Source organism: Leucoraja erinacea, chromosome 9, assembly GCF_028641065.1.
Source record: "Leucoraja erinacea ecotype New England chromosome 9, Leri_hhj_1, whole genome shotgun sequence".
NCBI lineage: Eukaryota > Metazoa > Chordata > Chondrichthyes > Rajiformes > Rajidae > Leucoraja > Leucoraja erinaceus.
The window spans coordinates 40,667,582-40,739,670 of record NC_073385.1 but is presented as its reverse complement, the minus strand read 5'-3'; the positions used below and the strand labels follow the sequence as shown (position 1 = coordinate 40,739,670).

Below are 72,089 nucleotides of genomic sequence, written 5' to 3'. Positions count from 1 at the left end.
TGGGCTTTTTAGGTTTATTGCCTTCTGTAAATTGTCTTTAGTGTGTAGGATCTGAAAGTGGGATAATATAGAACCGGTGATCGCTGGTCAGTGTGGACTCAGTGGGCCAAAGGGCCTGTTTCCATGTGGACGATAGATGTTGGTTTATACCAAAGATTCAGGAATAGGAGATGTTTTGGGTCAGAAAATTTCCGACCCGAAACGTCACCTACTCCTTTTCTCCAGAGATGCTGACTGACCCGCTGAGTTAGTCCAGCACTTTGTTGATGATGATGATGATGATGATGATACTTTATTGTCACATGTACCGAGATACAGTGAGATGCTGCGTTTTGTATACATCCCGGTAAAATCATGTAGCTGACCTCGCCTAGGCAGTACACAATTGATGCCACGTCTGGCGCTGACAAAGTTAGAAAGGTTCACCGAACAGTCTACCTACTGCCTGCCGCCAGACGTGGCAGCAGCCCCATCTCTGCTGGGTCCCCCTTCGTTCTTGCTCCACACCCTCCATGCTGTATCTCTCAACTAATCTAAAGCTGATTGTTGCATTTCACTCAGTTAGGCAGGTACTCTGAACATAGTTTGATGAGTAAATAAACAACTGCTTTATATTCATAGCAGGTGTTTGCAGACCAACGCGGCGTGAGGCACTCGGAGATTGACCTGGCGGGTTTGTCTGGCAATGGAAGGCAGCGAAGTGCGGGAGTCACTTCTGACAGATTCAATGAAGCACGAGCAATCAATCTCAGTCTAACAACTCTTGGAAATGTTATTAGGTGAGCTTAACCCAACCTGACCTTTCTTCAAAAAGTAAATGAAACCAATATTGCATCTGGAGTCCAGCTTGCAGTTTTAATATTTATGTCTAATCCCCGTACTGGCAATTCTTTATACTGTGCACAGTAAACAAAATCGGTGTGACCGAGCCTTGATGCCTTTATGTAGCTGCTGTTAAAATGAGAAACTGCAAACTATTCCTTGCACATTGTACAATTCTCTATCGGCCATGGCTCTGGGCAAGAGAGTGCAGTACATTTCCTGTCGGAACTCACTCCTTACCAGATTACTCAGCTCAATCCACGGAGTGAGCAGCAAGGCATTTATGGTGAGTTTTCTCCGGTATTTAGAAGTATCTATTAACTTTTCACAATTGAGAGAGCCAGAAATGAGATAACGAGGAACTGCAGTTGCTAAATTACTAATTATTAAAGTACTATTAATCAGAACTGCACTGTGGCGTAGTGGTACAGTTGCTTCCTCACAGTGCCGGAGACCCAGGTTTAATTCTGACTACAGGTGCTGTCTGTACGGAGTTTGTACATTCTCACTGTGAAGGAATGAGTGTTCTATGGGTGCTGGTGTTTCCTCCCGCATTCCAAAGACGTGCAGGTTTGTAGGTTAATTGGTAAATTGTAAATTACCGCAGTGTGTAGGATAGTGCTAGAGTATGGGGTGATCGCTGGTCAACGCGGACTTGCTTGGGCTGTAGAGCCTGTATCTCTAAAGTCTAAAAATCTATTAACTTTTCGCAACTGAGGGAGCCAGAAATAAGATAACAAGGAACGTCTAACAAGGAGTTCCTAAATTACTAATTAATAAAGAACTATGCATGAAGAAGGCTCTAGACTCAAAACATCACCTATCCATTCTCTCCAGCGAGACTGCTTGACCTGCTGAGTTACTCCAGCAACTTTGTGTCTTCTTTAGTAAACCATCACTTCCTTGTTTCTACTCTTCTTCTTCGAGCGTATCTCACTTACTGCCTCGTCTTATGCTCCATGCCCAAATCTTTAGTTCATTCAGATCTATCTGAGGAGCAGTGAGCTAGCAATTGAAGAAGACCTCATGGCAAATATTAACTACTTAAGAATCACATCTCACAGTCAAATGTGTTAGCAGAAGAATTGTGGACGCAGCCCAGTCCATTAAGCAAACCAATCTCCCTTCCATTGACTGCTTTTACACTTCATGCTGCCTTGGCAAGGCCACCAGCATAATCAAGGACCAGTCTCACACCTATAACTGTTTCTTCTCCCCTCTCCCATCAGGCAAGAGGTACAGAAGTATGAAAACGCAGACCTCTAGATTCAGGGTCTGAAGAAGGGTTTTGGCCCGAAATGTTACCTATTTCCTTCGCTCCATAGATGCTGCTGCACCTGCTGAGTTTCTCCAGCATTTTTGTGTACCTCCAGATTCAGGGATAGTTTCTTCCCAGCTGTTATCAGGCAACTGAACCATCCTCTCACCAACTAGAGAGTGGTCCTGACCTCCCACCCACTGTTTGGAGATCTTTAATCGGATGTTATTCAAAGGTTCAAAGGTATTTTATTGTCACGTGTACCAATAAATGTCCAGTGAAACTCGATTTATCATACAGTCATACAAAAAATGCAGCAAGACACACAACTACATAAAAGTTAACATAAACATGCACCACAGCAGATTCCCCACATTCCTCACTGTGATGGAAGGCAATAAAGTCTAATCTACTTCACTCTTTATTCTCCTGTGGTCGGGGCCGTCGAACCATCCACAGTCGGGGTGATCGAAGCTCCCGCAGCCAGCAATCGAAGCCCGCATGTCGGGGCGGTTGTAGCTCCCGCAAGCAGTGCGGTCAAAGCTCCTGCGGCCTGGAGCTCCCGAAATGGGTCACTAACCAAGGGACTGCAAGCTCCACAATGTTGTCCACAGGCTCCCGCAGTTGGAGCTCTGAGGTCGATCCCCAGCAAGAGGCCGCCAGCTCATCGATGTTAGGCCGCAGTGTGGATGGTGATACGATACGGAAAAAAATCGCATCTCCATCGAAGTAATAGATTTTAAAATGTTTCCCCCCACCCTCCACGTAAAACAAAGCTAAAGAACACCAAAACATACATTTGACACATACTAAAAACAACAAAGGAAGAAAAGAGAGAGTCAAGAGTATATTTAATTGTCATTTGGACCCCTGGAGGTCCAAATGAAATGCCGTTTCTGCAGCCATACATTACACACAAATAGACCCCAGACACAACATAATTACATTTTACATAAACATCCATCACATAGCTGTGATGGAAGGCCAAATAAACTTATCTCTCCACTGCACTCTCTCCCCCCCGAAGTCAGAGTCAAAGTCATAGCCCCCGGCTGGCGATGGCGATTGTCCCGCGGCCATTAAAGCCACGCCGGGTGGTGCGAGGTCGCACACCGGGTCTTGATGTTGGAACCCCCGGCGTGCGCTCGCAAAGTCCCGCGGCCATTCCAGCCGCGCGGGGCAGTGATGTCGGGCCCCGCTCCAGGAGCTCTTCGACCCCGCAACTCGGGCGGGAGAAGTCGCCGTTGTAGGAGCCCCGAAAAGCGGTCTCCCTCCAGGGATCCGCGGGCTCCCTTGTTGCCTCCGTCCACAGACCTGCAGCAGCAGCCTCCGACTCAGCAGCAGCAGCGGCAGCAGCAGCAGCAGCGCTCCTCCACCGCTCCACCCGCTCCGGTCTCGGCCAGCTCCGCGACGGTGAGGTGAGTCGGCACCTGAGTCCCCGGCTTCTTCCTGTTGGAGGCCGCTCCTCGTTGCGGCCCCAACGACAGCTGAGACCCGACGAGAAAAGGTCGGGTCTCCGGTGCAGGGAGAGATTCAAAAGTTTCCCCCCCCCTCCCCACCCACACACCCCAACATAAAACAACAAAAACTACATATAAACACAGACAAAAAATAATAAAAACGCGGACAGGCTGCAGAGGCCGCTGCTGACCAGAGTCGCGCCGCCTACCGGAAAAAAGGGACCCTTCTTCAGATGTCTGAGTAATGCCTGCAAAGACAGACTGTTGACGAGGCAGCCGTTACTTCAATGCCACATCTTGCACTAAATGTTGTACTACCCTTTCTTTAAATAGATTTTACCGGACTTAAGTTGCATCAAACATTATTTTCTTTATGTGTGCACTGTGAATGGCTTGATTGTATTCATGCATAGTCTTTTTCTTGACTGGATAACAGGCAAACAAAAGCTTTACACTATAACTCAGTACATGTGACATTAATAAGTTGAACTAAACTAAACCTGATGCTGGCAGGTGTGGGGGTTGGGTATTAGCAAGAACACTCACCCTGACGTGCTTGCTGTTACTACCCAACAACCTTTGGACATCTCGGTCCTGAATTTCTGCAGGAATTCCCCAAACACCGCTGGGAGAAATCAGTTGAGAATGCGCAAAAAGACATAATTAACATTTATCTCACAGCCTTACAGAGATTGCCAGTTACCATAGGAGACCAGGAAAACTAATAACAAGGAACTGCAGATGCTGGTTTATACCAAATATAGACGCAAAGTGATGGAGTACCTCAGCGGGTCAGGCTGCATCGCTGCAGAACATGGATAGGTGACATTTTGAGTTGGGACACGAGAATACCTCTTTGCAGGCATTACTCAGACATCTGAAGAAGGGTCCCGACCAGAAACGTCACCTATCTATTTTCTCCAGAGATGCTGCTTGACCCGCTGAGTTACGGCAGCACTTTGTGGCTATCCAGGAGAACTCCAGCAGGGTTTATTCTCTGCTCTGACTGTGCAGATTTGTTTATTACAAACGCCACATGAGGTAGTGGTCGGAGGACCAGTGGTATCTGAAAACTGTACCACATTAATCACAGGAAAGGAGGAAAATATCTCAAAGTGCAAGACAGTCACAAACGGAACGCTTCCAGCATATTTCTGCAAATGTTTAAATAAGTGAAATGACTAGCAATTCATTATGGGATGGAAGGAGCATAGCCAATCTGCACTAAATGTCAATGGGCTGAAATTATAATTTCAAAAAGTTATGGCCCTGAGATTGTAACGTAGATTAATAGGTGTGAACATATAGTGCTTTCATTTCAAATTTATTTTATAATAGTTTCACCATGGGCTATAACCTTGTATAATAAATGGATTAACAATAGGAGTGAAAGACTTTCCCTATGCATTATATATGCTGTGTAATTTCAAGGACTATGATTTTAAATACCATTTCACAAAGCTGGTCTTATTCCTGTTTGTAATGTGCAATTGGTTTCTGTTTTAGTATCCTTTAAATATTTACTGTTTTCATGAAAAGTGGCTGGCATAAACTTTCTTCACTTCCTCAGCCTGCAGTCCTGAGGGCAGCCATTGGTCTTTGGGTCCTGAGTTGGAAGGAACTGCAGATGGTGGTTTAAACTAAAGATAGACACAAAGTGCTGGAGTAACTCAGCAGGTCAGGAAGTATCACTGGAGAAAAGGCATAGGTGACGTTCCGGGTCAGAACCCTTCTTCAGCCTGAAAGAACAAAGGGGGAACTTGAGGCAGCAGATGCCCAAGGAAGGGTGGAGCCCATAATAGACCATTGTTGGCTAGGGAAAAGGGGATAACAAAGGAATACAGGGATGCGAACAGTGGAACTAGTAGGATGACTAGGGTGAGGGAGAGGAGTGGAACAGAGTGAATATTGAGGGTTACTTGAAGTTAGAGAAATCAATGTTCATTGAAGTTAGATAAATCAATATTCCTGATGTTGGGGAAGTCTAGAACAAGGGGTCACAGTTTAAGGATAAGGTGGAAGTCTTTTAGGATCAAGATGAGAAAATCATTTTTCACACAGAGAGTGGTGAATCTGTGGAATTCTCTGCCACAGAAGGTAGTTGAGGCCAGTTCATTGGCTATATTTAAGAGGGAGTTAGATGTGGCCATTGTGGCTATAGGGATCAGGGGGTATGGAGAGAAGGCAGGTACAGGATACTGAGTTGGATGATCAGCCATGATCATATTGAATGGCGGTGCAGGCTCGAAGGGCCGAATGGCCTACTCCTGCACCTATTTTCTATGTTTATATACTGCTGGGTTGTAAGCTGCCCAAGCAAAATATGAGGCGTTTGGCTGTACCCAGTATATTGAGCCTGGCCTTGTGCAAACGTGACCAACATCTGGGACATATTGTGCCAATTTATGCCATGTCTGTCAGACAAGGGTGGTGTAATGGCGCAGCCGTAGAACCGCTGCTTCACAGCACCAGGGACCAGGGACCCAGGTTCGATCCTGACTATGGGTGCTGTCTGTACAGAGTATGTACATTCTCCCTGTGCCTGCGTGGGTCTTCTCTGAGAGCACCTTTTTCCTCCCACATCCCAAAAACGTGCAGGTTTGTAGGTTAATTGCACTCTGTAAATTGTGAATCTGTAAATCCTAGTGTGTAGGATAGAACTGGTGTACGGGCTGATTGCTGGTCAGCGTGGACACGGTGGGCCAGAGGGCCTGTTTCCATACTAACTATCCAAGTAAAGAATAAACTGGCTGGAATTGCTCAGCAGGCCAGGCAAGATATATGTAAGAGAATCTGAACATAACACAGAGAAAGAGACATGGTCAGTCCATAACTGCCCATTAATCCACTCATCTTTTCATAGGTATTCCTTTGTCCCATCCACTTGTCCCACTGCCTTCTTTGTGACTGAAAATTACCATTTTATCTCATTCGCAGCTTTGACAAATGGCTTTGGGCTTGAAATATTAATGGATACTCCTTTCTGCTGAGTGTTTCCAGCATTTTCTGTTTTTATTTCGCTTGTTCATTCGGTTGTTACTTGATCATTCTGTGGGACAGCCTTTTCAATCTGGATGCCTGTGCAGAAATGTATGTGAGGAGGATTTTGCTGAAGTAGCTGTCAGACCATCTATCTTACCCAGTACTGCATTTATTTGACTCATTAAGGCTATAATTTTTTACCAATGAAGTGCCATATGTATAGTAAAGATAGACACAAAGTGTAAGAGTAATGCCCCTGTCCCACTTAGGAAACCTGAACGGAAACCTCTGGAGCCTTTGCGCCCCACTGAAGGTTTCCGTGTGGTTCCCGGAGGTTTTTGTCAGTCTCCCTACCTGCTTCCACTACCTGCAACCTCCGGCAACCACCTGCCACCTCCGGGAACCGCACGGAAACCTTGGGTGGGGCGCAAAGTCTCCAGAGGTTTCCGTTCAGGTTTCCTAAGTGGGACAGGGGCATTACTCAGTGGGTCAGGCAGCATCTCTGGAGATATTGGATAGGTCACATTTCGGGTCGCGACCCTTCTTCAGACTGAAGAGTCCCAAACCTGAAACTTCACCTATCCATTTTCATCCGGGTTATGTCTGAACCGCTGAGTTACTTCAGTATTTTGTGTCTATATTTGGTATAAACCAGCAACTGCAGTTCATTTTTTCCCCATATTTATAGTAGTCTGGTTTGGAGATACAGCATGGAAACACGCACTCTGGCCCACTGTGTCCATGCCGACCAGTGGTCACCCCGTACACTAGTTCTATCCCACACACTAGCGGCAATTTACAGAAACCAATCAACCAGCAAACCTGCACGTCTTTGGAATGTGGGAGGAAACCGGAGCACCCAGAGGAAACCCACTCCGCAAACTCCACATGCGGACAGCACCCGAGGTCAGGATCAAACCCAGGTCTGGCGCTGTGAGACAGCAGCTCTACCACTGCACCACTGTGAAGTTAAATGTGAAAGGGGCAGCAGAGGGACACAATGAAAAGAGCTGCCGCCTCACAGGTCTAGTGACCCATGTTCAGTCCTGATCACTGGTACTATATGTGTGTAGATTTACAAGTTCTGCATTGGTTTCTTCTGGGTGTTCCACTTCTCGTGTCTCAAAAACATTCAATACAGTAAATTGTTCTTAGTGTGATCAAATCTTCAAGAATTGATGGCTTCCTCAATGTCAGCACGACATAGGAGATTGTGATTGATTTCAGGAAGTGAAACAGTACACATAGAAATTAGGTGCAGGAGTAGGCCATTCGGCCCTTCGAGCCTGCACTGCCATTCAATATGATCATGGCTGATCATCCAACTTAGTATCCCGTACCTGCCTTCTCTCCATACCCCCTGATCCCTTTAGCCACAAGAGCCACATCTAACTCCCTCTTAAATATAGTCAATGAACTGGCCTCAAATACCTTCTGTGGCAGAGAGTTCCAGAGATTCACCACTCTCTGTGTGAAAAATGTTTTTCTTATCTCGGTCCTATCGTCTCATCCTTTCCCCCTTATCCTTAAACTGTGACCCCTTGTCCTGGACTTCCCCAACATTGGGAACAATCTACCTGCATCTAGCCTGCCCAACCCCTTAAGAATTTTGTAAGTTAAATTGTAAGTTGTTTTGTGGCATATCCTGGTATACATTGATGGTGCTGAAGGAGAGATGATTGAAAGCTTCAAGTTCTTAGGAATAAATATCACCAACAATTTGTCCTGAACTAGTAACATCAAAGCCATGGCCGAGAAAGCACACAAATGCATCTACTTCCTCAGACGGCTTTATGAGGTTTTGCATGTCCCCAACAACCCTCACCAACCTGAACAGATGCGCTTAGAAAGGATTTTATCAGAATGCATCACAGCCTGGTTTGGGAACAGCTCTATCAAAGAATGCTAGAAATTGCAGAGAGTTATAGACGTAGCCCAGACCATCATGCAAACCAACCTCCCTTTCATTGACTCCATCTACATTTCATGTTGCATTCATGCTGCCTTGATTATGCTGTCAACAGCCTCGCCCCAGTCATCACAATCACTATCACAATAATACTTTATTAGCCAAAGTATTTTTTGCAACATACGTGGAATTTCATTTGCCAAGTCAGTCATACAAATAAAAAGCAACAGAACACAAAACACATTTTAACATAAACATCCACCACAGAGACTCCTCACTTTGATGGAAGTTCAATCTCCTCTCCTCTAGCTCTCCTGCGGTCGGGGGCCTCGAGCCCTCCATTGACGGGACGAACTTCACTCCCGTAACAGGCGGCGTTTTGGGCCCTCTGCATCGGGGCGATCCAGCTCCTGCATCGGGGGGATGTCAGCTCCCCCGCGCTGGGCGATCGAACTCCGCGTCGGGGCTGGTCGAGCCTCTATGTTCGTTGGAGCTCCCGACTAGCCTCTCCCGAGACTGCGAGCTCTTGATGGTAAGTCCACAGGCTACGGTTGGACCAATTCCAGGCAAGGGATCGGCTCCGATATTAAATCCGTGCCCTGCAGTGGGGCTCAAGGTCAGTCCGAGGAGGTCTCCAGCTCCATCGATGGTAGGCTGCAAGGTAAGAAACTGAAAAGAAAGTTTCCCCCTCCACGCCCCCCCATGTCCCTCCAAATCTTTTCTATCCATGTACCCGTCCAAATGTCTTTTAAAGGATCACTGTAGCTTCAAAGCAAAATAAACTTTGTCATTTTCATGGGAATGAATATCTACATAAACCACTGTTATGCTTTCTGTAGAAAGGCCTTTAAAATATTAATAGCTAAGAATAAAACTGTTTAAAATTTCTGAATACTCATTTTAAATCGATTTAGATTCCAATTTTTTTGGGGAGGCAATGAAGATGATTGATGAGGGTAGGGCTTAGTGGTGCAGTGGTAGAGTTGCTGGCTAACGGCGCCAGAGACCCGGGTTCAAACCTGACTATGGATGCTGTCTGTACGGAGTTTGTACATTCTCCCTGTGACTTTCTTCCGGGTTTCTGGTTTCCTCCCACACTCCAAAGACATGTAGGTTTGTAAGTTGAAGATAGACACAAAATGCTGGAGCAACTCAGCGGGACAGGCAGCATCTCTGTAGAGAAGGAATGGGTGACGTTTCGGGACGAGACCCTTCTTCAGGTATGTAAGTTAATTGTCCCTTGTGTGTAGGATAGATCTAGTCTTGTATAGGTGATCGATGGTTGACGTGGACTCGGTGGGCTGAAGGGCCATTTTCCACGCGGTATATCTAAATTAAACTAAACTGGACAACAATTACATTTTAATAAGGATTGATTCAGAACATAGAACTGTAAACAACTGTCTTTATTTTCAGGAAGAAATGATGATGGCAGTGTTTCCTTGTTTGTGAAACATTAATGAAGATCCCCAATTATCTGGATTAGATCAGCACATTATTCATCATGCTAGGTAAAGCTTTGAGAAAGACTTGATTATGTAAAACTAATGGCTCAAGAGTAACACTAATCAGTTTTCAAGCCTTTTAATCTTATGCATTTATATTGAATTGTTGCTGTGGCAGTAAATCAAGCTTGTTACAGTTTGAAAGGACCCAATCTGTTTCATTTGACTGCTGAAGTATTTAGGAATTTTCAAACCCTTGAAAGAGTTTAAGAATAAGGGGTAAGGCATTTAGAACGGAGATGAGGAAACACTTTTTCACACAGGGAGTTGTGAGTCTGTGGAATTCTCTGCCTCAGAGGGCGGTTCTCTGGATACTTTCAAGAGAGAGCTTAGATAGTGCTCTTAAAGATAGCGGAGTCAGGGTATATGGGGAGAAGGCAGGAACGGGGTACTGATTGGGGATGATCAGCCATGATCACATTGAATGACGGTGCTGGCTCAAAGGGCCGAATGGCCTACTCCTGCCCCTATTGTCTATTGTCTATTGTCTATTGAGTTGAAGCAGGGAGAACAAAATTGCATTCATTTAAACCTGAAACAGTATTTAGAATTCAGAAGGAATTCGGTATGTATTCCCTGGGGCTAACATCACTGAATAAACCCTGGCTCTTATGTGGAAAAGGATAAGATGACTTCTTGCTGTGTGTTAAACAGAAATCCAGAATGAGTCAATATTCTATAATTACAACCACAGAACATTGAAGCCGGGCATTTATTTTAACATTTCAGGCACCTCTGATGAGACTTGCACCAGGGTCTCCTCCATACCCCATAACACTGCTCTCTCTCCCCATCCCCCCACTCGCAACAAGGGCAGAGTCCCCCTGGTCCTAACCTTTCACCCCACTAGCCGACACATACAACAAATAGTCCTCCGTCAGTTTCGCCACTTCCAACGTGACCCCACCACTCGCCACATCTTCTCATCTCCCCCCCCTGTCTACCTTCTGCAAAGACTGCTCCCTCCGTAACTCCCTTGTCAATTCTTCCCTTCCCTCCCGCACCACGCCTTCCCCGGGCACTTTCCCTTGCAACTGCAAGAGATGCTACACTTGTCGCTTTACCTCCCCCGTTGACTCCATTCAAGGACCCAAGCAGTCGTTCCAGGTGCGACAGAGGTTCACCTGCATCTCCCCCAACCTCATCTATTGCATCCGCTGCTCTAGATGTCAGCTGATCTATATCGGTGAGACCAAGCGTAGGCTTGGCGATCGTTTCGCCGAACACCTCCGCTCGGTCCGCAATAACCAACCTGACCTCCCGGTGGCTCAGCACTTCAACTCCCCCTCCCATTCCGTATCCGACCTCTCTGTCCTGGGCCTCCTCCATGGCCAGAGCGAGCAACACTGGAAATTGGAGGAACAGCACCTCATATTCCGCTTGAGGAGTCTGCATCCTGGTGGCATGAACATTAAATTCTCACAATTTTGTTTGCCCTTGCTGTTTCCTCCCCTTCCTGCATCTCCCTCAGCCCTCGGGCTCCTCCTCCTCCTTTTTCCTTTCTTGTCCCCGCCTCCCCCCACCCCCCATCAGTCTGCAAGAAGGGTTTCGGCCCGAAACGTTGCCTATTTCCTTCGCTCCATAGATGCTGCTGCACCCGCTGAGTTTCTCCAGCATTTTTGTGTACCTCTGATTTACAAGAAGATTTACAAGGATGTTGCCAGGGTTAGAGGGTCTGAGCCATAGAGAGAGTTTGAGTTGGCAGGGACTCTATTCCTTGGAGTGCAGGAGGATGAGGGGTGATCTTATGGAACATTCCAACATTTAAGAAACATTTAGACAGGTACATGGATAGGACAGGTTTGGAGGGATATGGACCAAACGTGGGCAGGTGGGACTAGTGTAGCTGGGACATGTTGCCCAGTGAAGGCAAGTTGGGCTGAAGGGCCTGTTTCGACACTGGATCACTCTATGACTCTGCTATTGGACAGATTGTTGGTTTGGCGCAGTGGTTCCCAAAGTGGGTGGTGCTGCTATTGAGGGTGATATGGGATTACTTAGAGGCAAGGGGGTGGCGGGGGGATGGTGGGTGCCGAGGTGGGAGGGTATTGGGTATGAGGGGTATTAGTACGCACATGACATACTTGCTGGCCAGTTGTTCTGTCTTCTCTCTAGCACTGTTTTGTTAAATAGTATTTCTTGAAACTTTTCAAAGTTGGGAAACTGGTATCACTTCATTGAAGATAGACACAAAGTGAGGGTCAGGGAGCATCTCTGGAGAACATGGAGAGGTGACGTTTCGGGTTGGGACCTTTGTTGAAACCACCTATCTATGCTCTCCAGAGATAGACACAAGGATGCTGGAGTATCTCAGCGTGTCAAGCAGCATCTCTGGAGAAAAAGGATGGGTGAGGTTTTGGGTCGGAACCCTTCTGATTTGCTCCAGAGATGCTGCCTGACCCACTGAGTTACTCCAACATTTTGTGTTTATCTTTGGTATAAACCAGCATTTGCAGTTCCTTTTTATCACTTCATCATGCCAAGCAGTGGTATTGAGAATTTACTGAACAATGAAGTAGTTTCTAAATGTGGCATTTAAGACTCTTGTTAAATTACCATCAGACTTTAAAAGCTGGTATCACTAGATCAATTTTGTTAAATTAATTAAACTATAAAGTTGCAATTGGATTTTGAATAAATGCGCAATCAATTGTTTCTGTTTTCAATTTTATTGTGTTATTAACATCCTTCGAGGGTCATGTGAACCGCTACTCTGAATCATGCTTCTCATTGAATGGGGATGGGATGCACTGGGGGGTACGTTTATGAAGACAAGGGGCTGTGGCCCGAAAATGTTTGCGATCCTCCTGTTTAGAGCCTGACATTGTTTTAAAGGACTTGGGTGGGTGGAAAGGATGTATTGAATTATCTTCCACTGTCCGATGGTCTTTATAACACAACGCTTAAGGTTTGGAACAAGTTTAGAAGATTATAGAGATACCCAGATGGTAAGAGTGCACAGACTAGCTGTCTGGTCCACCTGCGAAGAGGGAGCCACCATTTTGAAGCCTAGGTCTTAGAGTGACTGCCACATGGGAGCTTTAAGGCAGCTTGCATGTTTTCAGACGTACCACATGTATTCTATCAGTTAGTGATCGACTTCAGGAAGCGAAGCGGTTCACATACCTTGGAATACATTGATGGCGCCGAAGTAGAGATGGTTAAAAGCTTCAAATTCCTAGGTGTTCCCAGCAACTTATCCTGGACCACCCATATCGAAGCAATGGCCAAGATAGCACACCAACATCTCTACTTCCTTAGAAGGCCTAGGATGTTTGGCATGTCCCCAACAACCCTCACCAACTTCTACAGATACACCATAGAACGCATTTTATCGGGATGCATCACAGCATGTTTTTGGGAACAGCTCCATTCAATACCGTGAAAAATTGCAGAGAATGAGAAAGCCATGTTTCTCTCCCTCCTCCCATCGGGCAAGAGGTACAGAAGTGTGAAAACACACACCAGGTTCAGGGACCGTTTCTTCCCAGCTGTTATCAGGCAATTGAACCATTCTATCAACAACCAGAGAGTACTCCTGAGCTAATATCTATCTCATTGGAGGCCCTCGGACTATATTTAATCGGACTTTACTGTATCTTGCACTAAACGTTATTCCCTTTATTGTGTCTGTACACTGTAGATAGCTTGATTGTAATCATGTGTTGGTTGGCATGCCACAAAAGCTTTTCACTGTACCTTGGTACAAGTGACGATTAACTAAAATAACTTAATGCTGGCCAAAGATAGACACAAATGGTTGGAGTAACGCAGCGGGTCAGGCAGCATCTCTGGAGAAAAAAGGATGGACGATGTTTCAGGTCGGTGCCTCCTCTTCGGGGTGCAGTGACCCGCACACCTGCAAGTTTTTGGAGTGTGGGAGGAAACTGGAGCACCCAGAGAATATCCACACGGTCACAGGGAGAACGTACAAATTCCATACAGACAGCACCTGTAGTCAGTATTGAACCTGGTCTCTACTGCTGTAAGGCAACAACTCTACCACTGAGCCACTGTGCCGCCCTGCTACGCTACTGTGCTGCCATATCTATGATGTTAGTTGGGACATAAATGTCAAAATGGGTGGCACAATGGTGTAACGGTAGAGTTGCATGTCTGTACGGAGTTTGTACATTCTCCCTCTGACCCCTTGGGTTTTCTCCAGGTATTCCTGTTTCCTCCCACACCCCAAAGACTTGTGGGTTTGAAGGTTAAATAGCTTCTGTAAATTGTCCCTAGTGTGTAGGATAGAACAAGTGCATGGGCTGATTGCTGGTCGGCGTGGATTCGGTGGGCCGAGGGACCTGTTTGCATGCTGCACCTCTAAGGTAAACTAACCTAAACATGGTCTTGGTGAGACCACACCTGGAGTATTACTTACAGTTTTGGTCTCCAAATCTGAGGAAAGACATTCTTGCCATAGAGGGAGTACAGAGAAGGTTCACCAGACTGATTCCTGGGATGGCAGGACTTTCATATGAAGAAAGATTGGATAGACTCGGCTTGTACTCGCTGGAACTTTGGAGATTGAGGGGGGATCTTATAGAAACTTACAAAATTCTTAAGGGGTTGGACAGGATAGATGCAGGAAGATTGTTCCCGATGTTGGGGAAGTCCAGGTCAAGGGGTCACAGTTTAAGGATAAAGGGGAAATCCTTTGGGAAAAGCATTTTTCACACAGAGAGTGGTGAATCTCTGGAACTCTCTGCCACAGAGGTAGTTGAGGTCAGTTCATTGGCTATATTTAAGAGGGAGTTAGATGTGTCCCTTGTGGCTAAAGGGATCAGGGGGTATGGAGAGAAGGCAGGTACAGGTTACTGAGTTGGATGATCAGCCATGATCATATTGAATGGTGCAGGCTCGAAGGGCCGAATGGCCTACTCCTGCACCTATTTTCTATGAATCTCTGAATCTATGAATAAGAACCTGAATTTTGTCTGTCTTGACAGCCCTCAGTGTCTGACATTCTTTTCAAAATTAGCTGGAGAATGGAATTAGATAAGACCTACGTTAATAGATGTTTATTACTGTTATTGAGCCAGGAATAATGAATAACATGGTCTTACTACCAAGGCAATAAATTTGTACTCCCAGTAAAATAACCAATCACTTGATGAGAATCCTTGTCCATTAAACTTTTCACAAATGTGCACAAGCACTTTGGTTATAACTGGAAGATTCATTTTACTATTGAACTTTACTGCTTGATCTTGTACTCCCAACGCTTACTCTCAGTAATTGTGTTTTGATACTGAACTATGAAATAATTCATCAAAAATGACCTGAGAATTTAATTTAGTAATTTCTATTTAATAACAATGTCAGAAATCTGCTGTGATAGACTGTATTGAGGATAATGACTATCCCTCGGTAACCTAATAAAAGAAAGACTTGGCAGTGTGTATTTGTTACCTTTGTTCTGAAATTAGATTGGTGTTTTAAATGAACCACAAACTACTTGTTATTGGATACAGGTGATAAATTATACCAAACCCAGTGACATTAGCAGTGCCTTGCATGAACACTGAGGCGTTCAGGCTATCTGCAAGGATATAGAGACGGCAGAGGCTTGCATACTTTACCCAGTCTGTCCTCCTGCGTTTATCCAGCGTGATCGGTATAATTTCAAATTCCTATCATCTGCAGTGTTTAGCTCATTCAGTTCGCATCTCACATTTCCTGTTTAACTAGGCATCATGTTTGGCACAAACATTGTGGGCCAAATGGTCTGTTTCTGTGCTGTTCTGTTCCATGCTGTATGTTCGTCCCCAGGCAGATCATATATGATTAACAAACCATTTTCCCTCAACCAGTACATCGCCATTTATGTCATTCTAGCAGTTTTTCTTGGTCTCTATCCGATCATAAGCATTCACTTTGTTTTCTGCACATTTAGTTTAGTTCAATTCAGTTTAGAGATACAGCACGGAAGCAGGCCCCTTGCTCCATTAAGTTGGCGCTGGCCAGTGATCACCTGTACACTAGCACCATCCTTCACATTAGGGACAATCTAAAATCTTTACTGAAGCCTTAACTTCTAAACCTGTACGTCTTTGGAGTGTGGGAGAAAATCCATGCCGACACGGGGAGAATGTACAAACTCTGTACAAGCAGCACCTGCAGTCAGGATCGAACCAAGGTCTCTGGTGCCGTGAGGCAACAACTCTACTGCTGCACCACTGTGCCACACCTATCCCTCTTTGCAACTTGAAACATGTATCTCAGTCATTGTGAAAGGAAGGAACCAGTGAAAGATATCAAGAAATTTATTGATCAATTTAGTAAGGGAATATTAGAACTTTGAAGAGAGGTGGACGCATAAAGGCCTACACAGATCTATCAGGCTAAAGGCTTATTTCTGTGCTATATGTTACATGTAATTCCCAAATTCCATTTTTCGATAGTTTAGTCTAACACTAGTTATAAACAACTTTTATGTTGGGTGTAAAATTGCCTTTTATACTAGTAAATATCTGCCCCTACATTCAATGTTTAGTTTAGTGATGCAACTTGGAAGCAGGTCTTTCGGCCCACCGAGTCCACTCCGACCAGTCATCACCTAATTCACACTAGTCCTATGTTATCCCATCCTATACACGAGAGACAATTTACAGAAGCCAATGAACCTACATACACGCATGTATTTGGAAAGTGGGAGGAAACCGGAGCATCCGGAGAAAACCCACGTAGTCACTGGGGAACATATGAACTCCGTACAGACAGTACAGTCAGTCTGGGTGCTGTGAGACAGCAGCTCTACCGTTGCGCCACTGTGCCGCCCGAATGTTGATTAATTTCTCTTCAAGGATATAAGCTTCTTAAAAATTCTCCTGCAGCCAAAGCAGGATTTGTAATGGAAACACATGGGTACAGCCAAAACCTTCTTGTCATGCCACGCATTCCTTTCGGAGATATGTTAAAAAAAAATAGAATACTTGGGAGAGGCTGACTTTTCAAAAGAAAATGCAACAAATTAGATTTGTGCGGTTTTTGCTTAGTCCGCTGGGAGAACAATCTGCTGTCGTCAATTCTGATAATCTAGCAGGAAAAGGCACGGACTTTCAAATGGAGATTATTATGCATTTAGGAGTGAAATGGACCCAGGAAAAGAGCGACAGATTAGTTCAAACAGGATGAGAAATCTCAGCCTTCATCTACATGCATGAAGATCAAATACCTGAGGTTTGAATCCAATAAGCAGCTCAAAATGTTTCCTTTTTGTAAGTTTTCCCTTGGCTTCCTGAAAACAGTAATACAAATATAGATATCGGATAGGATATTCTCTCTTTGATGAAATCCTGTCAATGTTTCCCTCTGAGAGACACAAAGTGCTGGAGCAACTCAGCGGGTCAAGCAGCATCTCTGGACAAAAAGGATGGTGACGTTTCGGATCGGAACCCTTTTTTAGTGTAAGAAAATATTAAAATCTGTACATGAAAGGACATTGTGAACTCGATTAATTAACACCAAATAAAATAACTACAATCTCCTGAATTAATAAATATTACAGACATTTTAATTATCAATAATATATTTCTACCAACCATGTTAGCTTAATCGCATTGCAATTTACTGATTGAATGTATTAGATGTGCACAAGTACGGGTTAGTGAGAGAAAGTATAACCTGAGTTATGGCTGCAGTAAATAAGGCAGAGATAATGGCATTGGAAGAAATGCTCTGGCACCAGCACAGATGGAATTTGACAGTCTTTGAAAGGTTCTTGATTAGGAAAAATGTCAAAGGTTATGGGGAGAAGATGGGGCGCAGGATGCCATAGCTAAAAAACAATACTTTGGACTCAGGACTGGACTCAGGACTCAAGTCTACGCTTCTCTCTTACACACGGGTGGCATGGTGGCACAGCAGTAGAGTTGCTGCCTTACAGCGCCAGAGACCCAGGTTCGATCCTGACTATGAGTGCTGTCTGTACGGAGTTTGTACTTTCTCCCTGTGATTGCGTGGATTTTCGCCGGGTGCTCCTGCTCACATTCACACAGGGTTTCACTAGAATCTCTCCACTAAGAATAGACATATGAAGAAGAAATATTGATCCTACTGGAAAGAATATTTTAATAAATTATTAAAAACATCTTTAGAGATTCTCCACATTAAAAACTGTTTAACTCGTCTACTAGAATTCATAAAAGTCCATGCCTTGCTACATAAAATTAGAGAAAATACTAATATTAATTACCATCAATATTATGAAACCATCAAACTCCTAGCATTAAGTTTATTGATATTTGGTATACATTTTCAATTGTATTATTTCACATTGTCATTCATCAAAAATACATTGAAGTTAAAAATAGTTCCTTGTATGCTGCAGATATATATATGATGCACAGTTTCTCTACAATGTTTTATACACTGGCTGTCTGGAATAATACTAATCCACTCCTGGATTACTCAATGCTTTTTACAATTCAACACATTACCCCAGATTTCCTGAGCTATTTGAAGACAGATGCAGTGGTGTGGAAAGTATGCAGTATGACATTAAATTCTGATTTATTATTCTGAAGTCAATATTCTAGTTCAGGTTATTTTATCTACTAAGTCATTCTCCAATATTAACCGTTAGAAATGGAATACATTTATAGCAAATTATATCCATTCATATTTTGCTGTACTTTGAGATAGGCAGGTGTTGGACAAAGGCCAGAGATGGAAAATCAGGAAGTCAGGCAAGAGGAAGGAAATGTCACCTATCCATGTTCTCCAGAGATGCTGTCTTTTTTTTGTCTTCCTAGTTTCCATTTTTTCCTAAATGTTTGTCTATCCCCTATATCCTTTTGTAGAAACAGAAAAATGCAAATGCTAGTTTATACCAAAGATAGACACAAATTGCTGGAGTAACTCAGCTGGTCAAGCAACATCACTGGAGAAACCAGATGGGTAACGCTTCAGGTTGGAACCTTATTTCAGCGTCTGAGGGGCTAAATGGCATGTTTCCACACTGTACCTCTACACTAAACTAAAAAAACCTTGGCATCAACCCAAAACATCTATTTATCAAGTATCTTTTATAAGAAGGTGTTTTACTTCAAGGAAGTACAAAGCAACTGAACAATGTCTTTTCCCAGTTCACCATGTTTGCCCATGCGTTTTCTCCAGTGATGTTCCTTGACCAGTTAAAGGGCAGCTACTCCAGTCATCAGGGAGCAAGATGTCACCAAGATTGCTGGGGTCGCAGACTGTAAGTAGGCTGTCAAAGTATACAGCATTATATAGATCAGATACAGAAATGGGCAGAGAAATGGCAGATGGTGTTTAATCCGAGCAAGTGTGGCATATTGAACTCTGGTACAATTATACAATTAGATACCACTTCATACCCAATCACCGCACCCTCTGTGCTGCACAACATAACCTATCCAATATCAACAATAAAAATAGAGGAGGTGGAGAGGCTTTTCAGAGGACAAAAAAGCTGGAAATCTCCAGGACCTGACAATGTTTCCCCCTCTACTCTTAAGCTCTGTGCCAAACAGCTGGCACCGGTCTATACAGACATTTTTAACCAGTCCCTGCAAACATGTACTGTCCCTGCCCGCTTCAAAGTCTCCACTATTGTCCCTGTACCCAAAAAGGCAAGGATTACTTGTCGTAATGACCACAGGTCTGTCGCACTGACCTCTGTAGTCATGAAGACACTCGAAAGGCTTGTGCTCGCCAAGCTGAAAAATATCACAAACTCCCTGCTGGACCCTCTGCAGTTTGCATATCGGGCCAATAGATCTGTGGATGATGCAGTCAACCTGGGCCTGCACTTCATCCTACAGCATCTAGTCTGCCAGGGGACCTATGCGAGGATCCTGTTTGTTGATTTTTGCTCTGCATTCAACACCATTGTGCCAGAGCTAATACACTCCAAACTTTCCGAGTTGACTGTGCCTGAACCCCTCTGTCAGTGGATCACCAACTTCCTGACAGACAGGAAGCAGCATGTGAGGCTGGGAAAGCACATCTCGGACCTGCAAATGCTCAGCATAGGAGCACCGCAAGGCTGCGTACTCTCACCTCTCCTCTACGCTCTCTACACCAATGACTGCACCTCCACAGACACCTCTGTCAAGCACCTCAAGTTTGCGAACGACACAACCCTGATTGGACTGATCCAGGATGGGGAGGAATCTGCCTACAGACTGGAAGTGTCACAGCTGGCGTCCTGGTGCCATCGCAACAACCTAGAGCTCAATGCTCTTAAGACAGTGGAATTGATTGTAGACTTTAAGAGAGCTCCCCCTCCCCTCATCCCACTCATCATCAACACCACCAGAGTCACATCTGTGGAGTATTTTAAGTTCCTGGGAACCATCATCTCCTAGGACCTTAAGTGGGGGGCCACCATCGACTCCACAGTTAAAAAGGCCCAACAGAGGATGTAGTTCTGTCGGCAGCTGAGGAAGCACAATCTGCCACAGGCAATGATGGTCCAATTCTACACGGCCATCGTAGAGTCTGTTCTCACCTTCTCCATCATGGTCTGGTTTGGCTCAGTCACCAAGCACGACACCTGGAGGCTGCAGCGAATCATCCGATCAACAGAGAAGTTTATTGGCTGCAACCTTCCCTCCATTGACGAACTGTACACTGCAAGGGCCAGGAAGTGAGCGGGCAAGATCATCTCTGACCCCTCTCACCCTGGCCACAAACTCTTTGAATCACTTCCCTCTCGAAGGCGACTCCGGATTGTCAAAGCTGCCACAGACAGACATAAAAACTGTTTTTATCCACGAGTAGTTGCTCTATTCAACAGCCAAAAATCTGTAGCCTCCCTTTGATCTGGTATTTTGTTGCTTCACATGCTTGATCAATGGTGTTTTATCATTAATGTTTTATTATTATTAATGTTTAGTGTTTTCTGAGTCATTCGTAACTGTTTCTGTCTGTCATGTTGTTACTTGTGGGCGGAGCACCAAGGCAAATTCCTTGTATGTGAATAATTGGCCAATAAACTTACTTACTTACTTAATGGCATGACCCTTAACAACATTGATGTACAGAGGGATCTTGGGGTCCACATTCATAACTCTCTGAAAGTGGCAAGACAAGTAGACAGTGGTAAAGAAGGCATATGGTATGTTTCCCTTCATAGGTCGGGGCAACGAGTATAAGAGTCTGGAAGTCATGTTGCAGCTTTATAGGACTTTGATCAGGCCGTATTTGTAGTATGTTGTGCAGTTCTGGTCGCTCCAGTACTGGAAGCATGTAGAGAGGCTGCAGAGGAGATTTACCAGGATGCTGCCTGGATTAGAGGGTATTTAGCTAAAGGGAGAAACAATAATAATTCAAATTTGATGACCCTTTGCAAGTTCTGCTGGTGTTACCTACCTGACTGAGTGTTTCCAGTGCTTTGTGTGTTGTTTCAGACTTTCGGGACCAGCGTTTTTGCTTTGCTTTGCTTTTTGACAAGTGTTCAATGTCGGTATTATTTGTTGAAATGAGATCTACCTGAATACTCAAACTCGGGAGTGAAATACGATTGCCTAGAAATGGAACATTATTTCAAATCGTGTTCTGTCAGAAGATTGGCGAGAAATGGAAGCGGTGCTTGCTAATATCCCACAGTCAAGTCTTGGCAGTTTGCCCAGAGAAATCAATCAACATCTGTCGCAATGCTACAATAAATCTGTTTATTATAAGACCATAAGACACAGGAGCAGAATTTGGTCATTCGGCCCATTGAGTCTGTTCCGCCATTCGATCACAGCTGATCTACTTCACCCTCTCAACCCCATTCTCCTGTCATCTCCCCGTAACCTTTGATGCCCTTGCTAACGAAGAACCTGCCAGACTCCGCTTTAAAAATACCCAATGGCTTGTCCTCCACTGGAGTCTGTGGCAATGAATTCAACAAATCTGCCACCCTCTTGCTAAAATAATTCCTCCTCATCTCCATTCTAAAGGTACGGCCTTTTACTCTGAGGCTGTGTCCTCTAGTTCTCGGCTCTCCCACTAGTGGAAACTGGATTATAAGATTATCCAGAATTAGACCGATTTAAGTGCAGTTAATTCATGATTGCTTGTATTCATTTTCCAACATATACTATGGGTACTTGCGTTCTAATTAGTGGAAGAGCTATTAACATATTTGTTTATTCTGCAAGTTTGAATCTCATAAAAGAATAACCTCTTTAAAACAGAGGGAAAGATTTCCAGCGACCTTGCATATTTAACTCACTTTGATGGGTGATCAGACAGGATGACAGTGAGCATAAATTCAATCTACTTCAGCAACCGAGAATGAAGAGACAAGAAGCAAAAAACCTCAGAACCCTAAGAAATGAAAATATCAAACTACAAAATTAGGCATAAAAAATCAGAAATGTTTCCACAAAACCTGGTCGCACCGATGATTATCAGTCTCACTTATGCTTTGCGGAATTCTGATAATTACCCCCATCATTTTTTTAACTCTCAACCTTACACTTGCCTGTTTGCAGATGTGGTTTTGGTAAATTTCGCTGATGATCGATCCCATCAAAGGTCGCCATTTCCAAATGTGGATGCTGAGTTTGCAAAAGCACTCATGACATTTTATTTCAGCCTGAATGGAGCGAGAGAAAGACTGATCTGCTTGAAGCAGGTCAGGCCACTGGTGGGGAGGAAGAGTTATCTCTGCATATGCTTTATATTGACATTGCCTAATGCGACAGTGGAACGCTTGAAGTCTCCGAGAAAATCATGAAGGTCTTTGACCCCTTTTAACGTTCAACAGAAGTAAAATATAATTGTAAAGCAGAATTTTTAAGAGTGACACATAATACGTTTGCAGTAGATCGCATTCAGTAAGTGATGCACCACATTACTTTCATTGGAGACCTTTGAACTACCTTTAATTGGACTTTATCGGACTTCAATGTGATAACTTGTCAATATAAATGTACCCTTTCTCCTTTATCTGTGCAAAGCGAACGACTTGATACATTGTATACTAGTATACATAACTCTAGTATATATTGTACACAAAGTATACATACTATACTGATACACTGAAATAGACTAGTATTTGTAATAAACCACACACTCTGAAACTAAAATAGACTAGTATTTGTAATAAAACCACTGTATTCATAAAACTACTGGATGGTTGTATAAATCCACCTGCTTTATTCATGCTCTTTATAAAAGGTTTTCTGCTATCCTTGCTGAGCATAGCCAATATGTGAGTCTGAAACCCCATTAATATGGCTGACTCTTCACTGCCCTCTGGAAAGGCACAGCAACTCAGTCAGTTGTATTATAATTTCTACGTTTAGAGTTCGAGAAGGTGGTTCATCATAGAACTAGTGTAAACTGGTGATCGATGGTCGGCATGTACTTGGTGGGCCGAAGGGTCTGTTTCCATGCTGTATGTTTAAACTATGTTGTATACCCTTCATCAGTCAGAGTTTAAAAGTTGGGAGGCCATGTTGCAGTTACATAAGACAATGGTGAGGCCACATTTAGAGTGTATATGTATGTGTGTGTATATGATACATATATATATATATATATATCATATACTTATTAATACTCTGATCTTGTTAGTGTGTATATATGTGTGTGCATATGTGGTTGTCTTTACATCTTCACAAAAATACTACGCGGTAACGATTACATTTTTACATATTCTGACTGACATCTTTCCCGTCGAGGCCGGGAACACATTATCTGAACATTTCACGTTTTATTTCTCGACTTATTACTGATTAAAATAAAATACTTTGAAATTAAAACAACCAACTTCAAATGATGACGTCACAATGGCTCAGCTAGCAGTGCCGAGCCTCAGTGAGGATTTCATCCTATATTTGACACGTTATTCGCGATTAAAACTTAAACAATGACAACTTCCACACGATTTTTACATATTCTGATTCACATTTTCCCCCTCTAGGCAGAGATCACTTTCACTGAACATTTTATGCTTTATTTCTCGATATATTATTGATTAAAGTTTTAAAAAAATCAAAATACCTTCAATTTCTAACCGACTGAAGACGTCACAATGGCAGCTTCAACTGATGATGTCACAATGGATAGACTAGCAGGGGGAGGGCGAATTGCTATTGTAACACGCAGGGCAAGTGCGATTAGAATTTTTTTAAATGATCACTGCTGAGGGAGGCAAGGGGAGCGTTGGAATCTTACGTTCGGGAACGGCTTGACTTGGAGGATCACGCCTCCCGTATGGGCTATGGGTAGGGAATGGGTGCATTGGGGGAGCAGACCCAACAGGTCTGCACTTGGTCTAATATATATATATATATGTGTGTGTGTATATGTATATATAAAACATATATGTGTGTGTGTGTATGCAACTAACTTTTTTTTTCTTGTTTAATACATATGTTTACATATTCTGCTGTGCTGCTCCAAGCAGGAATTTCATTGTTCTGTCTGGGACATATGACAACAAAACACTCTTGACTCTTGAGTATTGTGTTCAATTTTGGGCACCATGTTAGAGGAAAGATGGTGTGGAGCTGGAAAGGGTGCAGAGAAGATTTATGAGGATATTGCCAGGACTTGAGCAACTGAGCTATAGGGAGAGGTTGAGCAGGCTAGGACTTTATTCCTTGGAGTGCAGAAGGATGAGGGGTGAGCATATAGAGGTGTACAAAATCATGAGAGGAATAGATCGGGTAAATGCATAGTCTTTTGCCCAGAGTAGTGGAATCGAGAACCAGAGGACATGGGTTTAAGCTGAAGGGGGAAAGATTTAATAGGAACTTGAAGGGTGAGTTTTTTACACAAAGGAGGTTGTTGAATGGAATGAGCTGCCAGAGGAGGTAGTTGAAACAGGTAGTATCGCAATGTTTAAGAAACATTTAACCAGGTACATGGATAGGGTAGGTTTAGAGGGATATGGGCCGAACGCAGGCAGGTGGGACAAGTGTAAATGGGACATGTTGGTTGGTTTGGCAAGTTTGGCTGAAGGGCCTGTTTCCACACTCTATGACCCTTTGATACACCTGCTGTGTTGCTGTGAGTGAGAATTTCATTGTTCTGTTTTGGGACATATGACAATAAAACATTCTTGACTCTTAAACCTAAAACTAAAACTAAACCCCTTAGGAGCATTAGGTGAATAGGCAATAAATACTGGCCTTACATCCTGAAAAAAAATCTTACTAATGAGATCTTACTCCCATAATGTGCATTTGAGTGCTATGTTGACAGAGGTGTAGACATTTTCCATGCTGCTTTCTACTGTTTATACATGTTACAAGGACATAAGTCACTGAAACTGAGTGCAACAAAATCAGCTGAAATGGAGACTGGACAGTTATTGGGGAGCTGGCGCCAGGGAGGCTAATTCCATCACACTTTGTATAACCACGGATAATTTACACTGATGCAGGAACCACATGCTATAAAATTAAAACAAATGAACCGAGCTGTAAATGTTTTGTTTATTCGGGTTCAATCTGTAATGTATTTAGTCAGAAAGGAAAGCTGAAATCACTATGTTTTTTTTCCATTAGAATGGTTCCCATTTGCTACCATAAAATGGTTATTGGACACAGGGTGCCCTCCCTATGAAATTTGAATAGCAGCAAGAAAATTTCCTTTTTACACTGCTGATAACATTGCCTGCATTAAATCTGCCTGCATTCTCTCTGAAGGAGAATTCGCTGGTAGGCAAGTTCACTGGAGTGTCAATTCAAATTGAATTGGTTTAGTTTAGTTTACTTTAGTTTACATTATTGTCACAGCAGCAGAGTGGTGCAGCTGTAGAGTTGCTGCCTCACAGCACCAGAGACCTGGGTTCCATCCTGACTACCGAGTTTGCATGTTCTCGCTGTGACCACATGGATTTTCTCCGGATGCTCCAGCTTCCTCCCCAACTCCAAAGATGTGCAGATTTAAAGGTTAATTGACTTTGGTAATGCAGTAAAATTGTCCCTTGTGTGTAGGACAGTGTTAGTACACGGGGTGATCGCTGGTCAGCGCGGACTTGGTGGGATGAATGGCTTGTTTCCCACTGTCTCTAAAGTTTAAAGTCACATGTACGGTGAAAATCTTTTCAGTTGCGTGCTATTCAGTTAGTGGAAATACTATGCATGATTACAATCAAGCAGTCCCCAATGTACAGATACAGGATAAAGGTATCATGTTTAGTGCAAGATAAAGTCCAATAAAGTCAGATTAAAGATAGCTCAAGGGTCTCCAGTGAGGTAAATGGTAGCAGAACCGCTCTCTAGTTGGTGATTGGATGGTTCAGTTGCTGATAACAGCTGGGAACTGTCACGGAATCTGGAGGTGTGCGTTTTCACACTTCTGTACCTCTTGCATGATAGGAGAGGGGAGAAGAGGGAGACTTGTCGATTATGCTGGTGGCCTTGCCGTGGCAGTGTGAAATGTAGATGGAGTCGGTGGGAGAGCGGTTGGTTAGCGTGATGGTCTGGGCTGCATCCACAATTTTTCTACTAACACATTGACTGTGAGATGTGGAACTAAAACTCCACAAATTTAATTACCTTATAAATGAGAGAAATTTAAGTACATTCAAAAATAAGACATTAGTTATATAAAAGATGTTTTGATTGAAACTGAATTCTACATTGATTGTACATAGTATGAGTAAACAAGATAGTGCAGATATTTTGTTACTGGCTATAAATATATCATAAAATGTTGCATTTGTGTGGTTTTCATAAAATGTTTGAATTTACACATATTGAAATGCATCCATTGACTTGTAATCTACTGAACACTGGTGTCATTTACAGCCAGCGGAAAATAAATAATGGAATTATAAAAGTTCCACTATGAAATATAAAAATTGTATGGTTTTGAAAATGGAATAAAATATATATTTTAATTGTTTAATGGAGTATTGTATCAGCCCACACATCCTCAAAACTAACGAGAATAGCAGAAAATATAGTTGCATAAACATAGAAACAAGGAACTGCAGGTGCTGGTTTACCAAGGTAAGACTCAGCAGGTCAGGCAGCCGGAGAACCAGGCTAGGTGAAGTTTTGGGTTGGGACCCTTTTTTAGACAGAAATAATTGCATATGCTTCTACTCATGGAATATTAGTACATATGTAAAGATTTACCCAAACTCATAAAATCACTGTCATACCGCATGGTAACATTCATTTCAGCCTAACTCATCGATGCTGACTAAGATGCCCCATCTAAGCTTAGTTTATTGTCACGTGCACTTAGGTACAGTGAAAAGCTATTTTGTTGTGTGCTATCCAGTCAGTGGAAAGACAATACATGATTACTATTGAGCCATTTACAGTGTATAGCTACGTGATAAGGAAATAACGTTTAGTGCAAGGCAAAGCCAGTGAAGTCCGATCAAAGATAGTCCGGGGTCACCAATGAGGTAGATAGTAGTTCAGGACTGCTCTCTAGTTGTGGTAGGATGATCCAGTTGCTTGATAATAGCTAGTCCCATTTGCCTGCATTTGGATCATGTCCCTCAAGAAATCTTTCCTATCCATGTACCTGTCCAAGTGTCTTTTAAAGCACAGCAAATGATTTCAGCATTTTACTTCGGAGTCACGCGAGTGACTACGTGAAGAACCCCGCCACGACGCACGCGTGTCATATCGCTTCACGCTTGCGAAACGACAGGCGGGGTGGAGTTTCCCCCGCAGCGGTAAATTTGAAACCGCGACCTGCAGGTAAGTGATTTACTCTGCGGTAGTTTTTGTCCCCGCGCTGTTTTTACACAGGGGGGGGAAGCTAGACAAAATAGTGTCCACAAGTGCTGCGAGTAAAGCTGGCTGGGGAGGACCGCGAAGTTGCGGGAGCCAGCAGCAGCTGAAGGCACAACCCCGTAAGAGATCAGCTGAGCCGACTTTTGGTCCCGCGCCGGCCAGAACACCACGGCCGGGCGGGAGACTATTCAAATGGGGCCGTCGACTTTTGACAAGTCGAAAACGGCAGGAGACGGGGTGGAACGAAGTTCCCCCGTAGCGACAATTTTAACTTGGACCTGCAGGTAAGAGCTGCGGTCTTTTTGTGTTTTTACCATGCTGATTACAGGTGGAGAAACCACCGGGCTGCGACAAAGCTGGTGGGCTAGATGGGATCAGCCGTGCCCGATGTCGCCTCCGCAGCGGCCAGATCCACTCCACGGCAGTAAGGACAAAGCTGGTGAGGGAGGACCGCGGAGCAGCGGGCAGCCAGCAGCAGCCAACGACACTCGGATCGCCGATAGTGGGATCAGCTGTGCCCGATGTCGCCTCCGCACCGGCCAGATCCACGCAGCCGGGCGGAAAGGCTAGACACAAAAACAAACAAGGTCTTGGACTCAGAGGAGTCCGACTTTGAACAACCGCGGGCGGCCAGCGACCGAGAGCGCTGGAGCCGGATGGAGCGGTGTGGAGCATTTTCTCCAATGTGACAGACTCCGGGAGATGGAGTTGGGTCACAGTGGGCCCTATCATAAACCCACAGCAGTACCTCTTGAAGGGCTGCACAGTGCTTCTACCTCATCAGAGGGGAGCACTATGGGTCAGTTCTGGGCTGACCTGGAAGAGGGGTCCGCAGAAGAAAAGACAAGTGTGCAAGGGGTGCAGGAACAAGAGAACCTACTGGACTAATAAATGGACTCCAACAAACACTACAGCCAAAGACAGCACCCTACGCACCCACCAGCAGAACTGGTGAAAGCTCAAAAGCCCGGTATTCAAAACATGAGTCTTTTTAGGCCATGGCCCAGGCTGGCCTTCTTGGAAGATGCGGGGAATTCCAACGCCAACCAAACCGAAAATCCAGACACCAACGCAACAACAGCAGCGAAGAACCTACAAAAAGAAGTAAACCTGCCACTGGTAACTATGGAGGTAGGTGGGTCTGGTTCCCTACAAAATACAGGGAGCATGGAGGTTGGGGGGAGACTACACTCTTTTCTGAATGCATGGAGCATGTTAACAACCGATACTTACATCTTAAGCAGTATCCAGGGATATACAATAGAGTTTATACACAAGTACAGCCCTCCAGTTCAACATATACCGAACCGAATGTTCGTGCCTTCTGATAAATAAAAATCAAAAGCGCAAGCTGAACTGGAGCGGCTTTACATAAAAGGTGTAATTGAGAAAACTCAACACGAACCATTAGAATTCGTGTCCAATATATTTATCAAAAACAAAAAAAAGATGGTGGTTGTCGCATCACCATAGATCTGACAAAATGGATACCTTTGTTACTGCTAAACAATTCATTTCCAAAGGTTACTTCATGGCCAGCATCGATTTAAAAGATGCTTACTATTCAGTGCCTATACAAGGTGACCACAGATGTTACTTAAAATTCAACTGGATGGGCAACCCTGGCAGTATAAAGCACTGCCAAATGGGTCATCAGCCCCAGGCTGTTCACAAAAATTTTGAAACCAGCCCTAGCGATTCTACGGAAACGTAAACAGATGGTCATGGCATATTTAGATGACATACTCATTGTGGGCAAAACTTTGGAATTGGCCAAACAAACTGTAACAGCCACAAAACAGTTATTTGAAAAACTGGGATTTATTATCCATCCAGTTAAATCTAAACTAACGCCTTCCACTACTATGGACTATTTGGGGGTTTCACCATTGACTCAGTTCACATGTCAGTGACTCTGCCTAAGGGAAAGGCAAGAGATTTAATAGAGGCTTGCATAACCTCATTGACATCAGCAAACCATCCATCAGATTGGTAGCAAAAGTAATTGGCAAATGGTGGCTGCCTTTCCAGCCACACAATTTAGACCTCTATATTACCAAAACTTACAGAGAGCAAAAATACAAGCACTCTAAATTAATGCAGGTCACTTTGACAGACCTATGAAACTACCAATCAAGCTAAAATGTAATAAAATGGTGGATAGATAACATCTGGCTTTGTTCCAATCCAATCATTGTCAGTAACCTTTCCATGGTACTACAAACTGATGCCAGTGCACTTGGGTGGGGAGCCACCAATACCATCACCAGCTGTGGAGGTAGATGGACTGCTCAGGAGGCATCACTATTACTCACACTGGGCATAAACTACCTGGAAATGTTGGGTGCATTCTATGGCCTAAAGTCATATTGTACTGGGTCATATCACCAGCATGTTAGACTACAGATGGACAATATCACCGTGGTAGCATACATTAACCACATGGGTGGAAACAAATCGACATCATGTGACAATCTGGCTAATACAATTTGGCAATGGTGTATCGAGAGAGATATTTGGATATCAGTCACTTACCTACCAGGAAGACTAAATTTAGTGGCAGACACCAGGCCACGCAAATTTAATGAAAACACCGAATGGATGTTGAATAAAAAAGTATTTGCTGATATTACAGCAAAATATGGAACAAGTCTGGATATCGATCAATTCGCATCCAGACTTAACCACCAGTTATCAAATTAGCTTTCATGGGAACCAGACCCTGGGGCAGCGGCGACAGGTGCATTTTCGCTGCATTTGGGGGGGGGGGGAATTGTTTATTTACGCATTCCCTCCTTCCTGCCTCATCAGTCGGGTATTAAGGGAAATACAACAAGACTCTGCGTCTGGTATTGGTAGTACCCGATTGGCCTACTCAACCATGGTTCCCAGTGGTATCAAACATGGTATTAGAACCATGTATCACCATCCCACATAGACCAGATTTATTGCTACATCCCGTAACAAGGGATAGCCATCGATGCCATAACCATTTGAACTTATTAATTTGTAGAGTTTTAAAAACACCTCTACTGCAACTGGGACTGACGGACCGAACAGTGAACATGATCTCGGCGGCCCAAAGACAGTCAACCAAAAAACACTATCTGGTCTATATCAGGAAGTGGGCGATGCACTGCCATAAAAACAACATCACCTACAGAAACATGAACATCCCGTCTGTTCTGGAATATCTGGCAGACCTCCACTATGATGAGGGGCTCAGTTACAGTGTTATCAACTGCGCCAGAAGTGCCCTATCGACTTACCTATGGCAGGGGACAGAGCGTTACTCTGTTGGGACTCACCCACCGGTAACAAAACTTATGAGGGGAATTTTTAATACTAATCCCCCAAGAACCAGGTACTCCCAAATATGGGATGTGAGTATTATCCTGAAGATGCTCGGGAATTGGTCTCCAGCAACAGCTCTGTCCCTACCCAGACTGACATTAAAAACAGTCATGCTAATGGCATTGGTCACGGCACAGAGGGTACAGTCACTGCAAAAACTAAGACTGGACAACATGACTTCCTCAACAGAAAATATTACGTTTCATATCTATGAGTTAGTAAGCAGAACAGACAGGGATCAGCAGGCCTCAATATACAATTTAGGTCATACCCAAACAGATGACCGTCTGTGTATAATAAGATATCTGTCGTTATACATGGAGAAAACGAAAATCCTAAGAGGCAATGAGAAGGCACTTTTTGGTCAGTCACTAGAAACCACACAAAAGAATGACGGTCCAGACCATCTCAAGATGGCTGAAACAGGTGCTAACACAGGCTGGGGTGGATACTAATATTTTTAAATCTCATTCCACCAGGGCTGCAACTACATCGGCAGCGATACAGTTGGATGTACCAATGGACCAAATCCTCAAGGCAGCAGGATGGTCTGGGGGAAAAAACATTCCAATTATTTTACAATAAACCAGTAATGAAACCTAGAACGTTTGCAGAAACAAATTTAAGTTCTGTAAATTAATTTAAACCCATAAAAAGGGGTTATAAATTTGTGTTAATAAATTTTATGATTTCAATGTCGAATTCATGTCCAAATTATGTTAACACAATTCCTCCTACAGTTATCAAGGCAGACGTGATGCATGGACTCGTTTCCACGGCATGAAATCACAGAGCTTTAAAATCTTCATGTAGTCACTCACGTGACTCCGAAGTAAAATAGTAAGATTAAACGAGAACTTACCAGTTTGTAGTTTGATCTGTATTTTATGAGGAGTTACGATGAGGGATTACGTGCCCTCCGCTCCCACCCTTGATCATATACTTAACTGGTATCTCTCCTCTAATCTTACTATGTTTAGTCATTACAGTTATCTGTGATTTCACACCGCTGCTTTGAAGAATGACGCATGCGTCGTGGCGGGGTTCTTCACGTCATCCCTCATCGTAACTCCTCATAAAATACAGATCAAACTTCAAACTGGTAAGTTCTCGTTTAATCTTACTATTAAATACTTGTTCAGAGTTTGGTTCAGGGATATGAACCAATTATACATCAAACACAATTTATTGATAGGCCAACTAAAAGTGACTAACTTAGAATATTTAGTGAAACATGTGATATGCATTTACAGATGTTCACAGTTTAGTTAACAGAGGTTTCCATTTAGAAAATGTAAATGTTGCAAAACCTAGTTGATATTTAGTTCACCAAGGGGATTAAAAGGAATCCAAAGAAGGCAAGCAGAAATACTTCAAAAAAACATAAGTAGAGGACCAGGAGTCTATTGCCGAGGTAAAGGAAGTGAACTGGAGAAAGTGTTAAGAGTGAGAATTGGAATATTAAATCTCACAGCAAGGGGCATCAAAAATGGATAACACATTTACAGAGGACCGAAATATAGGGGAAATAAAACAAACCTGGAGAATTTCAGCAGTTCAAGAAAATGCTTCAATGCACACATTTCATTTTGTATAATGGGCCCAAGGAAAGAGCGTTCACGTTGCGGCCCGTGTTTCAACCAATCTTTTCACCACAAGAAGCACAAGAAGCGCAAGACCATTGTATGCAGATGCCGAGAAGTGTGTTCAGCTCTGGCTGAACAACTTCTAATCTTGTGTGTGGACTCGATAAGAAGATGGTATAATTTCATAATGTTTTCTAAAATATATTGTAAATGATTTTGTATAACACCAGGCAGTGTTATCTGCATCAATAAACGTGAGCTGAAAAAAAAATTGTTTTTTAATTTTAGTTTTAGAGATACAGAATGGAAACAGGCCCTTCAGCCCACTGAGTCTGCACTGACCATTGATTACCTGTTCACACTAGTTCTGTCGTACATTCTGAGGACAATTTACAGAAGCCAATTAACTTACAAACGCGCACTACACTTCACTCTGCCTCTGCAAGGCCACCAGCATAATCAAGGGCTAGTCTCACCCCAGTTACTCCCCTCTCCCATCAGGCAAGAGGCACTGGAAAATGAATACCTACAGACCCAGAGACAGTTTCTTCCCAGCCGATATAGGGGAACTGAACCATCCTATCACCAACTAGGAGGGAGAGACTAAGGTGAGATTTACCCTTGATTATGCTGGTGGTCTTGTTGTGGTAGCATGAAGTCACGGTGCGACACACCCTTGAATATGCTGGTGGCCTTGCTGAGACATCATGAAGTGTAGATGGAGTCAATGGAAGGGACGTTAATTTGCACGATTGGCTGGGCTACAGTATGTCCAATCCTTCTCTCCAGAGATGCTGCCTGTCCCACTGAGACTCCAGTATTTTGTGTCTATCTCAGGTCTACACTCTGTTGAGTTCAGAAGGAGGGAAGACCTTATTGAAATGTGCAACGTTTTTACCGGTCTGACATTTGACATGGATAAATTTTAAAGATACAGTGTGGAAACAGGCCCTTTGGGCTACCGAGTTCGCGCCAACCTATGATCACCCCATACACTAACACTAGACTATGTACCAGGGCTAATTTACAATTTTTTCCAAACCCAATAAACCTCCAAATTTGCCGTCTTTAGAAAATGGGAGGAAACTAGAGCAACCAGAGAAAACACACGTGGTCACGGGAAGAACATACAAATTCCGTACAGACAACACCCACAGTCAGAATTGAACCTTAGTCTCTGGTGCTGCTAGGCAGCAACTGTATCGCTGTGCCAGTGTTCCGCATGGACAGGTGCAAAGCTTTTTCTCCCCTTCCTGGCTTTGATGTCGAGAAACACCAATCACTCTCAAAATAAGGAAGTGGCTATTCATCTCAGAAGACATTTTGTTGCCCAGAGGGCGATGAACTATTGGATGTGAGTTGTGGAGGTTCATTTGCTGAGTGTTGGTATCTTTAAGGCCGGTAGATGTTTAGATATTAGACATATCTGGAATATGGCAAAAGGGCCAGAATGCAGTGCTGAGGTAACAGATCAGGCACGGCCACACTGAGGGTTGAAGTGGCCTGTGCTGCTTCAGTTTATGCTCCACGATCACAATGGGATGGTCGCCAGTTTGATTCTGGATTGCTCCAGATTGTTCTGATTTGTATTGTCTAGTTGATAGACTAAAACAAGCAGGCAGCCATCTCTGGAGAAAAGGATTTAGTGAAGTTTCGGGTCGAGGACCCTTCTGCTCGTCTTCACTTTGTCTCAGGAGGACCAGGGGTGAGTGGAGGATGATCCTGGTTCACTCCAATGAGAGCTGCACTCTAGGACTGGGTCCAGTTTCACTCTGGGACATCTGAGTCCCAGAGTCGCTCCACTATGCGGTTGGCTCCAGCTCCGCTCCGGGATTGCTGTGGTTCAGCTCTCCTCCAACTCCTGCTCTGATTCCGGCTCCACTCCGGGATTCCTGCGGTCTAGCTCCGGCTCCACTCCAGGGTCGCTGTGGTCCAACTTCGCTCCTGCTCCACTCCGGCTCCGCTGCTTCCCAGCTCCGCATCACCTCCAGCGCCGGGCCGGTGTAGGAAACAGGGACAGCGCCGGGCCGGTGCAGGGTGCAGGGAGCAGGCACAGCGCCGGGCCGGTGTAGGGAACAGGGAGCAGGGACAGCGCCGGGCCGGTGCAGGGAGCAGGGAGCAGGGACAGCGCCGGGCCGGTGCAGGGTGCAGGAAGCGGGGTGCAGGGCTGCCGCTTTCCCGGGGCCATGGGTGTGGTGGACAAATGGCCATCCGTCCAGTGTGTGCTCTACCTGTCCGCGGCCCTACTGGCCGCCAGCGCGCTGCTGCCGCAGTGGCAGAACAACAGCGACTTCGGCGGCCGCTGCCTGCTCTTCGCCCACGGCATGTGGCGCAACGAGAACATCACGGTGGAGGAGCAGCGCTTCATAGTGGACGAGTGGGGCCCCAAGTCCGCCTGCCGCTTCCCCGCCGTCACCGGCATCCTCGCCCTCCTCCTGTCCGCCGCCCAGGCCGGCCGCCTGCTCCTCCACCTCTGCAAGGGACGCGGCGAGTAAGTCACTCAACCCCACCCACCCCATCAAAGTGCTGGAGTAACTCAGCGGGTCAGACAGTATCTCTGGAGAAAAAGGATCGGTGACATCTCGGGTCGGGACCCTTTTCTCCCGAAATGTCACCCATCCTTTCTCCAGAGATGCTGCTAACAAAGGACCACTGTGGGCTCCATCTTTCCTTGATCATCGTTGCTTTTTGGATATCTCTCATTCGTTTGTTCTATGTACCTTGTGTATCTCTCGTTGCCCCTTTCCCTGACTCTCAGTCTGAAGAATGGCCTCGATCCCGAACGTCACCTATACATGTTCTCCAGAGATGTTGCCTGACCTGCTGAGTTACTCCAGCATTGTATTTCTATTGTCTCCCACTATAGGAGCAAGGAACAGCAGATACTGGCTTACACCAAAGATAGACACAAAGTGTTGGAGTAACTAAGCAGGTCAGGCAGCATCCCTGGAGAACATGCATATGTCCCCCATCCTTTTTCTCCAGAGATGCTGCTTGACCCGCTGAGTCACTCCAGCACTTTGTGCCTATCTTCACCACTACACCCAGATGTAGAGCAAGCAACTGCAGATGTAGAAAGAAGGAACTGCAGATGCTGGTTAATACAAAAAATGGCACAAAGTGCTGGAGTGAATCAACAGGTGCGACAGCATCTCTGGAGAACAGATTTGAGCAGGGATTCAGATTCAGATTCAGATTCAGATTCAATTTTAATTGTCATTGTCAGTGTACAGTACAGAGACAACGAAATGCATTTAGCATCTCCCTTGAAGAGCGACATAGCAAACGATTTGAATAAAAAAATAATAAGTGGCCGGGGGGGGGGGGGGGGGGGGGGGGGGGGGGGGGGTGATTGGCAGTCACCGAGGTACGTTGTTGAGTAGAGTGACAGCCGCCAGAAAGAAGCTGTTCCTCGACCTGCTGGTTCGGCAACGGAGAGACCTGTAGCTCCTCCCGGATGGTAGGAGGGTAAACAGTCCATGGTTGGGGTGAGAGCAGTCCTTGGCGATGCTGAGCGCCCTCCGCAGACAGCGCGCTTGCTTTGGACAGACTCAATGGAGGGGAGCGTGGAACCGGTGATGCGTTGGGCAATTTTCACCACCCTCTGCAATGCCTTCCGGTCGGAGACAGAGCAGTTGCCATACCATACTGTGATGCAGTTGGTAAGGATGCTCTCGATGGTGCAGCGGTAGAAGTTCACCAGGATCTGAGGAGACAGATGGACCTTCTTCAGTCTCCTCAGGAAGAAGAGACGCTGATGAGCCTTCTTGATGGGATGGAAATGGGTTTTAGGAACTAGGGATACGCTAAGGTCTGTGAGGCTGAGGTTGGGAAGAGGGGATTATTTTTTATGTGCGGTCATACCCATGTAAGAGTACAAGAATGCATAACTTGTTTATTGTGTATTATATGTCATAGCTGCTTTCTTGCATCTCTCTCTCTCTCTCTCTCTCTGTGTTGGCTGCAACCATCGTCTGCTTCGGCGAGGGAAGCAGGTCGGTGATTGGTCACAACGCCCCTTGGAGACTGTGTCTGATTGGCCGCCGTGACCAGCACATTATGTGATTGGACACAGTGCCCTTGGAGACAGTGGCTGATTGGACGGGAGGAGACAGATTTATTGATTGGAAGGGAATTTTAAGGGAAGCTGATTGGACACAACCCCTTAGAGACAGTTGCCGCCAAATAATCGGGTACAAAAAATTGACAAATAGGAAAACAATAAAATCGGAATTCCGATTTTAATCGGAAGAATATCATACCTGATCTGCAGCAAAGATACTAGTATCTGCTCTGGTATCTTTGATCTGCATTCCTATTGAAGAAGTAGCAATGTTACAAAATTTTGAGATTTAAAAAATCAAGTCTGCAATTTATCCCATCAGATAAAGCATAACAATAAGTTTAATTTGACACCTAATTCACTTTCATATCTCAAGTAATAAAAAAGTTATGGCCATTTTCATACTCGGAAATTAGCATCTTGTTCCCTATTGATTTTCTATGGACATAACAAAAAAGCTGTGATCGTGGACAGTCAAAAGCCCATAACCTTCTTAAAAATTAAGAGAACTGAATGAAATTTTCAGTTATCATAGATTAAAGCATTCTGAAACAAATATAAAATAATCTTACTTGGATGACCTGAAATTAAAGCATATAATTAGTTAGTTACCCAATTGTAGCTAATTTCAAACTTCAATTACTAGATCTAAACATCTATCCATTTCTTAATAAATGATTAACATTTTTAAATAGCCCAAGTGTCCAAATAATATTCACAAATAATTCACAATAAAACATGATTTTTAAATCTCATTTACATCAATTTATAGGCCAAATGGAAGGAATTTAGTGTTCAATTGCTGTAAATTAAAGTCAATTTAAATCAGCTTTCTAGTGGGTTCCTGTGAACGCGCTGGTTTAGAACGTTCACATTGCAGTGGATTTGTGCCCTCAAGTGCCCAGAAAAATACTGCGGGATATAAAGAGCCCAAAATGAACTACTCGCTATAGAAAACTTTATATACAGGGTTCTTAAGAAGCCCCATTTAATGTAAAAATAAGGTACATACCTTTAATTGTTTGCTTTATAAAACCCTGGGGCTGCGAGAGGTTGCGAATTTAGAGAGTGATTTTTAAACTACTATAACTATTATACAAGGCCATAAAAACTAATAATACCTTTTACGACGGGGTCTTTCAGCGATTTTCCGTTAATGATTTACTAGGCTGAACATTTTCGATTGCAACAGCCTAGTAAAAATCGCGTTTTAAACCCGCCCCCTCTAAACAGCGCCAAAATCGCGCACACGGGGTAGGGCAGATGCTCAGCCACGATTCAGGTAGGTTTTGTAACATACCTAGAAGAAGAACCCTGGCCCAAAACAGGGTTTTTAATTTAACTCTGAAATTGAAGATAGACATAAAGCTGGAGTAACTCAGCAGGACAGCCAGCGACTCTGGAGAGAAGACCCATCTTCAGACTGAACTGAACTCTCATCGGTGAGAGTGATTGTCTGAAGAAGGTTCTTGACCCGAAACGCCACCCACTCCCCAGAGCCGCCGCCCGTCCCACTGAGCCACCCCAGCCCCCACACAGTGTTGGAGGAATTCAGCCAGCCAGGTGGCTCCAGTGGAGGGAACGGTCCGGGAGCCACCACGGGTCAGGGCTCCCCCCCCCCCAACAGGAAGGAACTGCAGATGCAGCCGTCCCCGCAAAACGCCAAATAGTTCCGGGAATGCCAAGGCGAGAGGGTGAGACAGAGGGAGTGAGAGAGCGAGAGAGAGACGAAATGGGGAGCGGGAGAGAGAGCGCGCGAGAGAGAGAGGGAGGGAGGGAGCGAAAGACAGAGAGGCACAGCGAGAGAGAGAGAGAACGAGGGATGGAGGGAGAGAGAGGGGAGAGAGAGAGAGCGAGAGAATAATAAAATAACATGGGTGAATGACTTTACCTGCACACCAGGAAGAAGCCCATGCTCGCGGTCCGGAGCCCTCAATGACAGTGAGTTTTAAGAAATTCTCCCGTGAATTTTATTCAAAGGAACGCGGCGTCATTAATACTTGGTCAAAACACAATTTCATTTACTGAGGAATGTGGATCGATGTATTGATGACACATTGTATAACTACGTGTTAACTACTTGCTGTTAACAAATGCTAACAGTGGTGGTTGACAAATCATTTTCGTCTCATGGCCAGTGCAGCAGTGACTCGTTGTAATGATTATCCATGGTCGTTTTTAAAAAAAATTCGATTTAACAACGCAAATGGGTTTTTTTTTAAAAATCCGTATTTAACAACGCAAATTCGTATTTCCATATTCGTATTGCATTTCCGTACGAAATACGGAAAATCCGTACTACTTGGCAGCTATGAGGATAGCTAATAAACGTCTCTGACTCCCTTCTAGTACGGAAATTGGATATAAACTGGAAACTGAAAAGTAGGGGAATGCCGTCCCACTGCATACCCCCCCCCCCCATTTCCATCACTGGATTTGAGTCCTTTTGGGTCATCTATCCATTTTCTCCAGAGATGCTGCCTGACGCACTGAGTTACTTTATCAACGTGCCTCTTTTGTACACCAGCACCTGCAGTTGCTTGTATCAGCATCATCAGTACCTTGTTTCTACATTTTACTGCTCCACTGTGAAATCTCCTCCTGATATGCCTAGTTTGAAGAAGTTCTCATAACTATCCATGTTCTCCAGAATTGCTGCCTGGCCCACTGAGTTCCTCCAACACTTTGCTTCTTGTTAAGGAACTGCTGATGTACAACAAAAAAAGTTATTGATAATATTTAGCCTTCAACCAAAATAGGAATAGGAATAGTAATACTTTATGCCTGAAACAGTCAAAGACATAAAGTACTGGAGTAACTCAGCGGGTCAGGCAGCATCTCAGGAAAACATGGATAGGCGATGAATATTTCTTTCAACATTCTTTGATACTGCCTGACCTGCTGAGTTACTCCAGCATTTTATGTCTTTTTTTGGTCACCACTAAATGTCATCTCCCACCCAACCCAACCACCTTGTAAATCCCAACACACACAAACTGCACTTCATTGCCCATCCATCCTGAGAAACAATATCAATTTAAAGCATCACCTACTGCACCCCACCTTCGATGGACCACATCTCCCATGGATGCCACCAAGTGATCACCCCATCACCACTGAATCCTTGCCGCTCACTTTTGCAGAGATGAGGGCAATATTGATAGCATCTCTCTGTTCTTTGATATCAAACATTTTTGTCCCTGCTGTGTAAAGCACCTGATATGAGAAATTATTCTGCAGCTGGACCTTTGCAATTATAGACCAGAAATTAAGCTCTCATCACTAGTCATGTGTGGATGACAAGTCCTTCGGCCCATTTTACACATGCTGATCAAGATGCCTCATATCCCTCTAAACTGAGCCTGTCTAAATATCAAATTGGTGCAAAATTTTGAGGGACCTTTGTTAACAGAATGCTCATTGGATATCTCATCTTCTCAGTTGTCTTACTGATGTTTTTGTTTCCTGCCCTGTCACAGCACTTTCTTTGCCACGTTCCTGAATTTGTTGGTCAACATCTTGGTGGTCTTCCTTATCTTCATAGCAAGCACTCTGGTCACTGTTGGCTTCAATATGTGGTGTGATACCATCACAGAAAATGGAAAGATGCCCAACAGGTATGCAATTTTAGCAAATTCTGTCCCATTTTGAATTTAATATGAAAGACAGCCACCGTTTAATCACTAGATGTAATTGCCTACTGAAAACAAAAGATGGAAAAAACATTTTACTTTCAAAATTAACTCGTAAATGTTTGCATGATTGGTTGAGCTCCCTAAAGTGTCTTCTGTTTTTATCCACAGTTGTCAAGAATTGCAGGACATTGACCTGGAACTGCATTTGGATAATTCTTCTTTCTACAACCAATTTTCAATTATCCAGGTAAATCATTGGAATTATTTCATATGTAGATACAGTACAAGGCACAAACTAGTTACATCTAGTTGGACTGAAACAAAGTTGTTGTAATTTGTTAATTTTCTCCCATCCTCTGCGCTGCTGGGAAGTGAGGCTGGTGATTTTCTGTTCATGCTTTCTCCTGGTCACTTTTGTAGATTTTATACCTTGTTTTGGCATTTTGAAACAAATTACACTGCAGTAAATATTTCAGTAAACATCAATAGGAAAGATGATTAATATAACTTATTGTAAGCTGCTGAAGCCTGCACCCATGGTATTCCTACTCCTGGAAACCTCGAGTCTCCTGTTGGATTTTCATTCCATTTTATGACATTCAACAAAGGCTTGGAGGTTTGATAGCATCTTCGGATGACAGACTGCCTTTTAGGATAAAGTAGGGATGATAGACTCTGTGTCCATAATGGTGGCAACCTCTGCACATATTGGATCTTGTGCTCCATGTGTCGAGGATTAAATGGTCAATTTAGTTAGGATGAATCTAACTTGTTTGGATGCCAACAACGTGGGCAGCCCAGTAGCCTCACAGCGCCAGAGACCAGGATTCGATCCAGACCTCGGGTGCTGTCTGTGTGGAGTTTATATGTTCTCCCAGTGACCACATTTTCTCCAGGTGCTCCCACATTCCAAAGACGTGCAGGTTTGTAGAAAATGGGCTTCTGTGTGTAGGAGTGGATGAGAAAGTGAGATAACATAGAACTAGTATGAGCGGCTGATCGATGGTCAGTGGGTACTCACTGTACCTCTGAACTAAACTAAACTTGAAGATATGAACTTTCTCCACTATACATTTTATGCAGTAGGGAAATCGAGAACCAGAGGACATGGGTTTAAGTAGAGGAGGGGGAAAGACTTAATAGGAACCCGAGGAGCAATTTTTTTTACACAAAGTATGGTAGGTATATGGAATGAATTGTCGGAGGAGGTGGTCGCAATGTTTAAGAAACATTTAAAGATTAGACTCTATGTCCAAAATCTACACCAGAAATCGTATTTGTTTATCAGTAAAGGCCCCTCAGGTCTTCAAATGATAGATCGGACCATACCGACCAACATGCCCCATCTTGCCTGGCAGTCACGGCACCAGGCAGAAGAGGGCTTTGCCCGAGCCAGATGCTTGCCCCTTTACCGGGGTTATGTCCGTGCCCGGATGGTGTTAGAGAGGGTGGTGTTATTTGTAACATAGTTGTTTGTAATTTAATGTCTGAATAGTTTGGTGATTTTGTACTGGGTGTGTCACCATGGTTTTGTTTTATTTTTGGTTTTTGGATCGTGTTCGAAATTAAATAAATTATTTTTGATACTAAAAAAATACATGCACCATCTACACTAGTCCCACCTGCCTGTGTTTGGCCCATATCCCTCGAAACCGGTCCTATCCATGTACCTGCCTAAATCTTTCAAACGTTGCAATAGTACCTGCCTCAATGACATCCTCTGGTAGCTCGTTCCATGCACCCACCACACTTTGTGTGAAAAAATTATTAAATCTTTCCTCCCTCACCTTAAAGCCCTTTGGTTCTCGATTCCCCTACTCTGAACAAGAGACTCTGTGCGTCTACCTGATTTATTCCTCCCATACATTTGTACACCTCTACAAGATCACCCCTCACTCCCTCCTCCTGCACTCGAAGGAATATAGCCCCAGCTCTTGCTTTGCTGAATTATTTTAATTAGCAGTGGAGTCCGTTAATGCCAGAACAACCTTTCTAGCTGGAGAACAAACCATCTGCATAAAGCGATTAGCAATTGAAGTTAGGAGAATGGAGGAGTTGTAGGTTGCTAATCAAATTGTATAGATGGTGTGTGGCAGGTACATGGAAACAGATTTATCAGCAGATGGCACATATTAAACTGTTGCCAAAAACATTTCACTCTCCTCCAGGAGTACTTTAATTGTTGCTTCTTGCTCTTGATCCCATGCTTAACTGAAGGAGATTGCCAATTCACAGTAAGGTCACTCAGCTAACACCTGCACTGTGCTGTCATTGAAAGAGATCACAGCTAGAAAGGCAGTGTCCCATTCATCCTGGGCTTACTGACTTATGTTGACTCTCAATCCATCAATACCTCCCTTTTAAAATGCCTTCCAGATCACTCCTCTCTCAGTAATGACTGGGGATAGATACCTGCTTTCCTGTGTATGGGCTAAACAACCTCTGGCTGGGCTAAAATAACCAACACACTAAGAGCAGAAAAGCAAGAACTGTTTTTGAAAGTTTATTGAAACTAAATTATGCTACGTCTACTCCCTCTATCTGTATCTGTACACCGTGGACGGCTGTATTGTAATCATGTATAGTCTTTCCGCTGACTGGATAGCAGGCAACAGAAGCTATTCACTGTACCTCAGTACACTTGACAATGAAGTGAACTAGTATAGATAATTAAACATAGAGATATTAGTTTAGTTTAGTTCAGTTTATTGTCACGGGTACCGAGGTACAGTAAATAGCTTTTTTGTTGTGTGCTATCCTGTCAACGGAAAGACTATACATGGCTACAATCAAGCTGTCGACATTTTACAGATAGTGGATAATGGGAATAATGTTTAGTGCAAGATAAAGTCCAGTAAAGTCAGATTAAGACCAAGTGCCTGCAATGAGGTAGATGGGAGGTCAGGACCCTAATGTAACATTCACTACTGTATCCTATGTGTGCTAATGATCTCACAGAACTGTTAACTCTTATTTGTAACTTCCATCAACATGTAATTGATCCAACTATGATTCTGATGTATCTCACTCCATTAATCAGACGAAGGAGTGGTTTCCTGTCTTTACAGGTTGATTGGAACTGTCTAGAGTTATGTTTATGTTTACAAGGTTTTTGTCATCAATTTTCACAGGAAGGTTTTTATGATGAGTAATAGTCTGAGCTTACCAGCATACTAAATCTCTTCTAAAATAAGTTCATAAGTCGTAGGAGTAGAAATAGGCTATTCGGCCCATCAAATCTTTTCTGCCATTCAATCATGGCTGATCTAAGTTTCCCTCTCAAACCAATTCTCTTGCCTTCTCCCTGTAACCTTTGACACCCTTACTAATCAATTGGTAATTAATTATTATTGATTACTAATCAATTTCTAATCAACCCTTACATCACTCTTGACTTGCACTCATTCCTCCCCTCCCCCACCCCCCACCTATATTCGGACAGACTTCTGACCGACATACACTACAAACCCACTGACTCACATGGCTATCTGGACTACACGTCTTCCCACCCTGCCCCCTGTAAAGACTCCATCCCCTACTCCCAATTCCTCCGCCTACGCCGCATCTGTTCCCAGGATGAGACGTTCCACACCAGGGCATCGGAAATGTCCTCGCTCTTCAGGGAACGGGGATTCCCCTCCTCCACCATAGATGAGGCTCGCACCAGGGTCTCATCCATACCCCGCAACACTGCTCTCTCTCCCCATCCCCGCACTCGCAACAAGGGCAGAGTCCCCCTAGTCCTCACCTTTCACCCCACCAGTCGGCAAATACAACAAATAATCCTCCGCCATTTCCGCCACCTCCAACGTGACCCCACCACTCGCCACATCTTCCCATCTCCCCCCATGTCTGCCTTCCGCAAAGACCGCTCCCTCCGCAACTCCCTTGTCAATTCTTCCCTTCCCTCCCGTACCACCCCCTCCCCGGGCACTTTCCGTTGCAACCGCAAGAAATGCAACACCTGTCCCTTCACCTCCCCCCTCGACTCCATTCAAGGACCCAAGCAGTCGTTCCAGGTGCGACAAAGGTTCACCTGTATCTCCTCCAACCTCATCTACTGCATCCGCTGCTCTAGATGTCAGCTGATTTACATCGGTGAGACCAAGCGGAGGTTGGGCGATCGTTTCGCCGAACACCTCTGCTCAGTCCGCAATAACCTACCTGAACTCCCGGTGGCTCAGCACTTCAACTCCCCCTCCCATTCCCAATCCGACCTCTCTGTCCTGGGTCTCCTTCATTGCCAGAGTGAGCAACACCGGAAATTAGAGGAACAGCACCTCATATTCCGCCTGGGTTGCTTGCGTTTGGTTGGCATGAACATTGAATTCTCCCAGTTTTGCTAGCCCTTGCTGTCTCCTCCCCTTCTTTAACCCTCGAGCTGTCTCCTCCCATCCCCCCGCCCTCGGGCTCCTCCTCCTCCCTTTTTCCTTCCTTCTCCCCCTACATACAAACTCCATAGACAGGATTGAACCCGGATGGCTGGTGCTGTACCGCTGCGCCACTGTGCCGCCCTGAATATTAAGTCAATTTGGAATTTAATCCTGACAACATTAAAAATAAAAGCTGATGTGACAGGCAGCTGCCTAGACAAACGGACTGGGGCGGGATGAACGTTTTTGTTCCTCAACTGATGGCTAATATAAAACAAGCCGCAATTTAAATGAATGAGCTTTTACTGCAAAACCACTGTAATTTAGATTTTATGCTCCAAGTGAGTGAAGCAGTAAAATCAAACAGATGCTTGGTTCAACATTTCTTTCACGAGGGGAAATATATTACAGCTGATCCGTGTCAAGGTCATACTTTATATCTTAATAAATGTCGGATTCACATATAAAGTTTGCATATAAGTTTTGCCCATGAAAGCATTTCTTCCTAAGCCTTCTCACATTTCCATATTACCAATGATGGGATATAAATAATTTAGTAGATGAGATTAAAAATATACAGTAGATTTTTTTTTTTAACGGACCCCTTTAAAACGGATTTTGTTTCTAGCGGACTGACCTACCGACAGCTGCCCCTGACACCCTCGGCTTGCACTGCCTCCCCAACCGCTTACAGCTCCGGCTGCCCTCATGCCCCTTCCAGACCGGACCTACTGCCACCACTCCCAGCCAACACAGCTTCCTTGGCTGCATCCATGCTGTGCCTGCCACCATCAGCACCACCGCTGGCCGTTCCCTCCAATCTAGCAGGTCGTGACCTTTGACTCCGCCAATCCTCACCTCCCCTGAGGCCCGAGCCGTCAACTTGCCTGGTTTCCAGGCCCAGTTCCAGACTGAGTCTGAAGAAGGGTCTCGACCCGAGACGTCACCTATCAATGTTCTCCAGAGATGCTGCCTGACCTGCTGAGTTACTCCAACACTTCGTATCTTTCCAGAGCAGAGTTCCCTCTATTCTTGTTTTTCACCCCACCAGCCTCCACATCCAGCATCACGGCTCTGGGCCTGTACTCGCTGGAGTTTAAATGGATGAGAGGCAATCTCATTGAAACTAACTGAATAGTGAAAGGCTTGGATAGAGTGGATGTGGAGAGCATGTTTCCATTTGTGGCAGAGTCTAGAATCAATGGGAACAGCCTCAGAATAAAATGATGTACCTTTAGAATGGAGATGAGGAATTTCTTTGGTCAGTAGATGATGAATCTGTGGAATTCATTGTTGAGGCCAAGTCATTGGGTATTTTTAAGGTGGTTATGGGGAGAAGGCAGGAGAATGAAGTTGAGAGGGAACGATAGAGCAGCCATGATTGAATGGCAGAGTTGACTCGATAGGCCGAATGGCTTCCTTCTGCTCCTATGACTTATGAACATCAATATTCAAGCTACAACGTGATCAGTCACATCTTCCCCTCGCCACCACTTTCTGCAGGAGCCACGTTTTTGTGATTCCCCACCTCATTCATTCCAACTCGCCCATCCCTATCCCCCCCCCCCCCCCAGGAACTTTACCCCGTAACCATAGGAGGCTAACACAAGTCTGCACCCTCTTCACTCACCTCCATCCAGAGACCTAAATAGGCCTTCCAGGTGAGATAGTGATTCACACGCACCTCCTCCAACCTCACCTTTTGCATTCGGTGTTCTTGATGTAACTTCCTCGACATCGATCTTCTTCTTATCGAGTCCACACACAAGCTTAGAAGTTGTTCGGCCAGAGCTGAACACACTTCTTGGTATCTGCACAATGGTGTCTGTCTTGCGCTTCTTGTGCATGGTGGTGGAAAGATTGGTGGAAACAGGGCCGCGACATGAACGCTCTTTCCTTGACCCCTCTACATCGATGAGACAGAATATAGACTAAGTGATCACCTTGCCAGGCATTTTGCTCTCTGTCCACTCCGGCCATCTGGCTCTCTAAAGAAGGGTCCTGACCCGATACGCCACCTATCCATGTTCTTCAGAGATGCTGCCTGACCTGCTGAGTTTCTCCAGCACTTTGGCAAGGTAGTCACCTAGCTGCACATGGCCTCGTCGATGTAGAGGAAGTTGCATTGAAAGCACCAAATGCAAAAGGTGAGGTTGAAAGAGGTGCATGTGAATCTCTGTCTCACCTTGAAGGCTTGTTTCGGTGTATGGAAGGAGGTGGACTGTTTAGTTAGGTTTAGATATACGGCATGGAAACAGGCCCTTTGGCCCACTGTGTCCATGCTGACCACCGATCCCTGCACACTAACAACACTATCCCTGCACACTAACACTGTCCCTGCACACTAACACTATCCCTGCACACTAACACTAACACTCCCTGCACACTATCCCTGCACACTATCCCTGCACACTGACACTATCCCTGCACACTAACACTATCCCTGCACACTAACACTATCCCTGCACACTAACACTATCCCTGCACACTAACACTAACACTATCCCTGCACACTAACACTATCCCTGCACACTAACACTATCACTATCCCTGCACACTGACACTGTCCCTGCACACTAACACTACATGCACACCAACACTCCCTGCACACTAACACTATCCCTGCACACCAACACTATCCCTGCACACTAACACTATGACACTAACACTATCCCTGGACACTAACACTAACACTGTCCCTGCACACTAACACTATCCCTGCACACTGACACTATCCCTGCACACTGACACTATCCCTGCACACTAACACTATCCCTGCACACTAACACTATCCCTGCACACTAACACTATCCCTGCACACCAACACTATCCCTGCACACCAACACTATCCCTGCACACCAACACTATCCCTGCACACCAACACTATCCTGCACACTAACACTATCCCTGCACACTAACTCTATCACTGCACACTAACACTATCCCTGCACACCAACACTATCCCTGCACACTAACACTATCTGCAACACTATCCCTGAACACTAACACTATCCCTGCACACTAACACTATCCCTGCACACTGATCATGGAGAAAACCAAAGCAGGTCACGGGGAGAATGTACAAACTCTGTAGAGACAAGCACCAGTAGTTAGGATTGAATAGCGGCCTCTGGTGCTGTAAGGCAGCAAAGCCACTGGTGTACCTTTAGGAGGTACAATGACATTCATTTTTGTATACAGTTCAATACAAGTATTACTATACATGAGCACTTAGATAACTAAGATAAGTACCTCAGATAGAGCACAGGTGTCTAGCAGTATAACATTGAGACAGTATACAAAGTTGTCAGATTTGGCACCATTTTCCAGTCCCAAGTGGGACTTTGGGGCATTTAACCATTCTTCTTCTTTCGTGTGGCGTGCACAGCCTAAAGTTGTTGGAGAACTTGTTCTATTTGATCTTCCGTTTGATTTAACCATTAAAGGCACCGTATAATTGTTGTAATTGACGTTGCAATGAAACATTCTGCCTCATCCATTCAAAAGTAGAGACAAGTACAAGTCCTGAAATTGGTAATTGGCAGGCCTTGTCTTAAAGCCTTTGCTTTTCATCTGCAGTTTGGCCTGTGGGCTGGATGGGTGACCTGGATGGCGATTAGTATCCTCGCATTCCTGAAGGTGTACGACAACTATAGACGGGAGGATCTCCTCGACAGCCTGCTCCATGAGAAGGAACTGCTGCTGGCAAGATCCAGGAGAGCAACAGTTGAGAAAAATGCCTTGATTTAAATCCACCATGTCATAGGAAGTGTTATTTTGGGCGAGACAACCAAATAAAATAGTGCTGCATGTCTGTTGTAAAGGAGAAAAGTGCTGACAAATTACTGTACAGCAGGGTACTCATTCTCTAGCATCCTCCAGCTTGATGGCAGGCAACGTCACAGCAAATGTGTCTTTCAGTAGATGCTTTTTTTCAGTGCCTAATAAACATTTGTTTCTGGAGATAATGGTTTACTAAAATGTCACAGTACCAAATGTAACCACTGTTATATTAGGAAGTCAAAATGTAAACCATTGAAAATACTTGTGCATCAGAGTATTAGGTACAGGTCCACCTCCAATTTTCCAGTACCCTTGGGTCCAGAGTCATACAGTGTGGAAACAGGCCCTTCGGCCCAACATGCTCCATTTACATTCTGACCTGCCTGCTTGTCCCTCTAAACCTATCCTATCCATGTACATGTCTAAACGTTTCTTAAACGTTCGATAGTACCTGCCTCAAATACCTCCTCCAGCAGCTTGTTCCATACACCCACCATCTTTTGTGTGTGAAAAAAAAAGGTGCCTCTCAGGTTCCCATTAAATCTTTCCCCCTCACCTTAAACCTCTGTCCTCTGGATCTCGATTTCCCCTATTCTGGACAAATGACTGCATTTAATTGATCTATTCCTCCCATGATTTTGTACACCTCTATAAGATCACCCCCCATTCTCCTGCACTAAGGAATAAAACCCTAGACTGCACATTTTATCCCTGTAGCTCAATCCCTCGAGTCCTGGCAAAATCCTGGAAATTGTCTCTGAACCCCTTCAAGCTTGACAACATCCTTCAACAACAGAGCCTTGCTAGATTACCCATCTTGAGAGGAGTCCAACGATACTGGAACGGTCCGTCTAGGCCGTTGAGTGGCTGAGATACCGGCCTGCACAGTCGGCTTCAGAAGTCAGCTATGGGAACGGATCTGCCGGCTCTGACTGGGCTGGAGTTCCAAAGCCCTGGTCCCAGTGGGCTAATTCAACCCACCGATTGGCCGCGGAAATCCCGATGAGGTGGAGATCGGCCGCTTCACCTAACCTAGGTGTCGCATTTTCAGGGGGACTTCCTGGTGGGGATGATTTCCAGTTCGTTCTTGTGATCTTTGTGCGGATTAAAGTAGACGCCGGACCCCTAAGTTGCCTGAAAATCTGTGGTGCGCCTGCAGTAATCAGGACCATATATCCTGTTTACAGTACCGTGCTACACAGCATACATTTAATGTCACAGAAATGAACATAAAACGCATTAAACCCATTGAAGAAACTTCCAGCTCATTGCATCTTATACAATCCATTACATTACAAGTGCTGTAAAATATTCTACTGAAAACAAATGAACAAATTGTGTCATTCCTCAAAACAGAGGCTGAACATGCTTAACAAAGTTGCTTAAATCTGAACTGAATAACATGGATATTCGTGCTAGTGGCAGCACAAGTTGTCTTAATTCCTGAATCTGAACAGCATGTCTGCAGTGTTTAGGAAATGTTTAGTGTGATTGTTTCTTCAGGAACAGCTGCTATCTCACACCAGACTGAATGTTCTATCTAAAGCCACATCTTCTCTATCGCTAATAAAATGAACAGCCGCAATTTGAAGCGTAGTAGTACAAGGTGACATCAAACTTTATTGTGCCATATGTTAAGCATAAAAAAAAAGTTTTGTTACTAATGTCAATTCTTTACCATGTTTACAGTGTACTGAGCATTGAACCGTGTAAAATATAGTAAATTATTTAATCCAGTTGTTTACATCTGTGCCGTTGTCTGTTTTCCCTTGTGGAAACACATCCACATCATTATTTATGCTGCAACTTAATAAAAAGTATTTATCTAACTGCACCTGTCAGTAGATGGGTGGAAAAAATCTTTTACATTTCCCTTGTGATTGCATAGGATGGAAGAAATCACTCATATGCCATACGGGAACCACAAGGGCAAATATGGAAACTATGACTGCCTGGCATGTTTCCTCAAATTGTCAGTATATTACATAACTACAGGTCCACCACCGACTGTCCTGCACCCTTGGTTCCAGAGACTTTCTGGATTATCCGTTTTGCTGGACCAACAGACATTGGAGGGTGTTGGAAGTTGGCTATGGGAACGGATCTGCCGGCTCCGACTGAGCCGGAGTTCCTGAGCCTGGGTCGCAGGGGGCAGATGTGACCCGCTGATCAGCATGGAAGTCCTGATGAGGTAGAGATCAGCCATCTCACCCAGCCTGGGTGCCACATTTTCGAGAGGACTTTCAGGGAAGGTGGGGGGGGGAGGAATTATGGAGTCTGAGGGGATATTTTGGTATGTAAAATTATAGATAATAGGTGCAGGAGTAAGCCATTGGGCCCTTCGAGCCAGCACCGCCATTCAATGTGATCATGGCTGATCATCCCCAATCAGTACCCCGTTCCTGCCTTCTCCCCATATCCTCTGACTCCGCTATTTTTAAGAACCCTATCTAGCTCTCTCTTGAAAGCATCCAGAGAACCTGCCTCCACTGCCCTCTGAGGCAGAGAATTCCACAGACTCACCACTCTCTGTGAGAAAAAGTGTTTCCGCGTCTCCGTTCTCAATGGCTTACTCCTTATTCTTAAACTGTGACCCTGGTTCTGGACTCCCCCAACATCGGGAACATGTTTCCTGCCTCTAGCATGTCGAAGCCCTTAACAATCTTATATGTTTCAATGAGATTCCCTCTCATCCTAAACTCCAGAGTGTACAAGCCCAGCTGATCCATTCAATCAGCATATGACAGGCCTGCCATCCCGGGAATTAAACATGTAAACCTACGCTGCACTCCCACAATAGCAAGAATGTCCTTCCTCAAATTAGGGGACCTAAACTGCACACAATACTCCAGGTGTGGTCTCACTAGGACTCTGTACAACTGCAGAAGGACCCTCTTTGCTCCTCTATTCGATTCCTCTTGTTATAAAGGCCAACATGCCATTCGCTTTCTTCACTGCCTGTTGTACTTGCATGCTTACTTTCATAGACGATGTACAAGGACCCCCAGATCCCGTTGTACTTCCCATTTTCCCATATGACATTATATGACATTATGAGTCATAGATAGGGTAGACAGCCATAACGTTTTTCCCCAGGATGGAATTGCCAAAGACTAAAGGGCATTTTAGGGTGAGAGGGCTAAAGTTTAAAGGAGATGTATGTGGCAAAGCTTTTTACACATAGTGGTGAGTGGCTGGAACGTGCAGATACGATGGTGATATTTGAGAAACTTTTGGATTAACATGGATATGTACAGCGATAAATTCAATAAGATTATTCCTTAATTAGGAAAGGGAAAATAGTTATGAAAGAAAACTGGCAGGAAACATAAAAACTGACTGCAAAAGTTTTTATAGATATGTGAAGAGAAAAAGATTAGTTAAAATAAATGTAGGTCCATTGCAGTCAGAAACAGGTGAATTGATCATGGGGAACAAAGACATGGCAGACCAATTGAATAACTACTTTGGTTCTGTCTTCACTAAGGAAGACATAAATAATCTGCCGGAAATAGCAGGGGACCGGGGGTCAAATGAGATGGAGGAACTAAGTGAAATCCAGGTTAGTCGGGAAGTGGTGTTAGGTAAATTGAATGGATTAAAGGCCGATAAATCCCCAGGGCCAGGTAGGCTGCATCCCAGAGTACTTAAGGAAGTAGCTCCAGAAATAGTGGATGCATTAGTGATAATTTTTCAAAACTCTTTAGATTCTGGAGTAGTTCCTGAGGATTGGAGGGTAGCTAATGTAACCCCACTTTTTAAAAAGAGAGGGAGAGAGAAAACGGGGAATTACAGACCAGTTGGTCTAACATCGGTAGTGGGGAAACTGCTAGAGTCAGTTATTAAAGATGGGATAGCAGCACATTTGGAAAGTGGTGAAATCATTGGACAAAGTCAGCATGGATTTATGAAGGGTAAATCATGTCTGACGATTCTTATAGAATTTTTCGAGGATGTAACTAGTAGAGTGGATAAGGGAGAACCAGTGGATGTGCTATATCTGGACTTTTAGAAGGCTTTCGACAAGGTCTCACAAGAGATTAGTATACAAGCTTAAAGCACACGGTATTGGGGGTTCAGTATTGATGTGGATAGAAAATTGGCTGGCAGACAGGAAGCAAAGAGTAGGAGTAAACGGGTCCTTTTCATAATGGCAGGCAGTGACTAGTGGGGTACCGCAAGGCTCAGTGCTGGGACCCCAGCTATTTATAATATATATTAATGATTTGGACAAGGGAATTGAATGCAACATCTCCAAGTTTGCGGATGACACGAAGCTGGGGGGCAGTGTTAGCTGTGAGGAGGATGCTAGGAGGCTGCAAGGTGACTTGGATAGGCTGGGTGAGTGGGCAAATGCATGGCAGATGCAGTATAATGTGGATAAATGTGGGGTTATCCACTTTGGTGGCAAAAACAGGAAAGTAGACTATTATCTGAATGGTGGCCGATTAGGAAAAGGGGAGATGCAATGAGACCTGGGTGTCATGGTACACCAGTCATTGAAAGTAGGCATGCAGGTGCAGCAGGCAGTGAAGAAAGCGAATGGTATGTTAGCATTCATAGCAAAATGATTTGAGTATAGGAGCAGGGAGGTTCTACTGCAGTTGTACAGGTCCTTGGTGAGACCACACCTGGAGTATTGTGTACAGTTTTGGTCTCCTAATCTGAGGAAAGACATTCTTACCATAGAGGGAGTACAGAGAAGGTTCACCAGACTGATTCCTGTGATGTCAGGACTTTCATATGAAGAAAGACTGGATAGACTCGGCTTGTACTCGCTAGAATTTAGAAAATTGAGGGGGGATCTTATAGAAACTTACAAAATTCTTAAGGGGTTGGACAGGCTAGATGCAGGAAGCTTGTTCCCAATGTTGGGGGAAGTCCTGAACAAGGGGTCACAGTTTAAGGATAATGGGGAAATCTTTTAGGACCGAGATGAGAAAAACATTTTTCACACAGAGTGGTGAATCTCTGGAATTCTCTGCCACAGAAGATAGGTGAGGCCAGTTCATTGGCTATATTTAGATGTGGCCCTTGTGGCTAAAGGGATCAGGGAGTATGGAGAGAAGGCAGGTACGGGATACTGAGTTGGATGATCAGCCATGATCATATTGAATGGCGGTGGAGGCTCGAAGGGCCGAATGGCCTACTCCTGCACCTATTTTCTATGTTTCTAATAGTAGCATTTAAATGTTTTTAGATAGGCACATGGATATGCAGGGAATGGTTCATGTCCAGGTACAGGAGATTATTATAACTTGGCATCATGTATGATATGATTATTATAACTTGGCATCATGTATTACATGGACTCAGTGCATACATACAATTTAGCACAAAAAACAAGAAACAGAAAAAACACATTGTCAGCTGAAGGGCCTGTTCCTGTGCTATACTGTTCGATATATATGTAGACAAAAATGCTGGAGAAACTCAGAGGGTGAGGCAGCATCTATGGAGCGAAGGAAATAGGCAACGTTTCGGGTCGAGACCCTTCTTCAGACTGATGTGAGGGTGGGAAGAAGAAAGGAAAAGGAGGAGACAATGGGCTGAGGGAGAGCTGAGAAGGGGAGGAGAAAGCAGGGACTACCTGAAATTAGAGGTCAATGTTCATACCGCTGGGGTGCAAACTGCCCAAGCAAATATGAGGTGCTGCTCCCCCAATTTACGGTGATCCTCTGGCCATATAGGAGGGCCAGGACTCGGATTCGGAATGGGAGGGGGAGTTGAAGTGCTGAGCCACCGGGAGATCAGGTAGGTTAATGCGAACCGAGCGGAGGTTAGGGCGAAGCGATCGCCAAGCCTACGCTTGGTCTCACCGATGTAGAGCAGCTGACACCTAGAGCAGCGGATGCAATAGATGAGGTGCGCCAGAGGTTCACCTTCACCAACATACCGCTGGGTTGTAAACTGCCCAAGTGAAATGTGAGGTGCTGTTCCTCCAATTTGCATGTAGCCTCACTGTGACAGTGATGGACTCTCAAGACAAAAAGGTCAGTGTGGGAATGGGAAAGGGAGGTAAAATGTTTGGCATCCAGGCCAATGGAAAGCTGAGTTAAAATCAGACTGAATAATTTCAGCAGTATTGATGAATAAGGGGGGGATATTTAATTTCATTTAAAACAATTGTATCTGGCAATGATAAACATCTGGTGAACAATTAGCCTGAATCTCCAAATTAAATGACAATTAATACAAGTTAATTGAATTCAGGTGACTCCAAAGAACTGGTCCTGGGATCATTTCTGTTGACCCGACTGAAAGTATGGTGTGTTTTATTTTTAGCACACTGTGTACAAGGACTTCACTGAGGTAAGGACAACAATGACAGAATGAAATAAAAGGATACAATGAAGGTAAGTAAAAAGGGAAGGGCAGAATAATGTGTTTGTAGTTATAGTTTCGTAGAAACCATTGGAAATTTATGGCTGCCCGATTACAGTTTGGGAAACCGTGGCTATGAGTTGGAAACTAAGCTTTGCGCATTGTACAAGGCAGATAGCATAGTGCAGAGGTTATTGTGGCAGGAGCTTCTCTTCTTATAGTGGCCAAATAGACTGTGTTGTAGGGTCCAAATTAAAAAGTAGTCACAAAAACAACAATTGCTGGTTGACCAACTGAGTGGTGTATAATCTGACACTGGTCATTAAGACCAGATAATTGAATGTGTGTTCAGACAGTAGGCTAGAGAAATGGATTTTGTTTCATGGGATAAGGGGAGGGGGGGGAATGTCACAATTTCTGAGATCTTTGTTCCGTGGCGTTAACCTTTGTTCTGTTCTGTGGCGTCTCCCTACCCTCGGTACAAGAACTGTTCCAGAGCCGCTGTCTGAAAATAAGTTCTGAGAATAGCTAAGGACAAACTACACCCCCTCCACACACACACCTAGATCTCCTGCCATCAGGCAAGAGATATCGTAGCATCAAAGCCTGGGCTACCAGACTGCTAAACAGCTTCCTGCCACAGGCTGTGAGGCTGCTAAACAGTCACTCTGTACTCGCAGTCACCTGATTTTAGCGGCTTTGCACTGACATTTTAATAACTCTGGCACTGGCCACTCAAATCAGCTGCCCTGGACATTTTAATGATTGTTTTTACTGTATTTTAATGTTGCTGTTTTACCTGCTTTTAACTATTTATACTGTTTCATCAGGGACTGGATTGTTTTTACTGTTATTATGTGTGAAATGTTTTAAGTTTCATGTGCGATGCTCCGGTATTCCCTGGGAAACGTCTTCTCATTTTGCACTGTACAACTGTTGCTTTACAAGATGACAATAATGGTTGATTGATTGATTTTGTGTACCCTGATTGATTGATTGAAAATTATACAAACTGACATGGGATGTTTAAGGCACTTCACATCCACCGCTGTGTTTTTTCAGACAACTGTTGGTCTGGCACCTCCTTTAATCCAGAGAGAATTACGAGAGCGCACTGGGTCGGGTGAGGCAGCTAATCTCGAACTCATTGGGTTTCCGATCGGTGGGTCGAATTTGCCCCCTGCAGCTAGGGTTCTGGAACTGTAGTAGATCAGTTCCCATAGCTCCGGTTTCCTCCCACACGCCAAAGGCGTGCAGGTTAATAGCTTAATTGGGTTTGATAAAATTGTAAATTGCTCCTAGTGTGGGATAGTGTTAGCATATGGGGTGATCGCTGGTTGGCATGGTGGGCCAAAGGGCCTGCTTCCACGCTGTATCTCTAAAGTGTAATGTGATATGTTTACATATGTATCTGTTGTGCTGCTGTAAGTAAGAATTTGATTGCTCCATTTCAGGACCTATGACAATAAAACACTCTTGACTCTCTTGACAATGAAATTCATTTTTGCATACCGTTCAGTAAAAATATTACCATACAGGGGCAAAATCCTATTTAAGCACAAGTGTATAGGAATAGTACACTGAGACATTCTACAAGAGACGTTGTGTTTTGGACAATTGATATATATCAGTGTATAAAACTATTTTATTGCAAGCTTGTAAAAAACCTTTCATATATAGTGCACATTTACTAACCCAACAGATCGGAGATATATTTAATATTCTGTTCATTAAGTGAAATGAAGTAAATAGTGCTGTCTTTACTTTGCCTGTGCTTCAACATTATTCAATGTCTCCATTCGGTGGTAAAACCTAATAAAATCCCAGTGATGCATCGGTTCAACAGTCAGTTACAACTTAGAATAATATTTGCCTTTTTCAGTTAAAAAGAACAGACTACAGTTTTATAATGTGTTTTATAATGTTTTACTTCTTGCCACATTAAGATGAACTGTGCCAGTCGGAAATTCTCCTCTGTACCTTTTCGTACCCCCCCCCCCCCCCCTCCAGAGATGCTGCCTGACTCACTGAGTTACACCAGCATTTTGTGTTTATCTTTGGTGCAAACTAGCAGGTGCAGATCCTTCCTACACAGAAATTCTCACTACTGCTGCTTAAGGTTTGTAGACAGTTTTATTTTTCACTAGCTAGTCAAAAGTTTTACAACTAAGTGCAAATAATATTTCAGTTTGAAGAAGGGTCTCGACCCGAAAGGTCGCCCATCCTTTTTCTCCAGAGATGCTGCCTGCCTTGTCGAGTTACTCCAGCACTTTGTGTCTATCTTCGGTGTATATCAACCTGCGTAGTTCCTTTTTACACTATTTTCCTTCGTCATTTTCAAAAAATCAATCTTTGCTTTAAGTTCAAAAGGAGAACAATTTATATTCTTTAAAGAGAATTGCACAGCGGGGTACGAGGCCAGGATGGGTGGCTGCCTTATGGTTGATCAGGGAGAGATGTCAGGGTAAGGAATGACACCACCTGAGGGTTGGAACATTTGACTTTCAAACAATATATCTCCTGATAAAGAACATGGAACATTAAGCTTTGGCACCAAATACTTTCTGCACACCCTCCTCGTTTTTAAAGACATCAACGTTGTAAAATACTATACCAATACTGGTGTTGAGTAACACAAACTCTCATACAAGAATGGAGGAACAAAAAGACACACAGTGCTTCAAAGTAACTCAGTGGCTCAGGCAGCATCCTTGGAGAACATGGGTAGGTGACGTTTGGGGTCAGAAGCCTGCTTCAGACTCGGACCTATCCATCAGAATGATTTTTGCATCCTCTCCCCATTTGGACTTTGGAAATGGCACCAAAACATGGAGGCACCTGCATGTGTAAATATGCAAAAAGAATTCCACTGTGCAGTTGCACATGTGACATATAAATGTGAATGCAGGCCCAGTTTCATCAAACGTTCCTTAAATCATAACCCAATTGTTCCTGGGATCATTCTCAATGATCTGCCCTGGACCCTCTCCAACGCCAGCACGCCCTTCCTCGGATATGAGACCCAAAACGGCTCACAATACTCCAAATGCGGGCTGACCGATGCCTTATAATGCCTAAGCATTAAATCCCTGTTTTTATATTCTAGTCCTCTTGAAATAAATGCAAACATTGCATTTGTGTTTCATACCACCGATTTAACTTGCAAATTAACCCAAGATAGACACAAAATGGTGGAGTAACAGCAGGTTAGGCAGCAACTGCGGGGGAAGGGAATAAGTGATGTTTCAGGTTGAAAACCTTCTTCAGATATATTAACATTTTGGGAATCTTGCACCAGCACTCCAAAGTCCCTTTGTTCCTCTGATTTCGAAATCCTCTCCCCATTTAGAAAATAGATCCTGACTTGGATGATGTCTGTATGGAGTTTGCACGTTCTCCCTGTGACCATGTGGAATTTCCCTGGATGCTCCGGTTTCTTCCCACATCCCAAAGATGTGCGGGTTTGTAGGTTACTTGGCTGTCTGTAAAATTGCCCCTAGTGTGTGGGGAGTGGGATAGGTGATTGATGGTCGGCGTGGACTCGATGGGCCGAAGGGCCCGTTTCCACGCTATATCTTTAAACTAAAACCCAACATTATTTGTAGTGGCCTAATCAATGTAATATGGATGATGTGCTTTGATGAAGTTCAATCATGGATGCTATCTTCAAATGGTAAGAATGACAAAGAAGATAGAAAAACTAATAAAAAATAAATAGATAATCCGAGGAAAATAGTCTGCTTAGCGGGGAAACTGGTCTAGTTATATTAGCCATTTGTCAAAACACAGTATTAAATACTATTAGGTTAATCAATATTAATTGATATTATTTGATAATAAATCTGCTTACATTTTAAAATTTGGATTACCAGTTCACTGGAAAATATAACATAAACCCACGCACCACATTATGCAATTAAAAAAAAAATCAAAGGCTAAAATAAAAAATAACTGATTAGCTAACTTATTCTAGTTTATTATTTATGTTTTTTCTCTTTTGGTGGCAATTTAAAGATTAAATGAACATGAGATCCCACAAACTTGGAATATTGCCGCCTTGTGAGAAGCATAAGCTGCCACGAAGCGCAGTCTCCCCATCATAAATCCTTCCCCACTGCTGGGTGCTCTGTACATGTTTTACTGCATGCTGGCCAGCTTTAAGAGTAACCATTAGGCTTGATGGACAGCTTAATCATCTGCAATCTTTAAATGGACAACATTAAATGAAGGTCTGCCTTAATATACATACTAATTCCGTAATTCAAAGCATTAAAATTCAACCTCCGTGTAGAACTAAATGACAGTCAGCATGGTGGCATAAATGTGAGTGGCAGGGGGGTGGGAACCAGAGCAGAGGTCTGCAGATGGAAGGAGCGATGAGAAGGTACTAAACTGTGCTGAAGCAGATTACTGCATTATTAGGCAGGAGCTCGGGGGAATAAACTCAAAGCTTAGTTTAGTTTAGAGATACATCGCGGAAACAGGCCCTTTGGCCTACCGGGTCCGCGCTGACCAGCGATCCCCGCACACTTGCACTATCCTCCACACACTGGGGACAAGTTACAATTATACCAAGCCAATTAGCCTACAAACACAGTCACATTAATACTTTATTAGCCAAGTATGTTTTGCATACGAGGAATTTCATTTGCCAAATCAGTCATACAAATAAAAAGCAACGGAACACACAAAACATATTTTAACATAAACATCCACCACTGAGACTCCTCCACATTCCTCACTGATGGAAGGCGAAAAAAGTTAAACCTCTTCCCTTTGCTCTCCCTTGGTCAGGGGCCTCGGGCCCTCCGTTGACACAATGATCTTGACTCCGTTAGCCGGTGGCGGGCCCTCCGTATCGAGGCGATGGGCTCCTGCATCGGGTGGATGTCAGCTCCCCCGTGCCAGACGATCAAACCCTGTGCCGGGGCTGGTCGAACTTTCTGCGACGTTGGAGCTCCCGACATCCACGGCTTCTCCTGAGACTGCGAGCTCCCGATGTAAAGTCCGCAGTTGGAGTGATCTCAGGCAATCGATCCACTCCGATGCAAGTCCACACCATGCAGTGGGACCCAAGATCAGTCCGAAGAGGCCTCCAGCTCCATCGATGGTAGGCCGCAGAACGACCGGAGAATGCAATCCAAAAAATCATCGCATCTCCGTCAAGGTAAGAAATTGGGGGGAAAAAAAGTTATATGGGGGGGAGTTGGAGGCAGAGGGGTCGGGGAAACTTTTTTTTCCCCCAGTTCCCCGGAGTGCTGAGACCGCTGACTCCAACATCGCGGAGCTGTGGGGTCTGCGGAGCGTCCAGCTGCAGCGGCGCTGACTTTGAACACCGCGGAGCCTGGGATCTCTCACTGAGATCGCCAGTGTCGGAGCTCTGACCAGCGCGGCCTGTGGACTTCGAGAGCCGTGGTCTCCAGGGAGGAAGCGGACGTTCCAGACATTCCAAGCCGCTGAAGAATGTTCTCCCGATACTGGAGCTCCATCATCTGGCGAGAGGGCCTGTATTATTGGGCCGCCGTTGTGGCGACTGCGGAGGCCTCAAAAAGGCCCCGACCATGGGGTGAACATAGAGGGAGAGGACTGACTTTGCTGCCTTCCCTCACAGTGGGAACCATTGTGGATGGATGTTTTTATAGGCTGTGGGCCGAGCATCAAAAATGTGTCCAGAAATCAGTGTTTGTGACCCAAATCACCAAACTACATGAAATGTTCCACAGATTTAGATGAAATATAATTGAGAAGGATGTCATAACTCGTCATTGCCAAACGTGGCACATTAATTATGGAGGGGCAGAAGCTGCGGAAAAATTACCTAGGTCTGCATGGACTTCAATTCATAAAATGTCAATCTCTTCTTAATGTCAATGAGACTGACTGTAATTTACTGCCATAGATAAGACTTCAAGTTCAAGTGCAGGAGCAGAGAAAGAAACATCTCATAGTACCTAGGTCTGTATGGTCTTCAATTCATAAAGTGTCAACCTCTATTTAATGTCAATGAGACTTGCACTGTAATTTGCTACAATTGATAAGTTATTTCAAGAGGCTACAGAAAAAAAATCTTATAGTCATTAAGTCTGCATGGACGTCAATTCATAAAATTTCAACCTCTTCTTAATGTTAATAAATTTTGTTAATTAATAATAATGAATAAATTAATTAATAATTGTTAATAAATAATGTTAATTAATCTTAATAAAATTCCACCTCCAGTTTAAATTCCATTTGGAATATTTTGGAGGACCAAGAAACCAAGAAGAATGTTAATGAGAATAACAATAGGTTACTACCATAGAAAAACTAGTTCAAGTTCACATATCACCAATTCATTTCTACAGAAACATTAAACATTTCTGACCATTTCGCACTGCAATCGAAACCTATAAAGTGCGATCGATATCCCTCCATTTTTCTCCTGTTGTCGGTGCCTGAAAACGGCCGCTGCAGGGCACTATGTACTATGCAGGGCACTATGTACAGCCTCCGCTCAGATCATGAAGGAAATAAATGCACAGCCTTTTACCCAGAGCAGGGGAACCAAGAACCAGACAGCATGGGTTGAAGGTGAGGGTGGTGGGGCTGTGATGGGAGATTTAATAGGAACCTGAGGGGGATCTTTTTCACACAGAGTGGTAAAATTATGGAACGAGCTGCCAGAAATGTATAGATATAGATCTCCTGTATGTAAATGTAGATGGGTTGGTTAAATCACTTTCAAGCCAACACCAACATTGGTGGTTGCAGACAATGAGGAAGGCTGTCAAATAAATCAGTGGGAAACAGATCAGCTGTAGAAATAGGCAGAGAAATGATGAGTGGAGTTTAATCCGAGCATGTGTGAGGTGCTCCACTTTGGAAGTTCAAATGCAAGGAACAAATATAATTAATGGCATGATCCTGAACAGCATTGATGTACAGAGGGATCTTGGGCTCCGAGTCCATAGCTCCCTGAAAGTGGCAACACAAGTAGATCGAGTCGTAAATAAGACAAAATGGTATGCTTGCCTTCATCTGAGTATAAGAATCAGGAAGTTATGTTGCAAACTTATAGAACTTTGGTTAGTCTACATTTGGAGTATTATGTGCAGTTCTAGTTGGGCCATAACAGAAAGGGTGTGGAGGCTTTGGAGATGGTGCAGAAAAGGTTTATCAGAATGTTGCCTGGATTAGAGGGTATTGGTTATAGGGAGAGGTTAAAGACACTTGGAATGTTTTCTTGGTTCTTGGTTTCTTGGTCCTCCAAAATATTCCAAATGGAATTTAAACTGGAGGTGGTACCTCATGGTGGTACCTCATCTTCCCCCCTCCCCCCACCCCTCTCCCCCCCCCCCCCCCCCCACCCCACTCTCTCCTCCCCCTCAAGGGAGATCCATCTCCCTCTCCTCGCCCCTCTCCCTCTCTAAATAAGACTTCCATCCCCATCCCTCTCTCCCCATCCCCTTCCCTCTCCCACCCCCCCCCCTTCCCTCTCTCTCTCTCCGCCCCCGTCCCCCTACTCCTCTGTCCCTCTTCCACCTCTCCCCTACCCCCCTCCCTCCCCACTCTTCCACTTCTCTACCACTTACCCCACTCCTCTCCCTCCCCCACCCCTCCTTTCCCCCCTCTCACCCCCCCCCCCCCCCTCCTCCTCCCCCCTCTCTTCCACCTCTCCCCCCCTACCCCTCCCTCCCTACCCACTCTTCCACTTCTCTCCCCCCCCCTCCCCCTCCCACTCTCTACCCTCACCCCTGGAATGTTGAAGATTGTGGGGCAACCTGATGGAACTACATACATTTATGAGGGGTGTAGATAGGGCAGTCAAACTTTTTCCCAAGGTGGAAATGTCAAAAACTAGAGGGCATAGCTTTAAGATGCGAGGGGTAAGGTTTAAAGATAATATGTGGGGCAAGTGTTTTAGATAAAGTGGTGAGTGCCTGGAACATGTTGCCAGGAGTGTTGGTGGAGGTGGATACAATAGTGAAATTTATGAAGCTTTAAGATGGGTATATGGATACGTAGGGAATGGAGAGGTGTGGATCATGTGTAGATAGAGGAGATTAGTTTAATTTAACATCGTGTGTGTTTCTATGACTCCACACATCCTGTGTTACAAATTTATATAATAATAACTAATATCTATAAAATCTACATTGCCAGTGCCGACATTGTCCTAACAAATAGGATTGGCAGACAATTGCGATAACTGATTACAAAACTGCACAGCTGGTGTGATTTTTTTTAAACTGGGTATTATGTAACAATATTAACAGTACCATTGTTTTATTGGACTAGCAAATGAATTCATGCAATGATTGATACTGGATTGAAGCATGAAATATTAATGCAGTGCATTGCTAGGAAGCTAAAATCTACGTCCATTTGTTGTTTTAAACATTTATAGTGATGAATAACCATACATGGCCAAGCCTGAGACACAACCATATTGCCAAGATGACAAATTGGCCAGCAATATTTGTTCAGTTGCCATCCTGATCATGGGCTGCCATCTGTCCAAATGCAGTAAACCTTCATAACAGACCATAGAGGGGGAATGGTGTCCGTTATTGCCAAATGCCCACTATAACTAAGTAAGGGATTATCATTGCATGTAGCAGTAACAAAGAAATGAAGATGATAGTTAATAGACAAAAGGACACGGAGTACTGGAGTAAAGGGCCTGCCCCACTTGGGCGTCATTTGCGTGTAATTTACGTGTCATCGTTTATGCGTCACGTGCCGTGCAAGTGATGCGCGCACGGTGACGTAGGCAGTCGCGCGTGGCGCACCAGGATTTTGGTATGTACAAAATCTTTGCACGCCTTCTGCGTGACGCGCAATGACGCCAAAGTGGGACAGTCCCTTAACTCAATGGGTCAGATAGCATCTCTGGAGAATATGGAGAGGTGATGTTTCAGGTTGGGACACTTCTTCAGGCTGATTGAGGGGGGGGGGGGGGGTGAGAGAGAGGAGGGGGGCAGGACATAGGACAACGGGTAACAGGTGCACACAGGCGACGGGGTTATTTGGTAGGTAAATTGTTGGACAAAGACCATAGATGAAGAGATGGTATATGTTATAGTATTCATAATGCCGGGAGCAGTGCATTTACAGATTCCAAATAAATGATTGGTACCTCGCTCACTTTAACTGCTTAAAATGTAAACCAGCTACAAATAACAGATTAGCTTGTTTAGATTCCATGTGCAAATAGGAGCATTTGTTATGTTTTTATATGTTAATGGTTTTTTTAGATTTGCTGTGCATCCATTAATACGATGAAGTCACTCACACATCTCGCATTTCAGATTTAAGTAGTATCTTTGTTGACTTGTTGAAAGTAAATAAGATATCTGTTACTTCGGTTAAAATCTAACCCGTTCTATTTTGATTGTACAACACAGTCAAGCACAGGTCTTTACATGTAAACACAAGGAACTGCAGGTGCTGGTTTGCAACAAAAAATACGGTGCTGGAGTAACTCAGTGGGTCAGGGAGCATTAATTTTAGGTCAGAACCCTTCTTAAGATTGTTTCAAATCAGTCACCTATCCATGTTCTGCCTGACCTGCTGAGTTACTTCAACACTTTGTGTCTTTACAAGTCTTTACATATTTAGTTTAGAGATACATTATGCAAACAGACCCTTGGGCCCACCGAGTCCATGCCAACCATCGACCACTCGTTCTCACCAGTTCTATGTTATCCCACTTTCTCATCCACTCCATACACACTAGAGACAATTTACAGACGCTAATTAACCTACAAACACGCACGTCTGGGATGTTGGAGGAAATTGGAGCACCGGAGGTCATAGGGAGAACGTTTTATAGCATTTATTTTTGTATTACGTTACCAATCTATTGTGTAAATACTAAAAGCAGCTTTACAAGCTGCACGCATATAAATTCCATGCTTCGAATTACAGATTCATTAAGTCCTGACTTGGAAGGAAGAGTAATTCTCAGGGGCAGGAGTAGGCGACTCGGCCCTTGAGCTTGCTCTGCATTTCAATGAGATTATGTCTCATCTGACTGCAACCTCCACTCACCCATCCTGAAAACCTGACATTCACTTTGTTTATCAAGAATTTATGTCGCTTTGTTTGAGAAATAATCAAAAGCTCTTCTCTTCAAAGAATGGTGGAAGCTGAGCTCCAAAGATACACAACCCTCTCCAAGAATATTCTTTTTTGTCTCATCTCTGTGACCTCTTATTTTGTCACGATAAACTCTGAAACTCTGAACTGTAGAAACAAAGAACTGTTTATACCAAAGATGGACACAGAATTCTGGGGTAATTCAACAGGTCGGGCAGCATCTCTGGATGAAAAAAGGATCAATGATGTTTCGGGTCGGTGCCCTTGCTTTCATCCCTCCACCACTTCACCTCCCCTTTCCACCCTCTGTATTTTCAGTCTGAAGAAGGGCCCCCCCCCCCTCCAAAACATCATCTATTCATTTGCTCATGGATGCTGTCTGACCCGCTGAGTTACTCCAGCAATTTGTGTCAAATGTTTAAATGTAACCCTTTAAATCCTGTGGAATGCAAGAATACTGAACTTGGGCTTCATGCCAGTTCCTTAAATAAAAATCAATAACTTTATTATTGTGTAGGTATTCCTCTTAACACCCTTTGCAGGCTACAATTCCTGTAATGTAAATTAATATTGCAGTAAGGTAATTAGTTATTAGAAACAAGGAACAGCAGAGGCTGGTTTACACAAAAGGACACAATGAAAAACGGTCTTGACCTAAAAATGTCACCTAACCATGTTCTCCAGAGATGTTGCTTGACCCACTGAATTACTCTGACACTTTGTGTCCTTTAAGGTAATTGGTTTAGTTTTTAGTTTTAGCAATACAGCATGAAAACGGGCCCTTTGGCCCACTGAGTCCATGCCGACCATTGATCACCCATTCACCATGTTATCCCACTTTCTCATCCACTTCCTACACTCTAGGAGCAATTTACAAAGGCTAATTAACCTACAAACCTGCACGTCTTTGAGACGTGGGAGAAAACCGGAGCACCTGGAGCACACCCACATGGCCACAGGAAGAACGTGCAAACTCCGCACAGATAGACAGCACATGAGATTCGGATCAAAAGGAGTTACTTCGTGCTGTGAGGCAGCAGCTCTACCAGCTATACCACTGTGCTGCCTCAAAGCTAAGTTTAGCGAAATCTCTACTATACTTTCACAGAATGAAAATGTGTGTAAAATTAATTGGATTATTCATGGTAAAGATTTTAACACATTGTATGAGACAATATACAGAGGTCAATCATAATACAAACATAATATTTGCTGCATATATGGTGGTAGATTTCTTTATAGATATCATTTTATTTGTGGATTTCAAGATTCAGGTATATTTTATTCATGTAGCTATTTACTCTAAACCAAATTGGAGCAAAATTATAATCAAATTTCATTTTTATTTCTGCAAATCTTAACCATGTTGATATCAAAGATAAGATCAAAATGTTGTGATGTTCACAATTTAATATAGGCACACTAAGTGATGCGCAAGATTTAAAGAGGTACAGAAGGATTGTGTGCATAAGTTTTGTATCACAAGGAAGTAAACAGTATTTTCTAAATATAATGTATATATATATATAATATATAATTTCTATTCATAATGATTACAACGGGTTTAACATTAACACTAATTAAAACAGCAAAGACTTCAAGTGGAGTGTTATAAACATAATAAACCATTTCATGTTTATTATTTGAAAATATTTAAATGGAGTTGAACTACCTGCATTCCTCACCAGTTGGGATTACTAATACCTTCTGTTAAATATCTTCAGAATTAATAAGAGCTAATGTGATTTTTAGTTCCATTCAGTGAAATTAAGTATTATGGTATATGACTTAGAGCAGTACAGCACAAGAACAGGCCCTTGGCCCACAGTGTCCATGTCAAATATGATGTAAAGACTATATTTTATCTACCTGTGTATTATCCATGTCCTTCCATTCCCTGCATATCCATATGAATATCCAAAAGCTGCTTAAATGCCACTATTGTATCTGCCTCAACCACCGACCCTGGCAGTGCATTCCAGGCACTCACCACCCACTATGTAAAAAAAGAATTGCACTTGGACAGGAACATGGATAGGATAAATTTAGAGGGATAGGGGCCAGACACAGGCAGGTGGGACAATTGCAGCTGGGGCATGTTTGTTGGCGTGGACAAGTTGGGCCAAACGGTCTGTTTCCACGCTGTATGAATTCTGTGATGCTATGACTCTAATTTACAAACTAGAAAAACTATGAACTCCAATTAAACTCTGAACTGCCTTGATTGCACAAGGGACTTTGGGCTTTGTTTTATATTTGTGCACAAATTGGGTTTTTTAATTTATTGAACTTTAAAAAAAATATTTGTTATATTATCTATTGAGTACTGCATTTACAAACCTGTTGTGCTGCTGCCGCTACAAGTAAGAACTTAATTGTTCTGTTTTGGTGACAATTACACACTCTTGACTCTAGATTCTTGAATGTATCCCAAATCTAAACAGTAATGTTCAACACTTTAAATGACTGTTCCAAATGAAGTTTAAAGTGCTTCAGCAAGGGGCAGAACTTCAAAGATCTCCAAGAACTATAACAAACTAATAGTCCTATCAAGGTAACATTTTTTTTTTAAAAAGCAAGTCCTATAAATACAGGTCCACCATGAATTTTCCGGCACTCTTGGTTCCACAGCTTTTCTGGATTGTCCATTTTGCCAGGCCAACAGAAGTCACAGCCTTAAGGGAGCCGAGATTCTGGACTGCAAAGTTGGCTGTGGAAGTCAGCAATGGGACCGAGTCTCCCAGTTCCAGCCAGGCCAGAGTTCCACAGCTCCGGCCTCAGGGGGCAAGTTCTACCCACCAATCAGCATGGAAGTCCCGAAGAGATCTCGATCGGCTGCCTCACCTGGTTAAGGCGCCACATTTTCGGGAGTTTTCCGGGGGGAGGGGGATTTTAAGTGCACTCTCATAATTTTATCAGGATTAAAGAAGATGCCGGGCCATCAGTTGCTGTAAAATCGATGGTGGACCTGTATAATAATTCTATTATCAGCTTATTGTAGAAATTCTGGCGCACCACTCTCTTTGAAATACAATTAAATGAAAAATAGTCAAATGGAGTAATCATAAAAATCGAATTGGACTAGCTAAGTGCTAATGCTGTTTTTAGATGAAACGTGAATTATGAATTTTTAAAAAAAATTAACCACATTTTCCCGTGACTTGTATTACATTAAAATATTTAAAGCTCTGAACATATTTGCACAATGAAATGATATTATTTCTGATTGCTTTATTTTAATGCCTTTTATATTTCATGTGCAATTGGGTTAATCCCTGTGGCATAGGCGCGATGGGCCGAAGGGCCTGTTTCAATGCTGTATTTTTCAATCCAATTCCATTCAAAATTCACTTCGCCTTTGAATAGCAAGAATGCTCAAGTGCAGGGAATACTGTTTATTAAAGTGAAAGATGTATCATCTACAAAATATAAGCAGAGGTAATCACTGAAAATTTAATTAGCTCTTCTGTAGGTAGAATTTAGAACCATATGTTCCAGCTGAAACCTAGGGCAACATATTTTTCTAATTAGCAACCGTTCAATATTTTCAATGCTCGTTAGAAACGATAAACTGCTCCAAGCTTAATTGGTGATTTGGTTATTTGCTCCATTCAGACATTTGATATTTATCATGGCAGTAATCCTTTTCCCCCCCAAAGCTATGGATTTTGTCTGATGATATATTTTATAAAATCAGATTCCGAGTGAAATCAAAAGTAAAAAATAGCTCTATCTGCTGCAGTTGACACGGCTGACCTCTGAAGCACTCTGCACCTTTCCTGCACACATTTCAATTTTTATCCAACTGCTTGAAATAAGGCATAATTTGATTGTGATTACCTCATAAATACTAACACTGGTACTTATTTCCTTGGGCATACCTTTTGCTGCTTCTATTTGTCCAAGTGCCACCCCTTATTTAGCTTGTGTTTAGTTCAGAGATAAAGCATGGTACAAGGCCATTCAGCCCACCGAGTCCATGCCATCCATCGATCACACTCTTTCTACGTTAGAAGAGTCTCGACCTGAAACATCACCCATTCCTTTTTTTCTGCTTGTCCCGCAGAGTTACTCCGGCAATTTGTGTCTATTTTCGGTTTAAACCAGCATTTGCAGTTTCTTCCTACACTAGTTCTACGTTATCTCAGTTTCATGTCCTCTCCCTACACATTAGGGACACACTTTACAGTGGGCGCATGGTATTGGGGGTAGAGTGCTGACATGGATAGAAAATTGGTTGGCAGACAGGAAACAAAGAGTAAGGATTAACGGGTTGCTTTCAGAATGGCAAGCAGTGACTAGTGGGGGTACCACAAGGCTCGGTGTTGGAGCCGCAGCTATTTACAATATATATTAATAATTTAGATGATGGTATTACAAGTAACGTTAGCAAATTTGCAGATGACGCAAAGCGTGGGTGGCAGTGTGAACTGTGAGGAGGATGCTATGAGAATGCAGGGTGACTTGGACAGGTTGGGTGAGTGGGCAGATGCATGGCAGATGCAGTTTAATGTGGATGAATGTGAGGTTATCCACTTTGGTAGAAAAAACAGGAAGGAAGATTATTATCTAAATGGTGTCAAGTTGGGAAAAAGAGAAGTACAATGGGATCTGGGGGTCCTTGTTCATCAGTCAATGAAAGTAAGCATGCAGGCAGTGAAGAAAGCGAATATGTTGGCCATAACAAGAGGAGTTGAGTATAGAAGCCAAGAGGTCCTGCAGTTGTACAGGGCCCTAGTGAGACCACACCTGGAGTATTGTGTACAGTTTTGGTCTCCAAATTTGAGGAAGGACATTCTTGCTATTGAGGAAGTGCAGCGTAGGTTCACAAGGTTAATTCCCGGGATAGCGGGGCTGTCATATGCTGAGAGAATGGAGCGGCTGGGCTTGTATACTCTGGAATTTAGGATGAGAAGGGATCTTATTGAAACATATAAGATTATTAAGGGTTTGGACACGCTAGAGGCTGGAAACATGTTCCCGATGTTGGGGGAGTACAGAACCAGGGGCCACAGTTTAAGAATAAGGGGTAAGATATTTAGAACGGAGATGAGGAAACACTTTTTTGCACAGAGTTGCGAGTGTGGAATTCTCTGCTTCAGAAGGCGGTGGGGGCCGGTTCTCTGGACACTTTCTGGATAGGGCTCTTGAAGATAGCGGAGTCAGGGAATATGGGAAGAAGGCAGGAACAGGATACTGATTGTGAATGAGCACATTGAATGGTGGTCCTGACTTGAAGGGCCGAATGGCCTACTCCTGCATCTATTGTCCATTGTTTACTTCTGTTACTGAATTATGACAAAAGGGCCTCAACTGTTCAGGTGCCACTTTTCCTGGTATTATTTCAAATATTTGTTGGTTCAAATTCAGTTGTTCAGAATTAGTAATATTTTGGCTTTTGTATTGGTTATGTTGCTGGTTTTGACACAGCTGGCATCATTAGGGTGGTGTAGTGGTGCTGCCTCAAGTGCCAGAGACCCAGGTTTGATCCTGACCTCGGGTGCTGTCTGTGTGAAGTTTGCATGTTCTCCCTGTGACCGCACGGATTTCCTCTGGGTGTTCCAATTTTCTTCCATGTGCGGGTTTGTGGTTTAGTTTATTATCACATGTACCGAGGTACAGTGAAAAGCTTTTGTTGCATTCTATCCAGTCAGAAAAACAACACACGATTACGATCGAGCCATTCACATGATAAATGGAGTAAAGCTTAGTGCAAGAAAGGTAATTGGCTTCTGTAAATTGCTCCCTATTGTGTAGGGAGTGGATGAGAAGGTGGGATAATATGAAACTAGTGTCAACAGTGATTGATGGTTGGCATGGATTTGGTGGGCCGAAGGGCCTGTTTCCATGTTGTATCTCTAAACTAACATTCAGGATGTGAGGATTCTGCAATGAGCTAATTTGGAATTTTCAGGATACTTAAATCTAAATACGTAAGATGGATAGAAAGTCCCATGGTCAATATGGGGAAATGCAGTCACCTTTCTATTTCATAAAAGGGAATATAAATAATTTTTAGATTTGTAGCTATAAAAGATTAATTTAGAATGGGATAGGGGACTCTGCGTAAGTACGGAATGAAAATGCGAAGACTCTTTCATACCAATCCAACTCAAACCATGGCATGCTATAGGAAGCAAATACAGATTCTGGTTTACACCGAAGATAGACACAAAATGCCTGTGAGTCGGGTAGCATCTCTGGGGAAAAGGAATAGGTGATGTTTCAGGTCAAGACCCTACTTCAGACTGAGATGGAAGAAGGATCCTCAGTCTGAAGAAGGGTCTCAACTTGAAACGTCACCTACTCGTTTTCTCCAGAGATGCTGCCTGACCCGCTGAGTTACTTCAGCATTTTGTATTTATCTCATGGCATGCTAGACTTTGAGTTGATTCTTTCATGCGAGTTGCATTATATAGAAACATCAGTGTGAAATAATTCATCATTTGAGTTGTAAAATGATTGATAACAAAACATTATAACAATAGTTCTATAGATTTCAGTTGATAGGCAAACTCTCACAGTTCTATCCTTTTTCAGTTCATTTCTTCAATGACTTTCCATTTAATAAAGTTTAAGGCAAAAAGTTTTCGCATTTGCTTGAGTGTTTTTTGCTAAATTGAGATTGTCTGAAGCTGTTGGCATCTGTGGATGTCCTAATGTCTTCTACTCCGATTCAACCAGTTGAAAGTTTTGTGCTTCATTTCCAGGTAATAACTGATGAGTTTTGAATGAAGTTGTTCATACATGTTTGACGCTCTCTCGTTATAATGCAGCAATATGATCACCAGACTTAGCGAAATGACAAGCAATAATTTCCAAAACATCGTCGGCAATGGGGAGCCATATTCGGTCGCTGCTTAAAGAAAAGGCAGGGAGAAGTAACGTTGAATAGTTTAATACAATTACAGTATGATTCAAGTTAGAGAAAGTTACAGGTTACACAAAAAAAGCTGGAGAAACTCAGCGGGTGCAGCAGCATCTATGGAGCGAAGGAAATAGGCAACGTTTCGGGCCGAAACCCTTCTTCAGACTGATCGGGGGCGGGGGTGGGTGGGGACAAGAAAGGGAAAAGGAGGAGGAGCCCGAAGGCTGGGGGATGGGAGGAGACAGCAGGGGGGGCTGAGGAAGGGGAGGAGACAGCAAGGACTAACAAAATTGGGAGAATTCGATGTTCATGCCCCCGGGGTGCAGACTCCCCAAACGGAATATGAGGTGCTGTTCCTCCAATTTCCGGTGCTGCTCGCTGTGGCCATGGAGGAGACCCAGGACAGAGAGGT

General features: G+C 43.8%; 1 protein-coding gene and 1 long non-coding RNA gene across 2 annotated transcripts in view; one reads left to right on the top strand and one right to left on the bottom strand.

The window, feature by feature from the left end:
• The first annotated feature begins 34,373 nt into the window (after positions 1–34,373).
• On the top strand, positions 34,374–50,362 carry LOC129700284 (transmembrane protein 179-like). The gene is made up of 4 exons (XM_055640630.1): positions 34,374–35,042; positions 40,094–40,231; positions 40,418–40,496; positions 48,202–50,362. Exons 1-4 carry the CDS (start codon positions 34,738–34,740, stop codon positions 48,370–48,372), a joined length of 693 nt encoding a protein of 230 aa, XP_055496605.1. The 5' UTR covers positions 34,374–34,737; the 3' UTR covers positions 48,373–50,362.
• Positions 50,363–69,393: 19,031 nt separating this feature from the next.
• Positions 69,394–72,089, bottom strand: part of LOC129700283 (uncharacterized) — a 14,434-nt gene continuing 11,738 nt past the window's right edge. Inside the window, exon 3 of the long non-coding RNA XR_008724029.1 lies at positions 69,394–71,668. This is a non-coding gene — a long non-coding RNA (uncharacterized LOC129700283). The remainder of the gene's footprint in view (positions 71,669–72,089) is intronic.

Excerpts from the sequence above, each read along its gene's own strand:
- LOC129700284 (XM_055640630.1), top strand. The coding sequence starts at position 34,738 with ATGGGTGTGGTGGACAAATGGCCATCCGTCCAGTGTGTGCTCTACCTG. Across the intron at positions 40,232-40,417 it reads AATGGAAAGATGCCCAACAG|TTGTCAAGAATTGCAGGACA; the intron begins GTATGCAATTTT and ends TTTTATCCACAG. Across the intron at positions 40,497-48,201 it reads ACCAATTTTCAATTATCCAG|TTTGGCCTGTGGGCTGGATG; the intron begins GTAAATCATTGG and ends TTTCATCTGCAG.